The sequence below is a fragment of the Sus scrofa genome, chromosome 13, assembly GCF_000003025.6.
Source record: "Sus scrofa isolate TJ Tabasco breed Duroc chromosome 13, Sscrofa11.1, whole genome shotgun sequence".
In the NCBI taxonomy this organism is placed as follows: Eukaryota; Metazoa; Chordata; class Mammalia; order Artiodactyla; family Suidae; genus Sus; species Sus scrofa.
Genome location: NC_010455.5, coordinates 93,749,147 through 93,821,235, shown reverse-complemented (window position 1 = coordinate 93,821,235; position 72,089 = coordinate 93,749,147).

Sequence of the window (72,089 nt, the reverse complement as noted above, 5' to 3'; positions counted from 1 at the left end):
AACACAATTTAGTGCTCACTTGTCATTACCTATTTTTATATTACCCTATATGATATATTATAAACTTTTTTATGAAAAATGGTCATTAAATAAGAAAACGATGCTGGTAAAATGTAGTTAATTTTTAGTGTTAGATGTGCAGGGGAAAGTCAAAGTGCTAATAAAGAAGCAAGTCAGCCATAACACATTTTTTTGTTCTTAAAATTTGAAGGATTCACCAAGGTATTCACATATATCCCCTGAAAACGTCAATGCTTCAGAAATGCACGTAAAATGCATATTACCATTTTATTGAAGAAATTTAAGAAGAAAGTAAAATAACTTTAATACTGGAACATAGTATATGAGGATTTTTGTAAATTTGTAAGGATTCTTACAACATAACTAAGGATAAGCTACAATATTCAAATTATGTGAACACAGAGTCAATATTTTTTAAATACTATATTGCTTGGAAGATACTGCTAAAGTATTATTTCTGTACAGTTTTTTAGTATTTTCTCCTCTCTTACTCTTTTGTGTAGTTTTTGGTCGATTTTTAGGGTTATAACTTCCAGGACAGATTAAAAAATTTCTCTTTCAGTTGGATCGAACTGTCACATTTTAAACATGTCTTTGGTATCAGAAGCTCTCCCTTTCCTCAGTTTATAGTAAACAGTGTTCTAATGCTGTGGCTGCAGTTGAAGGAAGTAGTGTTAATGTATCAGTGAATAATACTAGTAAAAATACTCAATATGACTTTCTGTCCTTGGAGTCCAAACATATACTGGGTACTTTAAGCAATCATACAAATGATAAAGGAAGAATAATACACATTATTATATTTTTACTTTTTAGTGTATTTAGTATTATCTTTCTCTTCAAACAACTACAGCTTCCAATTTCATTGAATTTTGCTATTATAAATTATTATAATTAATAACTACAATTATTTTATTTGGAAAATAATTTTCTCAGCATGATTTTTTCTTCCATGGGAGTTTTATACAGTTTTAATTTAAAATTTAGTCTACTTTTATCACCTCACATGAAACTTAACAATTCAATAATTTTGTTTCACATGCATTTTAAATAGCTTACTGCAGTGTTTGAGTGAGTGCTGACATCAGCTATAAAATGCTTGTGGGCATATCAACATGTCTTACAGTCATATATAAATCATGTAAAATTTATGCTTAACCCTGACAGAATTTTGGCATAACTTTTTTTTTTTTGGCCAAACTTGCAGTAATGTGGAAGTTCCTGGGCCAGAGATTGAACCTGTGCCAAAGCAGTGACCTGAGCCACTGAACTGGCAATGCTGGATCTTTAACCCACTGAGCCCAAGAGAACTCCATGGCATAACTTTTTAATTATCATTATATGAATATATTTAAAATTGGGGAAAGCATGAAAATGGTTTATGGTACTTTCCAGTTTCCTCAGGAAATATTTGAACGCTGATTTACTTAGGATTCCAGAGTAAATTTCCTCAACCACAATCAACTTTTTACAATGTCTGTAAGTGGTAATTCAGTTTTCTTCAAAGTCTAACTTTATACTTAAGCAAGGAAGTATTACAGTTTTGGGGGAGAATTAGAGAGAGAAAGGGGGAGGATTAATCATACAATTTACAGCAATTATTTTACATATATTGTTTAAGTCTCAGAGAACTGGACTGAAAATTTTAATCATTCGTTTTGAAGAAACACTGAGGTCTTACAAAAGCCTTTAAAGTGATAAATATGTGTGCCTTTCTAATATCCACTATATAGTAGAATAGAAAAACTACTGTATTTGGAGTTAAACACACACACACATATACACATCCTAGGTTTAGGTTTTGGCTCCAGGCAGTGTTCTTATGCTGAGACAAAAATGGAAAATCTTGTCAGTTGCAAAGCAGAAAGACACGGATCTTTTCTATATAGTCCAGGGACATACATATTTATAAATATTTAATATTGTTGTTATGTCAATAGAGCTAGGACACAGGCTACTTCTTTCTTTTATCTTTATAGGTGATCAATCAAGTTTTTAAGTATATTATCCCCAGTTTTACTCATTTTATCTGCTAAATTTATCAGTTCTTATGAAATATACTTGATACTTTCCCCTTTATATATTGAGTTCATATTTTTAGTTGAATATAGGTTAAAATTATTATATCATCAAGTAATGTCTATATTTATATATAATAATGCTTTTAACTGAGTTCTAGTTACTCTAATTGGTACTACTTTTCCTGGTTAGCATCATTTTCTATTCCTCCGTTTAAAAACTTTCTATGCCATTAAGTTCTAAATATGAATTTGTAAATATCTGACTTTTCTTACTTTTCATTCAACCTGAGAATATCTGCCTTTTAAATAAGTTCATTTTGCTTATATTCATTATGATTACATTTCTACCATTTTTTCTTGATCATGTTAAGTCCTTCACTTCTTTGGCTCATTCCTTCTTTGCATAACATCTTTTTTTTCTGCCTTTTCTGCTCCTGGTTTCAAAGTTATACTTTCTCTTCTGTTTATTTGAGTCAGAGTTTCTCAACGACAATACAAATGACTTTTGGGGATGGATACTACTTTGCTTTGAGAGCCTGAGGATGCCTCTTAACAGCATGCCTGACCTCTACCCTCTCCTAGAATTATGGCAATTAAAAATGTCTCGGGTCATTGCCAAATATCCCATGGGGGGAAACTCACTCCCATTTGAAGACCATTGTTTTAAAGATTATCTATAAATTTTTATGTACACATATGTCTTAACAAAGCTTAATATTACACCATAGCTTTGGCTCAAAGAAGATGACAACCTTAAAATATTGTGTTTGAACTCCTTCCTTGTCAATTCAATTCCTTTTCTGATAAAGTACTTTCTTCAGAAATGGTATTTTCTATAAGTATAAAGTCTCTTACTGGGTTTGTATCTGAACTATGTTTATTTTACCCTTACTTTTAAATAATAATTGAGATTGGGTTAGGATGATGTTACTTTTCCACAGCAATTAGGAGATATTACTCCTTTTGGGTTTGGCTCATGAGAAGTCTGCTGATCTTTACTAAGAAGTGATTTGTATCCTCTAAGTTTTTAGTATTTTCTCATCATCTCTGATGTTCTGTAGTTTCCTTATGACATGTTATTATGTAAGTGGATTTGTTTTTAAATGATCCTACTTAGGATTTGGTAAGTGTTTTTAACATGAGTATTCAACCTTTTGTCAACTCGAAGAAAATTTTCCAACATTACCTCTTTAAATATTGCTTTCACTTCATTTTCTTTTCTTTTCTTTTTTTTAGGAACACAGTCATGGCATATGGAAGTTCCCAGCTTAGGGGCTGAATCGGAGCAACAGCTGATGGCCTACACCATAGCTCACAGCAAAACCAGATCCAAGCCATGTCTGTAACCTATACCACAGCTCATGGCAATGCTGGATCCTTAACCTACTGAGAGGGGCCAGGGATCAAATCCACATCCTCATGGATACAAGTTACGTTCATTTCCTCTGAGACACGGTGGGAACTCCTCCCTTCATTTTCTGAAATCTCTCCTAGAACTTTAGTAGAAATAAGTTGGAATATCTCATTCTTGGTTTGAATCTCATCTTTCACATTTCCATCCCTTTATCTGGCTGTGCTTCAGTCTCAGTGATTCCCTTATATTTATCTTTCATTTTATTGTTTTTTTCTTTAGCAGTGTCCAACAAAACTACTTAAACATTTGAGTTTTTAATGTTAATGAACTATATTATTGAACTCTAGAACTGATATTTTCTTCTTTATATCTGACTCCTCTCTTTTCCTTATAATGTTTATTCTTGAATTTTGATAATATTATTTTAATCTCTGAATATTTTATTTTTATTACTTTTTACCTCTATTAAAGTTGATTTACAGTGCTGTGTCAATTTCTGATGTATAGCATCAGAAATTGGATGACCCAGCCATCCATATTTATATATATACACATTCTTTTTCTTGTACCATTTTCCATCATGTTCTACCCCAAGAAATTGGACATAGTTCCCTGTGCTGTGCAGTAGGATCTCATTGCTTATCCTGTTTAATAACATATCCTTTCAGATGTGTCTAAAGGGATTTATGGGACATGAATTTTGTACAAATGAACTCCAGTCAGTGGAAATTATTTTCCTTTTGGAGGACTGAGTGGCCTAAAGTGTGAGGAGGCCTTTTCAGCCATTAGGGAAATGTTTTGGCTCGATGCTTCCCTCTGTGTATTGAGTAAATGTGCAAATTCAGACATCATATCCACAATCTTGGGTTTTCTCTTTCCCTCAGTTTCCAATTATTCTTCCAGTGATCCATGGAGATTCCATGCACTTTGCCATATCCTAAGTCCATCAGGTAGTCTCTCTGGTCCTTTAGCATAGACAGGACAGCTCATGAAGATTCTTCTCCTTCCTTAGGAAGCTCAGTTCCATCTCCGAGACACCAGGCCCACGGCCACCACAAGCATTTTGGTGAAGCTGAGTCTAAAATCCAGTCACTTAGGCAGATATTCAATCCATATACTCTACGGAGCACTTCAGTTTTCACTTTCCTCTTTTTCTGGCACCAGGGATTTCTCATTTACTGCTAAGCTTGGCCTTGAATTTAAATTTTATTGGTTATATTTTATCAATATAATGTTAATACATCATTTCTATGTTTGAAGTTTTGTACTTCAGCTGAGTTTTTGATTCACTAGAACTCATTTGATTTTCTAACAAATCAGTATTTCTTACTTCTTTTGCTTCTATATCTTTAATTTTTAAAAGAAACCATTATTTTATGTAACTTAAATCTTAATCTGTTCTTGTTTCTATAAGCCTTCTGCATCTGATTTATAGAGATTGCCTCTTTTTATATCCTACTGAGAATACCAAACCTATTTTTAAAAACTCTGCTAGTTTATATAGTTTCATGTAGTTCATACGCTTTTCTGATGTCTGCACTTCATTTTTGCTTTAGGATGAAGTTCTTTCCCTCTTCATCTGCAGTAAATTTTTCCTAAGTTCTTCACCGGGGTCTTCTTCAAGTTGACCTTCTAAATCCACCCTCCACCCTCCTTTACCCCTGTGGGCACTCACTGTGAAGTTAATATGTATAGACGCCATCAATAGACTGGAGAATCTTCTGGCTTCCAGTTGAGCTCAATGAATGGGAGCACCTGCAGGAGACTGGAGGTCAGAAATACAATGAGATTGGAATATTTATTTCCCTATCTTCATTCCTTCTAGTTTGTTGAGACTTGGCACAGCACCTGGGAGGGACCTTACCATTAGGCTACCCTCTCTAGATTCTAAGAACTCTTCCCTTCAGACTTGGTCTGTACAAATGGCTCCTTAAGGTGGTGAACCCTGGGGATTTGCCACATCCTTCCTTGTATGTATCTCTTCTCCCTGCCCAAACCTTGGAAAAACAATCCCCTCATCAAGTTTTTTTTTTCTTTCTCATGTTAAGTTTTATTTGTTTGTTCTTTTCTGAGTCCTGATTAGTAGAGCTTTCACTTCAGATTTTATTTTCTATTTTTTCCCCTCATTCTTTATAGGGAAGTGATCTATATAGAGCAGTCAAAGGATAAGTGGAGTTTCCTTGGACGTGGTCTTTAAATGTGTCAGTCAGTTCTGATTTCCAGATTCATAGCTTGAATTTATTGTTTCCATATTGTATGGCTTTGTTAGAATCAAATAGGAATTTTTCCTATCCTGTTGTCTAACTCTCTAATATTCTCCTCTGCAAAACTCAGTGCCAGTTCATGACATACACATTTAGCTGGCCAAGTTGCTTTTTGGGTTGGAAGGGAACAGAATATTTCTGGCATACAGAGATTCAGAAAAGGTGCTTCCTTTATCTATCTATCTATCTATCTATCTATCTATCTATCTATCTATCTATCATCTCTATTTATCTATATATCTGTGTATGTGAGCGTGTGTGTGTGTGTGTGTGTGTGTGATGAAAAAAATTACTCAAAGGGGTACTTCATCTGACTGAGAGGTTAAAACTAAAAGAAAGACTCAATACTTTAAAAAATATAAAAAAATATAAAAATACTTGCATTCCTTTTCCATTGGGCCAAGTAGCTCTTACCAGACCAGCTCTCCTGGGATTTATAAAAACTATCAACTCTTGAAAACCATAAATGAAACAACTACTTGATGGCCTGAATAGGTACAAATTGGAGGAGAGATGATATCTGAAGGAAGAGAAAGGATTCTTTTGAATTTCTTATTTATAAAATATTTAGCCTGGGTGCATGTCCCAGTTTGCACCTCCAAGGACAGTTAAAACTGATGGAAAACTTACAATTTTACTTTTTTGAAGAACCAGAAGACAAGGTTCAGTGACTAACTGCAGCCACTGGAATATAGGGAGGAAAATACCAAAAAAGGAGAAAGCTGGAAAGAGGGAGCTGCAGATTCTATGTATAACTCTGTCCAAATCTCTGGTAGCTCAGCTAGGGCTGCAAGAACTGAACTGAACTGAAATTTTAAGATGCTACCCACGGAAGGGAAACAGAATTTTGTACTTTGTATTCAACCAAACTAACTGTTGGCTTAAAACAAACAAACAAACAGCAACAATAAACTTGCAGGTATTTCCTTATTGAAGTTATCAGTCCAGGGAAAAGCTTATCTATGTAGGAAGTGTTTCCTTTCCTTCAGTTCCGTTTCTTTTCTTCTTGTCTCCCCCAATCCTACCCACTTCTGCCAGTTCCTTGAAATAGTTTCTTGAATGCCTATTCATTTTTCTACAAACCAGATAGAAACTCTTACCCTTTTCCTACCTTGTCATTACTTGCAAGGATCAAAAAATACAATGAAAATAGCTCAGTAACGAAAAAGAAGTGAATGGTATTCAGAGCATGGAAATCCAAGATAGGGAAAAAAGGAGGATTTCATGCAGATGAGACTGGGTCTAGTAACAGAAAGTCATCAGTCAAGGAAAACAAAGATATTTCTCTTTCTAAGGCTATATTATTACTCTTTTGTCATTGCTTATTTCTGCATATGGTCCAATATTGAAACCCTAAGTAGAGACCTCCACCCCTGAGTCTACATGACTACGTGGTCTCCACTCCTGGTGGGACTCATTCTCTAAGTCCAATTTCTAGGAAAAATCAAAAAACAAACCAAGAAAGCCACTTTATGTATTGGCTTTGAGTTCTGGTGCTAACAAATGGTCCCATCAGCAGTGGCTGGTGAGACATATGTGTGACATGTGTTCAAAGGAAAGGGTAGGTGGGTTACATGACCCCCACAAGAATCCACTGGGATGCAGACTTTCTAATAACAAGGCATGCAAATGCCTTGTCAAATATACAGACTGCAACCTCTAAAATTAATAATTTGTGATATGGTGGTACACTTCATAACAATAGAAAATTATTTTCATGGTAGGGACACTGCTAGGAAACTTACTAAGCCAAAAATATTTCTTTTGCTGTCCTCAAAACCAGAGTTGTACAGATCAAGGGAATGGTCATTTGATTGTCAAGGACCTTAAGCCATACATTTCTTCATCTTCAAAATTCAAATAGTGTGATTTGATGTTTGTATCTAATTTTCTAATGGTGGCAACACACCAACAATGGTAGATATTATAGGCAAATACCTTCTTTCTTTGTATTATTTTCCATCTAGGACCTCTAAATATCCTTCTGTCAATTATTTTATATCTGTCTATATGTATGTACATATCTATTTATATATATGTATCTATTTATATATATATATATATATATATATATATATACACTTTTTATACTGAAAGAGAAGAGTGTTAACACTCAGTAAAAGAGAAGAGAGAATATAAGGAATACATCAAAAGGTTGGCAATAGTTATTTTGGGGAGTAAGATTTGTGAATGATTTTCTTTCATTTAAAAACATGTTAGGGAGTTCCTCTTGTGGCTCAGTGGGTTGCAAACCTGACTGGTATCCATGAGGATGCAGGTTCTATCCAGGGCTTTACTCAGTGGGTTAAGGATCCAGTGTTGCCCTGAGCTGTGGTGTAGATCACAGATGAAGCTTGGTTCCTGCGTTGCTATGATTGTGGTGTAGGCCAGCAGCTGTAGCTCTGATTTGACCCCTAGCCTGAGAACTTCCATGTGCTGCAGGTGTGGCCCTAAAAAGAAAAAAAAATTAAAATATTCTATAATTAATATTGCTTTAATAATATTAGTAACTTAAAAATTATTAACTTAAAAACAATGCATTAAATTAACAAAAAATAATGCATTCTTAGTAAAAAGAAAAAAAAAAAAATAATAATATTGCTTTAATAATATTAGTAACTTAAAAATTATTAACTTAAAAACAATGCATTAAATTAACAAAAAATAATGCATTCTTAGTGCATAAGGGAAAATGTTTTTGTAAATGACAAAATTGTGGATAGAAATAAATGATTAAAGTTATGTAAGCATCTAAGTATGGCTGCAAAAAGCACAGAGGTAAAAACCTGGACAACTTAAAGAAAAAAGAGTGGTAGAAAATAATAAATAAATTTAAAGTTACAATAAAAAAAAGAAAAAGTAAGAAATAATGGTCAATATAAAAGACAATAAAGGGAAACTAGAAGAGATTTGACATTTACTTTTAGATACTTTTAGTAGAATCACAAATAAAAACTGCTTATGCAACAAAAATGTTCAGAAATTTTTCAGTTAAAAGTTCTGAGAAGACAAAATGGTTTTTTGCATTAGTAACTTTTTTCAACAAAACTCTCAAGCATATGACTGGGGATGTAGAATAAGAAATAGACAAGATCCATAATGAGAATAAGAAAATGTGAGGAAATAAAGATAGTTCAAATTTGGTTACTTATTCAAATATTTATCATTTCTCTACTATGAATCTAGAGGTAGGAAGGAGAGAACTCAAAGTAGAGCAGTGATTTCTAAATACTAGTCTAGAATCAATTGGGGCTGCCGTTGATCAAGATTTTATTAATTTTTTGGGGGGAGGGGTCGCAAGGGCAGCATATGGAAGTTTCTAGGCTAGGGGTCGAATTGGAGCTACAGCTCCTGGCCTATGCCACAGCTACAGCAATGCCAGATCCAAGCTGCAGAGGCGAACTATACCCCAGCTCCTGGCAACTCTGGATCCTTAATCCACTGAGTGAGGCCAGGGATTGAATCCACATCCTCATGGATACTAGTTAGGTTTGTTTCTGCTGACCTACAATGGGAACTCCTTTACTAGTTATTTTTAATGAAAATTAAGAACAATCTAGTGAATTTCATTTTAAGATAAATTTATTAAATTTACATGACATTACATCCTATTTAATATATTTTTGTTGTTAAAATGTCCTTTCTCTTATGATATGGCATGGATAGTATATGATGGCTTTTAAAGTGTTTTCAGCAAAATGAAGAGCTGGAAATGCTATATATCCCTCCAAATTTTATAAATATGTTAGCTCCAAGAGTTAGAGAACTACAGCTTTAAACCATTGTCATTGTACATATCCTTTAAGAGACAGTAGCTCAGGAGTTCCTGTAGTGGCTCAGTGGTTAACGAACCCGACTAGTAACCATGAGGTTTTAGGTTTAATTCCTGGCCTTACTCAGTGGGTTAAGAATGTGGTGTTGCCGTGAGCTGTGGTGTAGTTTGCAGACGTGGCTTGGATCCCACGTTGCTGTGGCTGTGGCGTAGGCCAGCAGCTGTAGCTCCAACTGGACCCGTAGCCTGGGAAACTCCATATGCTGCAGGTGCAGCCCTAAAAAGACAAAAGACCGAAAGAAAAAAAAAAAAACAGAGAAAGAGAGAGACAATAGTTCAATTGAGCAAGGAGAGCAAGGAGATACACATCCATAAATAATAAATAGGAACAGTGCTGGGTATTATGTAATTATGTGACATAGTGAGTGGCACAGATGTGGGCTGGCAGGATCAGGGAGGGTTCCAAGGTGGAGGTGAGACTACCTTATGATTTATACTATGGGCAAGACTTTAAGTGATGATGACAGAGAACAGGGCACTCTGGAAGAAGACAAATGTGAAGACAAAGTTCAAAATACATATGAGATATAAAGGCTCAGGAATTGAGTAGATGTACTTGTTGGGTATGGCAAAAAATAAGTTCAGACAGAATTGATGCAGGTTGAGAACAATTACGCATTTCAGGATTGAGTGTTTAGTTGTTACTATTAAGTAATGACAACTATTTGTCAGTTTAAAGCAAGGTGAATGACTGTTTGAAATCATTATTGTTCAAGATTTTTCTCTCTGGTTTTGGTACTCTACTGTTTAAACTACACATCTGGGTTTGAATTTATTATTATTTAGTCAGTTCCTGACATTGATTTTTTTGGACCTATGGTTTTATGTCTAATCAATTTTCAGAAGCTCTCAGACATTCAAATATCATCTTTTGCCATTTTCTCTATATTTTCAAAATTCAGCTCCTGAGAGACAAATGTTAGAACACCTCATTGTGTTCTGTGTCTCTGAATATAACAACAGACCTGGCTGAAGGGCTTGAATCAATGCTTAAATGGGTGGTGCGCTTTGAGAAGATGTTGCCCTGCTGAGCAGTCTTGTCTTGGTAATACTCAGCCCAAACCTGGTATCTGATGTCCCAGTTCTAGTTTGTTGATGAGTCTGGTGTCACCAACTTTCATGTGCTCTTTGGTTCCCCAGTATTCCTTTCCATGGGCCAGTGAGTGACCTGTTACACATCTGAAAGCCAAAAGTGGGGCAAAAGATGTTAAGTGAGAAGGAAGCCCTCAGTGTAGTGGTCTGAAGATGATGGCCCAGTCCTCACTCACTGCGGGCTCTAGGTCACTCAGGGGATTGAGTTCTTGTTTCTCTAACTTTAACATACTAGGTATCCCATGGCTTCATTTTTAATTTTTTTCAAGTCTTCATCTGAGTGCCATTCAATGAGATCATAGATGAAAACTCTATTTAAAATAGTAGCAAGTCTTTATGTCGCTTTCTTAGTTGGCAGATAGTTTGTATTTGAATCTCAAAACTGCATGAAGTACAGCACTGAAGATGTTCAGTGTTCAGGGGGCTTTATCTCCTTTTGCGGAGATAAAATTCCCTGTTGTCTCCCTATAACGGTGGTTGAGTTTTCTCTCATTCTTTCTTTCACTGAGGACACAACTTTTTAGGGAGAGAGGGGTCTCAGCTTTATGGGGACTCTGTTTTCTAGCTCTCTGTCTTGTTTCTAGCTCTGGTATGGACTTACTCAAACTCATTACTATAGCTAATAAAATTCCTAAAGATACCTGCAACCTAAGCTCAGTGCTTATCACTCTGGTTGCAGTTAGCTCTTCATTTTAGGCTTTTGGGGATTTTCCATTACATTCCTACGATCTCAGCTCTATATTTTAAAAGATATTTACTATAAACCTATTTTTCCTCTAACACATATAGGATGGATATTAAAAATTTTTTAATCTAATATATCCTATTGCTAGAAATAAAAAAAAATAAAACCAGTGTTAAAATATTCATTGACAATGGTACAAGGCAAGATTAGAAACATAAAAGCTTAATAGTGTACCAGTTAAAAAGATAGTATAGTGCACTTTTTAAAGAATATTTTTTTAGAGAAGTTTTAGGTTTATAACAAAATTGGGAGGGAGGATTTCCCATGTACCCCCTGCCACCACACATGCATAGTACCACTCATTATCATCATTAGAATGGTATGTGGTTTTTACCGAGGATGAAGGATGAACCTACACTAACACAGATTACCAATCAAAGTCCATAGTTTACCTTAGAATTCACCCTTGATTTTTATATTCTGTGGTTTGGATGTATAATGACATATACTCATCATTAAAATATCATCCAAATTATTTTCACTGTCCTAAAACTCCTCTGTCTTCTGCCTATTCATCTCCCTCTTGCCCCCAGCACCTCTGGGAACCACCTATGTTTTTAATGCTTCCTTCATTTTGTCTTCCAGAATGTCATACAGTTGGAATCATAGGCTAGTATGTAGACTTTTCATATTGGCTTTTTTTCCATTTGGTAATATGCACTTAAATTTCCTCCACATCCTTTCATAGTTTGATAGGTTATTTCATTTTAGTGCCAAATATTTCATGTCTGCATGTATCATAGTTTATTTATCCATTAACCTACTGAAAGACATGTTGGTTGCTTCTAAGCTTTGGCAATTAAGAATAAAGCTACTATAAACAACCATACGTAGGCTTTTATCTGCAGTTTTCAATTACTTGGAACAACTCCTAAATACAAAGGAGTATGAATGCTGTGTTGTTTGGTAAAACCATTTTAGTTTTGAAAGAAACTGCCAAACTGTCTTCCAATGTATCTGTACCATTCTGCATTCTCACCAGCAATGTTTGAGAGTTCCTGTTGCTTTACATCTTCATTAGCATCTTGTAGTGTCAGTGTTCCAGAATTTGGCCATTCAAATAGGTGTGTAGTGGTTATGATGAAGTTTTTACTAGATGAAATAAAATTTATATTTTAAGGCAAGAAAAGAAAATTTAAACATAAAATTCTCTTTGTGCTTGTTTGGGCCTCCTCCCTAACTTTCTAGTGTACAGTGTACATTTGAATTACACGATAATCAGAACTCCTTGAAGATGGGAGTGCCTGCTCAACAGTAAAGATAATTTTTTTTCTTTTTTCTGATGTTAGCAGTGTAACTTCTTAAAAGAATAAGATTCTTTCCCAACTCTGCAGTGAGTAATGGTGACTTGCTGCTTGGTTTGTATGTGCTTATCTGGACTATGTAACCTCAGTGAACTTTACATCCTCAAAATACGTCATTTTGATGTACAATCCTTAGTCTTTGAAAATAAATAACTGTTGGCTTCTACTTCTGTTTTTCTTTTTTTAATATGGAAGTTCCTGGGTCAGAGGTTGAATCAGAGCTGCAGCTATGGCCTATGCCGCAGCCACAGCAACACATGACCTGAGCTGCATCTGTGACCGACATTGAAACTTGTGGCAACACCAGGTCCTTAACCCACTGAATGAGGCAAGGGAGGGAACCTGCATCCTCAAAGAAACAATGCTGGGTCCTTAATCCACTTAGCCACAACAGAAACTCCTGTTGCCTTCTACTTCTAACAGGCAGAATAGTTCTCAGAATTTTCTGAGAACCTATCTGCTGGGTTATAATATTTAGTTTAGCTCAAATAAAATTCCCTTTTTACTTAACTTGATTGTTTATTGATTTTTTTGTCAACAGATTTAACACTTTTACGTGGTTAGTGACAAATTAGGATAGAGATCTTGAAAAATTCAGAAATGTCGTGTCCATGCTCAGTGAGTATGAAGTAGTAAGCCCTTTCTTTTTGTTGAAAAATGAAGCCAAAGCAGGGGCAAATTTAGGTGATGGGAGTAAGCTGTTGAGTAGAGAGCATCATTATATTATCTGACAAAACAAATATATGACTTTGACTTTTACAGATGAAGGAAAAAGGAAGATATCTGAACCATGCTTAAAACACCAAGAGCTTTTTTATATCTCCCATAAGACTTAGATAGGCACTTTCATACTTCTCTAAACATTAAATAAAAGTATAGGAAAATCTGACAATGTATAGTATCAAGAAAATATGAAAGTATCTCAGTGAGATACTACTGGCAGCAAGAGCGAAAAAAGAAAGACACTCCTGATAGTTTAGATTACAAGTGCCTGAGCAGTGATAAAACTTGTAAGGAAGTTCATATTTTTACATATATAATTTCACGTTCATGGTTATAGTTCCACTAATCATTCCACTGACTGGGTGAATGTATGTCTTAAGTTACCAGAGAGTAACAGGTTACTTAGTGAAATTTGTTTTCAAAGTATTGAATGAATGAAGCAATTCTGAATCTAGGTTACATGACAGCTGTTTGAAGAAAGCATTATAATTCCACCACAAAATTGCAAAATGGATGCAATCTTGTCTTTTTAAAAATGTAGCTCTTCTATGCCCACTTATTTGAAAATAAAGCTGCTTTCATGAAAATAATAAATAAGCATCCTCACAGCATGTCACTTAGAGACAATTTCCTATTGCATGAATAAAGTATTAAGAGTCAAGAGAGCAGGTGAGATTTTTCCTCACTGTTACATAGTTTGATCAACAAGGATTTTTTTTTTTTTTTTTTTTTTTTTTTAATGGCTGCCTCTGTGGCATATGGAAGTTCCTGGGCTAGGGGTTGAAATCAGAGCTGCAGCTGTGGGCCTATGTTACAGCCATGGCAATGCCTTTGCAAGCCACATCTGCAACCTATGCTGGGGTTTGTGGCAACACCAGATACTTAACCCACTGAGCAAGGCCAGGGATCAAACCAACATATTTACGGACACTGTGTCAGGAGGTTTTTAACCTGCTGAGCCACAGCAGGAACTCCCAACAAGGATCTTAAAATTGTTAGCATATGGCATGTGTAGTAGTTTTACTAACATTTATTAAATAACCGTCATTAGTTAACACACTTCATAGTTGGAAGGGAGTTTAGGAGATATTTTTGTTGTTGTTGTTCCAGCTGTTTACTTAGGCAGACAAATACCTAAATCAGAAATCCCTAATTAATTGATGGGATCAGCCCATCAGTCAAGTAACTGATATGGCACAATGTAACATCAAAGATTATAATCTTCACCACTGGGTAGGAGGTTTGAGGGAAATTGCTATCGTATACCTCTCTTTCCTTTGCACAGTTTTTAGGTAGCCATCCACATTCTCTCTTGCCTCTAATTTGTGTCACAAGTACCTCCCACAAGAAATCTGGAACTTCAGCTTTTGGCTATCATGGAGGTATTTATAGCAGATGAATGCCCCACTGAGAAGAATCAGAAAATGAATACAACACCTATACAAATATTCAAAATACAACCTGTTTAAAGGTTCTGTAAAGCTTCTTAGAATCAAGAACTTGTCATGAGCTCTTCAGAGATAAAACACTTAATGATGTGAGCCAATCAAATTCTGCATATTGCAATACTCTTGGTCCATGTGTCATTTTTTAAGCTTGGTAGAGTGAGAAGCTGTGGATAAATGCCAAGGGCACCAAAACCGGCAGGACTTTTGGCAATCTCATGGGGTTTAGGAAACAAAAATAAAAGTACAGATATGTGAGGGAGGCCAGGACTTGATGGTTCAAAATTCTGGAGATAAATGAGGTACAAGGAAGTGTTTTGGAAGTTGCTAAGAGAGCAGTGGGCTATTGCCCTTCAGGTATTTGTGGATTTGTAAACTACACAAGGCAAGAGATCCCAAACTAAGCAAACAGTAAAAATCAAGCAAAGATTTCAGTCATCTCACTTTGCTGGGGAGACAAAAATTGGAGTTAAGAATATCCCAAATGGAAAAACCTTGGTAAATACCCTAGACTCTCAGTAAAGAACCTCTGGGGAGAGGAGTGGTTGTTTTATATGCTAGTACATAGTGTTCAAACCTTATTGTGTATGAAATACAGCCTTAAGTCACCCAGACTGAGACAATCTACCATTACTCTAGCTGGCTGCCAGAAAATGATGGTAAGAATCTCTGGAGGTACATATTCTCATGCAGAGCCTCTCGAATTTTTCATGTACAATTACTGTATTCCAAAATAATTTCCAGAGTTACCAAGAAACATATCTAAGAGGAAAGATAAACAATAGGAATCAGCCCTATGGCTGATCCAGGCTCTTTGCAACAGAAAACCAAGACTTTAAATTTATGATAATTAATATGTCAGAGATAATAGAGGGTGAGACAGGCAATATAATCAGTGAACTGAAATCCATAAACAAAAATTGTAGAACTAAACATATAATTTGAAATAAAAATGCTATAGATGTGTTTAACAGCAAATTAACACAACTGAAAAAAGGATATATGCCAAGAAGGACAAATATAGAAAGTAAAATAATGGGAAATATAAAAAGAGCACAATAGCTACATAGATGCAAAGAAAAGTTCCTATATATGTAATTTTTATAATAGAAAGAGAAATTGTGAATGGAGCAGAAGCAAGATTAGAAGACGGAATGATTGAGAATACTTCAAAAGTGATAAGAGTTAATCAGGCTAAAGATTAATGAAGAGCTATGAACCAAAGCATGGATAAATTGGAAACCAAACCAAAACAAAACCATGCAAATACATCATTGTAAAACTGTTTCAAATTAAGCATAGGGAAAAAATATAAAGAACAGAGAAATGCGACACAAAAACACATATTAACCATCACAATATCAACAGTAAAACTAATGACTAACTTTTCAAGAGTATCAACACAAGTCAGACAATGGAATGACATCTTTAAAGTGTTGAAAGAAAGAAAACTGCCAACATAGAATTATTCTTTCTTCAAAAATAGAGGTAAAATGAAAATACTTGTAGTCAATAACTCTGGGAATTCATCACTGGGAGGCCAGCACTACAAGAAATAAAGTGTGCAATACCAAAGGGAAATGATTCCAAATAGAAACATGGAAATGAGGAAGAGATGAAAAGCAACAAAATGGTAACTACGTAACTCTAAGCAATTATTCACTATGCAAAGCAATAACAATTCTGATTTCCCAAGAAGTTTAACATAATTTTAAACTTAACATTGAATCAATTATTTCAGAAGCATATCTTTTCTTTCCATCTAATGTTCCCTTTCCCTTGACTCTCTGCTTCTAATAGTTGAACAATGAGATGTCATCTAGGCTTATTTTACTTTTATTTATTTATTTATATCTTATTTTATTTTTGCTAACATATATAATGACTGCAGCAACCTAGCCCTATCCCTGGCCCCTTGACTGTTTCATTTGTCAGATTTTTATTTGAGAAGGGCCATTGTGTGAAGCAGATCTTTGCCTTAATTTTGGTGCCTAGATTATATTTATCTTATTTTGTCTGGGCGTTTGTTTATATAATTGTTCCATCCATATAACCTTTTATTCTGCCCTTGCAAACACTTTTTTTAAGTGACTCCATATCCCAAGATAAAAATTGCTCACACCTTTATTATTTATGTACCCAAGTGATTATAGGCTTTGAATGACAGTTTTAAAAATACCACCCATGTAGGAAAGAGGATTTTTAAAAATTTTTATTTTGTGGCAAGAACAACCACAAGACTCCTGAGCTAGAGATAGTTACTGAAAAAAAAAGATAGGATCTCAGTATTTTATTGATTTTAAATACATGTACCTTATTTACAGTCATAGCTGCTATCCTGGTTCAGAGGTTTGGACATGCTTAGTCAAGAACTACACCAAGAGTCTTCCTGGAAGATGGCACTTCATTGAACAGGCTAATGACTTATTATCATTTCAAATAAATATTCTTCAAATGTTTGCTTAATATTTATTTCATGGAGACAGGACAGGGCCTAATTTTTAAATGAATGAACTGCCTACTTATTTATGTTTAAACTATGTAATTTATTTGATGTATTAAATATTACATAGTATTTATTTTACTTGAAATTATCCTTTATTTTACAATCTTTCTGTCACTCATTGCTTATATGGTGTTAGTCAGCCTTAATCACTAAGGTTAGAGGTAATCACAAGGTTAAAGTCTTGTTCAAAATATATTTAAAAGTCCTTTTTACTTGTTTTCATGGTGAGAAAAAATGTTCCCTAGTTCTTTCTAGTCATTTTCCTCTCTGTTGTCTTCTTTTTTATTTTATTGAGATATAATTGACATATAGCATTATACAGCCTGTTGATTGGACACATTTCTATATTGCAGTATGATTACCATCACTGCATTAGCTAACACTTCTATCAGGTCATGTAATTATCATCTCTTTTCTGTGGTGAGAACAATGAAGATCTAGTTTCTTGGGAGCTCCCATCCTGGTGCAGCAGAAACGAATCTGATTAGTATCCATGAGGACGCGGGATCGATCCCTGGCTTCGCTCAGTGGGTCAGGGATCCGGCAGTGTCATGAGCTGTGGTGTAGCTCACAGACATGGCTCGATCCTGCGTTGCTGTGGTTGTGGTATAGGCCAGTGGCTATGTGAATTGCAGAACCACTCACACAGGATAGGGTGGCACTAGTGAAGCATGTTGTGAGCACTGTCTACTACAGTGGGGAGTGTAACCAAATATATTCTAGTATTTATATCAGTAATTCTACCTAGAAAGCCTATCAACTCCATCAATGCCTGATTTGCTACAACAGAGCTGTAGCACTCTTTCTTTGGCACAGCCTCAGTTAGCTTCCTGGCTCAGTTGTGTTTTTTTCAATCTAACCCACATATACTTCATCTGGTGGAACTCCCCAGAATCAGTCTCAGGGCCATTTTCTCTAAGCCTCATTTTTCATAATATTGGATATATTTTTGCCATTTAGTATACCTTTCATGAGCATTTTCAATCAGATGATGAGAGTATTTCAGACCACACTGCCATGTAACATGGGCTTAAGTGGAATTGTTTTTCCAACACTTACTGGTGCTTCTGCTCTTATTTTCAATATTGTACCAATCCCTCAGGAGAAGGAAAGCTCAAAGTACCTTAGGGTTAAATTTCATAATCCATAATCCCAATGCAAATTGAAAAAGCTACACCTTTACAGCATTTTATAGTTTAGAAGAGTTTTCCATTGTGGAAACAATCTGGCCCCATCAACAGCCACAGCAAGGAAAAGAGATTACAGGGTTCTGAATAGGGGCATCAGCTGGCTTTTCTATTTACTCTGACAAAAAAGAATGAATTTATATATTTCCTTGTCTAATTTACAAGAGAACTTTGTGTTCTTCCCAGGGAGGGTGTGTGTGTGTGTGTGTTTGTGTGTGTGTGTGTTGTGAAATAATTACCTGAGCTTTTAGTTAAGGACTTATTTTGTTCCCTTTCTGTTTTGCATCACATTTTAGTATTTTCTGACATTAACTGAACATAAATGGCACCACGTCCATAATTCTTTCTAATTCCCAACTTGTTCTCTTGAACACATTGATGGTGGAAGGACAAGATAAGGAAAACTAAGTTTTAGTTTGTCTTCAATATGCTTAATGTATTTAGAAATATTTATAGTACATGTTTATCATAATTATAGCATTTTTATTAAGTTAGGATTGTTTTATATAATTGTTTCTTTTCCCATTGTATCTGTTTTGAAAAATTAAAACACTACTTAATTTGAAATACTTCATTTTTGAAAGATTAAAGATGTTTCAGTTTCAAAGCATGTGACATGAGATTAAAATGTTTCAGTAGATTTATTCCATGGAGAAACACAGGGTTAAGAACTACAAAACAGAAGTTCCCGTCGTGGCGCAGTGGTTAACGAATCCGACTAGGAACCATGAGGTTGCGGGTTTGGTCCCTGCCCTTGCTTAGCGGGTTAACGATCCGGCGTTGCTGTGAGCTGTGGTGTAGGTTGCAGACGTGGCTCGGATCCTGCCTTGCTGTGGCTCTGACGTAGGCCGGTGGCTACAGCTCCGTTTCGACCCCTAGCCTGGGAACCTCCATATGCCGCGGGAGTGGCCCAAGAAATGGCAAAAAGACAAAAAAAAAAAAAAAGAACTACAAAACAATTCATAGGATGGACCATAGTTTGAACAGTATTAGGATTGCAGTCCTATAGTTGATTATATTTAACAGCTTAGTATTATAGGGAGGATTTTTTTTTTTTTTGTCTTTAGTCTTTATAGGGCCACACCCTCAGCATATGGAGGTTCCCCGGCTGGGGTCCAGTCAAAGCTGCAGCCACTGGCCTATGCCACAGCCATAGCAAAGCCAGATCTGAGTTGCGTCTGTGACCTATACCACAGCTCACAGCAATGCTGGATCCTTAACCCACTGAGCGAGGCCAGGGATCAAACCCTCAAACTCATGGTTCCTAGTTGGATTTGTTAACCACTGAGCCATGACGGGAACTCCTGGGAGGATTTTTTAAAAAAATTAATTAATTAATTTTTTTCATCATAGCTGGTTTACAATGTTCTGTCAATTTTCTACTATACAGCATGTTGACCTGGTCACACATACATGTATAGATTCAGCAGAAGTGATTAGACATAGTTCCCAGTGCTATACAGAAGGATCTCATTGCCCATCCATTCCAAAGGCGAAAGTCTGCATCCATTAACCCCAGACTCCCAGTCCATCCCACTCCTTCTCCCTCCCTCCTGGCAACCACAAGTCTGTTCTCCAAGTCCATGATTTTCTTTTCTATGGAAAGGTTCATTTTTGTAGTATATTAGATTCCAGATATAAGTGACATCATGTGGTATTTATCTTTCTCTTTCTGACTTACTTCACTCAGTATGAGAGTCTCAAGTTCCATCCATGTTGCTGCAAATGGCATTATTTCATTATTTTTTATCACTGAGTAGTATTCCATTGTGTATGTATATACCACATCTTCCTAATCCAATCATCTGTTGGTGGACATTTGGGTTGTTTCCATGTCTTGGCTATTGTGAATGGTGCTGCAATGAACATGTGTGTGCACATGTCTTTTTCAAGGAAAGTCTTGTCCAGATATATGCCCAAGAGATGGATTGATGGATCATATGGTAGTTCTATGTGTAGTTTTCTAAGGTACCTCCATACTGTTCACCACAGGGGTTGTACTAGCTTATATTCCCACCAACAGTGCAGGAGGGTTCCCTTTGCTCCACACCCCTTCCAGCATTTGCTATTTGTGGATTTATTAATGATGCCCATTCTGACTGGTGTGAGGTGGTATCTCATGGTAGTTTTGATTTGCATTTCTCTAATAATCAGGGATGGTCAGCATTTTTTCATGTGCTTGTTGGCCATCCATATATCTTCTTTGGAGAAATGTCTATTCAGGTCTTTTGCCCATTTTTCAATTGGGTTGTTGGCTTTTGTGCTATTGAGTTGTATAAATTGCTTGTATATTCTAGAGATTAAGCCCTTGTCAGTTGTATCATTTGACACTATTTTCTCCCATTCTGTAAGTTGTCTTTTTGTTTTCTTTTGGGTTTCCTTTGCTATGCAAAAGCTTTTCAGTTTGATTAGGTCCCATTGGTTTATTTTTGCTCTTATTTCTCTTGCTTTGGGAGACTGACCTGAGAAAATATTCATGGTGTTGATGTCAGAGAGTGTTTTGCCTCTGTTCTCTTCTAGGAGTTTGATGGTGTCCTGTCTTATATTTAAGTTTTTCAGCCATTTTAAGTTTATTTTCATGCATGGTGTTAGGATATGTTCTAGTTTCATTGATTTGCATGTGGCTGTCCAGGTTTCCCAGCAATACTTGCTGAAAAGACTGTCTTTTCCTCATTTTATGTTCTTGCCTCCTTTGTCAAAGATAATTGACTATAGGTGTCTGGGTTTATTTCTACATTCTCTATTCTGTTCCATTGGTCTGTATGTTTGTTTTGGTACCATACCACTGTCTTGATGACTGTGGCTTTGTAATATTGCCTGAAGTCTGGAAGAGTGATGCCTCCTGCTTAGCTTTTGTTCCTCAGGATTGCTTGGGCAATTCTGGGTCTTTTGTGGTTCCACATAAATGTTTGGATTGTTTGTTCTAGTTCTGTGAAAAATGTCATGGGTAATCTGATAGGGATTGCATTGAATCTGTAGATTGCTTTGGGTAGTATGGCCATTTTTATAATATTAATTTTTCAAACCCAGGAACATGGAATATCTTTCCATTTCTTCACATCTTCTTTAATTTCCTTGATGAATGTTTCCTAGTTCTCAGCATATATGTCCTTTACCTCCTTGGTCAGGTGTATTCCCAGGTATTTGATTTTTGGGGGTGCAATTTTAAAAGGTATTATATTTTTGTATTCCTTTTCTAATATTTCATTGTTAGTACACAGAAATGCAACAGATTTCTGAATGTTAATCATATCCTGCTACTCTGCTGAATTTTTGATCAGTTCACATAGTTTTTGGGTTGAGTCCTTAAGGTTTTCTATATGTAGTATCATGTCATCTGCATACAGTGACAGTTTTACCTCTTTTTTTCCTATTCGGATGCCTTTTATTTCTTTTGTTTGTCTGACTGCTGTGGTTAGGACTTCCAATAATGTGTTGAATAACAGAGCTGAGAGTGGGCATCCTTGTCTTATCCCAGATTTTAGTGGGAAGGCTTTCAGCTTTTCTCCATTGAGTATTATTGGGTGGATTTTATTGCTAGTCTTTTTTTTTTTAACTGATGAAAGAAAACTCTTTTTCTGATTAGCTAAGTGTATACTCAAAATTGAAAAAAATAAAAAATAAAATAACACCTTAAAATATTTTCATCTTTTCTAGTGTTATAAATCTAGTATTTATTAAGTATACAAAATTAAGACAAAAGTATTCCTAGACCTAAATAATGAAAATAGTAAAATTTTCTCATAATGTCAAAAATAAAAAATAAATCATTCAAATATACCCAAATGTATTGAAAGGGGGTTTGAATATTTGGAAAAGTCCTTTCAGGCAAAGGAGTTTTAGGTACTTTTTTAGAAAATATGGTCTATTTTTATGACCATAAACTTCTAAATCTGTCATAAAATTTATTCACATATACATAAATGTTGTACGTAACCATTCAGAAACATATTTATACCCTCCAACACATTCCTAAGTATTTATACTATAATGTATACATATGTTTGTATATGTGTATATATTATGTCTTTACACAACAATTATATATCATTACAAAAATATTGCATAACGAACAACTATGACACCTTGAGGTAATGAAACAATACACATTTCTTTATCTCACACTAACCTGCGCAGGTGCTCTTGGCTGGGCTGGCTCGTACATCTGCCGTCAGGTGGAGTGACAAGACAGTTCTGCTTATCATAACTGCTCACTTTCATGTTGGGGATGCACTGGTTTTGGCTGATGTGTGATGGCTTTGGCTGTAAATACTAGGGTAGTGTTGTCCTGTTCCACATGTCTTTCACCACCAGCAACTAGCCTGGTTATATTCATAATGGTACAAGTGCAAGAGCAAGCACTTAAGTGATTTTTTGTTCAAGGCTTTAATGTACCATCGCTGATAGCCTCCTGCCGAGGAAAGCAAAATCAAACAGCTGAGTTCAGAATCAAGGGGTAGGGAAATTTCACCTTTGTTTGAGGGAAGACATGCAAAGTCAATAAAGCAAAGAGGGTGAATGAAAGGAGAGGTGAAAATTGGAGGTATTAGTGAAATCAATCTATTGAACATTTTATATTTAGGTTTTTAAGTAAGACTCATCTTAATAGAATAAGGATGATAATTCTAATTATAAAAAAGAAAGCCCTTAAATTTTCTCTAATATTAAGATGCCAGTTTTGCTATGATAGATATTTTAACATTATATTTTAATTTAATTTAATTAATTAATTTATTTATTTTTTGCTTTTTAGGGCTGCACCTGTGGCATATGGAAGTTCCCAGGCTACAAGTCTAATCAAGCTACAGGTGCCAGCCTGTGCCACAGCCACAGCAATGCCAGATCTGAGCTACGTCTGTGAACTACACTACAGCTCACGGCAATGCTGGATCTTTAACCCACTGAGCAAGGGCAGGGATCAAACCTTCAACCTCCTGGTTCCTCGTTGGATTAGTTTCAGCTGTGCCATGATGGGAACTCCTATATTTTTATTTTAATTAGAAATAAATAAGAACCCATTAGTGAAGGCAAAACTGGGCATGTCCTAAAAGGAGTTGAAGGTACATGGTAAACAGTGGAGAGGAATATATTAGGTATGATGTGTGTGATGGCATTCTGGAATTCTGTGACACTACTCTTCCCTCTTTGCTTGTAATGTGTCTTACATTTCTCTTCTTCCCTCTTGTTTAGGCATCAAAGAAACACTTAATGGAACTTAAGCTGTATCAGGCCAATGAAAACAAATGAACAAGCTAAAACAATTGGATTTCACTTCCAAATTCAAAGCATGGGACTGGAAAAAAAATCTCAAGGGTTTGAAAACTAGTCCTGGCAGTCAGCCACTAAAAGGGTGTTTGTCTGGGGATTTTATGCCCATATAAGATATACCCAAGAGTTGGGGGGGAAAAAAGAGTAGAGATCAAAGCTGTATAATCTAAATCATGAAATCATGAGGATGGAATACAATAAAGTGAAGCTAGTATCACATTAGAGAAGTAGACTTAGTTTCTCAGAACAAAGGAGCCTGAGTCTTACCCTTCCATTGCTTGTTACTCCTAAATATTTGCAGGCTTGACAGGCAATGCTACAATTATCCCTCCCAGTTATTAAATCCACTCTGTATCAGTAATGCTTTTGGAAATCTTATGTGCTATGTCGCTCCCCCCTCCTGTCCCCCGACTCCCAGAAAAGCAAGCTTTTTCCCCTTAATACCTGCTTAAGAAAGAATAAAGTTAAGCAGGAAAAAAGGATGAAGCACTCAAATTTATCTAGAATTATGACTTCATTTTAAAGAAAGATATCTTAGGAGACAAGAGAAAAATAAATGACTCTTAAAAACAAAGGTAAAAAACTCCTATAAATCTCATAAATTGAAACCACAAAATGTTTAAAAAGCTTGCCTGCTGAAATATTTTGGACTCAAAATGTAACCATGAGAAACAGTTTCTAATGAATTGGTCTGAATTATTTATGCTTGGGGTTACTCTTAGGTCCATACAGTTAGTTATTTTAGGAAAGAGAGAAAAGTCAAGGGACGAATAGACAATGCAGATAACATAAATCTGAATTTGCTAGCACATGCTTTTAAAATCCATAGCTCCTATGATTTAAAAACTACCTCCGACAACTGCTTAGGCAATTCATTCCACTATCAACACTCCTTAACATCTCCGAGATAAAGATCCCTTAAGAGGGTAATCTGAACTCTCATTCCATGGAACATTCAGAAACCAGAATTTTAGATACATGTTATAAAAGGGAACTAGTGGTTTTTAGTTATATTGGAAAACAGTATAACCCTGTTGAGTTTAAAAATGTGAAAGTCATGCATAATATTAATTAAAAATAAGATGACCAAATAGAGAATTTTTACCACCTATTACTAACAATAATTGTTGATAACTTAGTATAATGCTTTATGATTATGTGAGTTAATCCTCAAAACATTTATTTTTATTATCGTTATTAACATAATGATCATTATTATTACGTTATAACTAAAGCTACTGAAAGCTCAGTTTAAACAATTTCTTCAAAATTGTTTTCATATACACTTTCACCCTGTATACCACATTTTTCTATGCCTTTTTTTTTTACTTCATTTTCCTCATCTGTTAAATGGGTTTACAAAGAAGAGAATTAACAGAGATAATTCATACACTTAGAATAATGCATGGCATATAGCAAATGCTTGATAAATATAATAATTATCAGGATAATGAATATATGTATTAATCAAGATTCATATTGCAATGGAAGAAAATTGATACATAAAAAAGTGCTGAGAGTAAATTAATTTTATTTATTTTTTAAATGATTTTAATGATTTTTATTTTTTCCATCATAGCTGGTTTACAGTGTACATTAATTTTAAAAACTCAGGAAATTCCTAGATAGTCTAGGATCAGCAAATATTTATCCTCATGACTTCTTCATAAATATAACTTTAAAAACTACTGAAAATTGATGTTTAAAATCATGTGGTTTTAACAGAGGATTCAAATATATTTAACTATATTAACTGCATTTTATGCAACTAGTGGCCACTTAATTTTGGATCCCTAGTAAATTGGAATATTTTTTCTCTTAAGCCCTGGAGACAACCATTAGTAGCATATATTCACAACTGAGCAAGTTGTATTCTACAAAAGTCCTTTATAAGGGGGCCTTACCCCCTGAACCTGTCTCCAGGCTCAGTTTCTGAGAAAAAGTACATAGGACACACCAACAAATACACAGGCTTTATTTATGGTAACAGCTTCCAAACTGAGCCCTACAGACCTTCTTTCCTTTCTGGTGATCTAAACAGAATATGACCTCTTTATAACTCTATCTTAACATATCTCACTGTTTCTTCATCGTTGATGTATAGGATTTTCTACAGATGGAAGACATGCTTTTATTTAATACAGGGTGCAAGCAAGTGAAAGAATCATGTCAGGATGGACAATTTTCATATTTTGTCTGCAACTCTGATCTCTATAACTGTGTAGTCTTGGTCCTAGAGTTACAGGGAATTAATATTCATCACCAGTCTATTTTGCCACTGTCTCATAATTTATTTCTTAGCTGGCTTAAATTTACTCTTGAATTGTTTTCTTCAAAAGAATTTATATGCACTATATATCCTAAGTTCTTGCAGTTTTAGTTTGTTGCTTTTGTTCTTTTTATGTTTTTACTACTCAATGAATTTATTACATTTATAGTTGTACAATGATCATCACAATCCAATTTTATAGGATCTCCATCCCACACCCCCAGCACATCCCCCCATCCCCAAACTGTCTCCTTTGGAAACCATAAGTTTTCAAAGTCTGTGAGGCAGTATCTGCTCTGCAAAGAAATTCATTCTGTCCTTTTTTCAGATTCCACATGTCAGTGAAAGCATTTGATACTGGTGTCTCATTGTCTGACTGACTTCACTTACCATGATAATTTCTAGGACCATGCATTTGATAAAAATGCCAGTATTTCATTCCTTTTAATGGCTGAGTAATAGTCCATTGTGTACATGTACCACTTCTTCTTGATCCACTCCTCTGTCAATGGACATTTAGGTTGTTTCCATGTCTTGGCTATTGAAAATAGTGCTACAATGAACATCGGAGTACATGTGTCTTTGGAAATCATGGTATTGGTTTTCTCTGGATAGATGCCCAGGAGTGGGATTGCTAGATCAAATGGCAGTTCTATTTTTAGTTTTCTGAGGAATCTCCATACTGTTTTCCATAGTGGCTGCACCAGTTTACAATCCCACCAACAGTGTCCCAGGGTTCCTTTTTCTCCACACCCTCTCCAGCACTTATTGTTTATAGACTTTTAGATGATGGCCATTCTGGCTGGTATAAGGTGGTACCTCATCGTGGTTTTGATTTGCATTTCTCTAATAATGAGTGATGTTGAACCTCTTTTCATATGCTTTTTGCCCATCCATATATTTTCTTTAGAGAATGGTCTGTATAGATCTTCTGCCCATTTTTTGACGGGGTTGTTTGTTTTTTTGATATTAAGTGGTAGGAGGGGTTTATAAATTTTGGAGATGAATCCCTCATCCGTCAATTCATTTGCAAAGATTTTCTCCCATTCTGTGGGTTGTCTTTTCATTTTGTTTAGGGTTTCCTTTGCTGTGCAGAAACTTTTAAGTTTGATTAGGTCCCATTTGTTTATTTTTGTTTTTACTGTCATTACTCTAAGAGGTGGATCTGAGAAGATGTTGCTGTCATTTATGTTGGAGAGTGTTTGGCCTATGTTTTCCTCTAAGAGTTTGATAGTGTCTGGTCTTATATCTAGGTCTTTAATCCATTTGGAGTTATTTTTGTGTATGGTGTTAGGGAGTGTTCTAATTTCATTCTTTTCCATGTGGCTGTCCAGTCTTCCCAGCACCATTTATTGAACAGGCTGTCTTTTCTCCATTGTATATTCTTGCTTCCATTGTCATAGATTAGTTGGCTGTAGGTGCGTGGGTTTAATACTGGGTTTTCTATCCTATTCCACTGATCTATATTTCTCTCTTTGGGCCAGTACCATACAGTTGTGATGATTGTTGCTTTGTGGTATAGTCTGAAGTCCAGGACCCTGATGCCTCCAGCTCCATTTTCTTTTTCAGGATGGCTTTGGCCATTCTGGGTCTTTTGTCCTTCCAAACAAACTTTAAAATATTGTGTTTGAGTTCTGTGGAAAATGTCCTCGGTAATTTGATAGGGATTGCTTTGAATCTGTAGATTTCCTTGGGTAGTACAATCATTTTGATAATATCAACTCTTCCAATCCAAGAGCATGGTATGTCTTTCCATCTATTTGTGTCATCTTTGATTTCTTTCATCAGTGGCTTATAGTTTTCAGAGCACAGGTCGTTTGTCTCTTTAGGTAGGTTTCCTCCTAGATGTTTTATTCTTTTGGATGCAATGGTAAATGGGATTGCTTCCCTAATTTCTCTTTTTGATCTTTCATTGTTAGTATGTAGAAATGCAGTCAATTTCTGAGTATTAATTTTGTATACTGTGACTTTGCCAAATTCATCAATGAGCTCTAACAGTTTTCTGGTAGAGTCTTTAGGATTCTCTAGGTATAGTATCATATCATCTGCAAATAATGATACTTTTCCTTCTTCGTTTCCAATGTGGATTTCTTTTATTTCTTTTACTTCTCTGATTGCTGTGGCTAGGAGTTCCAGAACTATGCTGAAGAGTAGTGGTGAGAGTGGACATCCTTGTCTTGTTCGTGATCTCAGTGGGAATTCTTTCAACTTTTCACCATTGAGAATGATGTTAGCTCTGGGTTTGCTGTATATGGCCTTTATCATGTTGAGGTAGGATCCCTCCATGCACACTTTCTGAAGGGTTTTTATCAGAAATGGGTGATAGATTTTGTCAAAGGCTTTTTCTGCATCTATTGAGAGGATCATATGGTTTTATTTTTCAGTTTGTTAAGGTGGTGTATCACACTGATGGATTTGTGGATATTGAAGAACCCTTGCATCCCTGGGATAAATCCCACTTGATCATGGTGTACAATCCTTTCAATATATTGTTGGATTTGGTTTGCTAGTATTTTGTTGAGGATTTTTGCATTGATGTTCCTCAGTAACATTGGCCTGTAGTTTTCTTTTTTTGTGGTATCTTTGTCTGGCTTTGGTATCAGGGTGATGGTGGCCTCATAGAATGAGTTTGGGAATATCCCTTCCTCTGCAATTTTTTGAAATAGTTTCAGAAGGATAGGTGATAGGTATTCTCTAAATGTTTGATAGAATTCGCCTGTGAAGCCATCTGGTCCTGGACTTTTGTTTGTTGGAAGTTTTTTAATCACAGTTTCAATTTCAGTTCTTGTGATGGGTCCATTCATCTTTTCTATTTCATCTTGGTTTAGTCTTGGAAGATTGTACTTTTCTAAGAATTTGTCCATTTCTTCTAGGTTTTCCGTTTTATTGGTGTATACAGTTGCATATAGTAGTCTCTTATGATCCTTTGTATTTATGTGATATCCGTTGTTACTTCTCTTTTTTGATTTCTGATTTTATTGATTTGAGTCCTCTGTCTTTTTTGCTTGATAAGCCTGGCTAGGGGTTTATCAATTTTGTTGATCTTTTCAAAGAACCAGCTTTTCATTTCATTGATCTTTTCTTTGGTTGTCTTGGCTTCTATTTCATTGATTTCTGTTGTGATCTTTATGATTTCTTTCCTTCTACTAACTTTGGGTCTTGTCTGTTCTTCTCTCTTGAGCTGCTTTGGATGTAAAGTTAGCTTGTTTATTTGAGCTTTTTCTTGTTTCCTGAGGTGGGCTTGTATTCCTATAAACTTTCCTCTTAGAACGGCTTTTGCTGCATCCCACAGGTTTTGGAGTGTGGAATCTTTGTTGTCATTTGCTGCTAGGTATTTTTTAATTTCCTCTTTCATTTCTTTGATCGATTGGTTGTTTAGTAGCATGTTGTTTAGTCTGCACGTGTTTGTGGTTTTTGCAGTTTTTTTCTTGTTGTTGATTTCCAGTCATATAGCCTTGTGGTCAGAAAAGATACTTGGGGAGTTCCCATTGTGGCGCAGTGGTTAACGAATCCGACTAGGAACCATGAGGTTGCGGGTTTGGTCCCTGCCCTTGCTTAGCGGGTTAATGATCCGGCGTTGCCGTGAGCTGTGGTGTAGGTTGCAGACGCGGCTTGGATCCCGAGTTGCTGTGGCTCTGGCATAGGCCGGTGGCTACAGCTCCAATTCGACCCCTAGCCTGGGAACCTCCATATGCCGCAGGAGCGGCCCAAGAAATAGCAACAACAACAACAACAACAACAACAACAACAACAACAACAACAACAAAAGACAGAAAAAAAAAAAAAAAGAAAAGATACTTGATATGATTTCAATTTCCTTAAAGTTACCAAGGTTTGATTTGTAGTCCAGGATATGATCAATTTTAGAGAATGTTCCATGTGCACTTGAGATGAAGGTGTATTCTGTTGCTTTTGGATGCAATGTCATATAAATATCTATTAAGTCCATCTGGTCTAATGCTTCATTCTGGGCTTGTGTTTCCTTATTGATTTTCTGTCTGGATGGTCCGTCCATTGCTGTAAGTGGGGTGTTAAAATCCCCAACTGTGATTGTGTTACTTTCGATTTTTCCTTTGAAAGTGTTAGCAGTTGCCTTGTGGTGAACTTATGTTGGGTGCATAGATATTTAAAATTGTTATATCTTCTTCTTGGATTGATCCTTTGATCATTAGGTAGTGACTTTCCTTGTCCCTTAAAATATTCTTAATTTTAAAGTCTATTTTGTCTGGTATGAGTATTGCTATTCCAGCTTTCTTTTGATCCCCGTTTGCATGAAATATTTTCTTCCAGTTTCTCACTTTCACTTTGTATGTGTCCCTAGAAGGTAAGTGGGTCTCTTGAAGACAGCATATATATGTATCCATTCAGCCAGTCTATGTTTTTGTATGCATTCAACCAGTCTATGTCTTTTGGTTGGGGCATTTAGTCCATTAACATTTAGGGTAATTATTGACGTGTATGTTCTTATTGCCATTTTATTAATTGCTTTGGATTTGTTTTTGTTGTTCTTTTTTCTTCCCTTCTTCTCTTGTTCTCTCCTCTTCTGGTTTCATGACTATCTTTAGTGTTGTATTTGAGTTGATTTTTCTTAATTTTTTGTGTATCAATTGTAGATTTTTGGTTTGCAGTTATTCTGCAGTTTTGATATGAGTCTATCTATCTATCTATCTATCTATCTATCTATCTATCTATCTATCTATGAGATTGTTGGTCTCTTAATTGCAAGTGTATCCCCAGTGTCCTGCATTTGTGCCCTCCTCTTCTCACAATCTCTGATTTGGGTGGCATAATTTTGTTTGGATGATTTCGTATCTTTAATGTATATATACCTTTACTGGTGAGCTTTGTCATTTGTGGTATTTTTGTTTCCTGTTGTGGCCTTTTCTTTTCTGTCTTTAGAAGTTCTTTTAGTATATGTTGTAAGGCTTGTTTAGTGTTGCTGAATTCTCTTAGCTTTTGCTTATCTGTGAAGGTTTTGATTTCTCCTGCAAATATGAATGAGAGCCTTGCTGGGTAAAGTAATCTTGGTTGGAGGTTTTTTCCTTTCATCATGTTATGTATATCATGCCACTCCCTTCTGGCCTGCAGAGTTTCTGCTGAAAAATCTGCTGATAACCTTATCGGGGTTCCCTTGTATGTCATTTGTTTCTTTTCCCTAGCTGCTTTCAAGATTTTCTCTTTGCCTTTAATTTAGGTCAGTTTGAGTAATATGTGTTTCGGGGTGTTCCTCCTTGGGTTTATTTTATAGGGTACTCGTTGTGCTTCCTGGGTTTGAGTGAGTGATTCCTTCCCCATGTTAGGGAAGTTTTCGGCTATTATCTCTTAGAATGTTTTTTCTGTCCCCTTCTCTCTCTCTTCTCCTTCTGGCACCCCTGTAATACGGATGTTGGTGCGTTTAACGTTGTCCCAGAGTTCTCTGTGACTCTCTTCATTTGTTTTCAATCTTTTTTCTCTTTTCTGTTCTGCATCCGTGATTTCCACTAATCTGTCCTCCACCTTGCTTATTTGTTCTTCTGCTTCCTGTATTCTGCTGTTGGCTGCTTCTAGTGAATTTTTTATTTAATTTATTGTATTCTGCATCTCTTCTTCTTAAGTTTTATATCTTGTATCTCTTTGCTCAGTGTTTCCTGTAAATTATCCATCTTTACCTCCAGATGTAATGTCTTGCATCATCTTCAGCATCAATAGTCTAACGTCTTTTTCCTGGAGGCTGAGAATCTCCTGATCACTTACCTGTTTTTTGGGGGTTTTTTCTTTCTCCATTATCTGAGTTACAGGTCTCTGTCTTTTCATTTTTATAGGTTTTTGGTGTGGTGACCTTTAATCAGATACTAGAGTTGTAGCCACTCTTACTTCTGGTGTCTGCCCCCTTTGTGGCTAAAGTTGGTATGGGGGCTTGCTGTAGGCTTCCTGATGGGAGGGCCTGATGCCTGCCCACTGGTAGGTGGAGCTGATTCCTATTCCTCTGGTGGGTGGGGGTTTGTCTCTCGGTGAGATTAGAGGTGGCTGTGTTCCTGGGGGGTCTTTAGGTAGCCTGCTTACTGAGAGATGGGGCTGTGATCCCACCTGGGTTTTTGTTTGCCCTGGGGCTTCTCAGCAGCTGACTGATGGGTGGGGCCAGATTTTCCCAAAATGGCCACCTCTAGAGAAACACATGCTGATGAATATTCCCAAGCATCTGCTTCCAATGTCCTTCCCCCACAACAAGCCACATTCACCCCTGTTTTCCCAGGAGGTCCTCCAAGAACTGAGAAGGTTTGACCCTGATTCCTATGGAGACTTTGCTTTGCCCTGGGACCCAGTTCATGCGAAAGTCTGTGTGCATCTTTTAAGAATGGGGTCTCTGTTTCCCCTAGTCCCATGGAGTACCTGTGTACAAGCCCCACTGGCCTTCAATGCCAGATGCTTTGGGGGCTCTTTCTCCCAGTGCCAGGTCTCCATGAGTGGGGGTTTGTTGTGGGGCTCAGAACTCTCACTCTTGTAGTTGAGTCTCTGTGAACCAGTTACTTTCCAGTCTGTGGGGCTTCCCACCCGGGAGGTATGGGGTTGCTTATATCACATAATTGGACCTCCTACCTCTTGATGTGGCCTCCTCTTCGTCTTCTGGATTAGGACATCTTTTTGAAAGTTTCTGGTCCATTTGGTTGAAGATTTGCTCAGGATTTGGTTGTAAATTTTGTTTTTAGGAGAGAAGTTGAGCTCCAGTCTTTCTATTCCATCATCTTAATCCCATCTCCTGTTGCTTTTATTCTTATGTGAAAATTTGAATGGGTATAAAATTGAGTTTCAATCTCATCCTTTGAAAACATTGTGAGCATTAGTCCACTATCTCCTATTGTTCCTGTGGAATTTTTGGAGTCTAGCCTGACTTTTACCATTTATCTGTATTTTGAAGTTTATACTTATAATTTAACGGAATTTTTATTGCCTTTGAAGTCAAGTGATTTTACCATTCCATAATAAAATTGGATATTTTATATCCATTTTTTCCCCCTGGTACATGCTGTGCCCTATCTCTGTATTTATTATTTTTTTAATTTCTGAAATTTTTTTCCATTATATTTTAAAATATTTTTATGTCATTGTTTTGATTCTCATCTTTAGGGGATCCAGTTATTTATATGTTAGGGTCCATAGTAATTATTTTTCTGTATTCCTCTTTAGCTATTCACTCCCCCCTTTTTAATTGAGAAATAACTGTCATGTATCAATGTGTAAGTGTTAGGTATATAGCTTGATGTTTGATATACATACATCATGGACTGATTACCACAATAAGTTAATTTATTTTTTAACTAAACTGCAGTTGATTTACAATGTTTCTTCAAATTCTGTTGTGTAGCAAAATGACCCAATCACACACAGTTCCCTGAGCTGTACAGTAGAGCCCCATTGCCCATCCATTCCAAATATAACGGTTTGCATCCTCAAATCCCAAACTGCCCATTCATCTCACTTCCTCCCCCCTCCTCCTTGGGAACTACAAGTCTGCTCTCTTTGGCGGTGATCTATTGATATTTTGGTAGATAGGATCATGTGTGCCATACATTAGTTTCCACAAATAAGTGATATTATATGGTATTTGTCTTTTTCTTTATGGCTTACTTCACTTACTATGATAGTCTCTAGTTCCATCCATGTTGCTGCAAATGGCATTAGTATATCTTTTTTATGGCTGGTATATGTATATACCACATCTTCTTAATCCATTCATCTGTCAAGGGACATTTAGGTTGTTTCCATGTTTTGGCTATTGTGAATAGTGCTGTGATGAACATACAGGTGCATGGATCTTTTTGAATGAAAGTTTTGTCTGAATATATGCCCATGACTGGAATTGCTGGGTCATATGGTAGTTCTGTATTTATTTTTTTGAGGTATCTCCATACTGTTTTCCATAGTGGTTGTACCAATTTACATTCCCACCAACAGTGAAGGAGGGTTCCCTTTTCTCCACACCCCCTCCAGCATTTGTTACTCATTGATTTGTTAATGATGGTCATTCTGACTGGTGTGAGGTGGTAGTTCATTGTAGTTTTGATTTACATTTCTCTAATAATTAGTGATGTTGAGCATTTCTTCATGTGCCTGTTCATCATCCATATGTTTTCTTTGGAGAACTGTCTATTTAGCTCTTCTGCCCATTTTTCAATTGGGTTGTTTGTTTTTTTATTGTTGTTGCATTGTATAAGCTGTTTGCATATTTTGGAGATTAGGCCCTTGTCTGTTGCATCATTTGCAAAGATTTTCTCCCATTGTGTGGGTTGTTTTTTCCTTTGCTGAGCAAAAGCTTTTGAGTTTAATTAAGTCTCATTGTGTCTTTTTTGTCATTATTCTAGAAGGTGGATCAAACAAGATGTGATTTATGTCAAAGAGCATTCTGCCTATTTTTTTTCTAGAAGTTTAAATGTATCTGGCCTTACATTTAGGTCTTGAATCCATTTTGAGTTTTTTTTTGTGTATGTTATTAGATTGTGTTCTGTTTACATTCTTTTACTTGTAGCTGTCCAGTTTTCCCAGCACCTTTTATTGAAAAGACTATCTTTCTTCCACTGTATGTTCTTGCCTCCTTTGTCATAGATTACTTTGCCATAGGTGCTTGGGTTTGTTTCTGGGCTTTCTATCCTTTTCCATTGATCTGTATTTCTGTTTTTGTGCCAGTACCATATTGTTTTGACAACTGTAGCTTTGTAGTGTTATCTGAAATCAGGAAACTTGAATTCCTCCATTTTCACTTTTCTTTTTCAATATTGCTTTGGCTATTTGGGTCCTCTGGTGTTTCCATACAAATTTTAAAATATTATATTCTAATTCTGTGAAAAAGGTTTATGATACCAAAACCAGACAAGGATATCATGAAAAAAGAAAATTTCAGACCAATATCACAGATGAACATAAATGCAAAAATCTTCAGCAAAACACTAGCAATTGAATCCAAAAATATATTAAAAGGATCATATACCATGATCAAATGAGATTTATCCCAGCGATGCAAGGATACTTTAATATCCACAAATCAATCAATGTGATACACCACATCAACAAACTGAAAAATAAAAACCATATGATCATCTCAATAGATGCAGAAAAGGCTTTTGACAAAATTCAATACCTATTTCTGATAAAAACGCTCCAGATAGAGGGCATAGAGGGAACTTACCTCAACATAATAAAAACATATATGAAAAACCCACAGCTAATTTCATTCTCAATGGTGACAAATTGAAAACATTTCTGCTAAGATCAGGAACAAGACAAGGATGTCTATTTTCACTACTGTTATCCAGCATAGTTTTGGAAGTGTTAGCCATGGAAATCAGATAAGAAAAAGAAATAAAAGGATTCCAAATTGGGAAAGAAGTAAAACTACCACTACTTGCTGATGACATAATACTATACCTAGAAAACCCTAAAAACAGCACCAGAAAACTTACCAATGAGTTTGGCAAAGTTGCAGGCTACTAAATTAATTCAAAAAAATCAATTGCATTTCTATATACTAACAATGAAATATCAGAAAGAGAAATCAGAGAAACCATCCATTTACCACTGCATTAAAAGAATAAAGTACCTAGGAATAAACTTACCTAAAGTGACAAAAGACCTATACTCTGAAAACCATAAGATGATGATGAAAGAAATCAAAGATGACATAAACAGATGGAAATATATATCATGCTCTTGGATTGGAACAATCAATATGGTCAAGATGACTATACTACCCAAGATAATCTACAGATTCAATGCAATCCCTATCAAATTACCAAGGACATTCTTCACGGAACTAGAATATAATATTTTAAAATTTGTATGGAAACACCAGAGAACCCAAATAGCCAAAGCAATATTGAAAAAGAAAAGTGAAAATGGAGGAATTCAAGTTTCCTGATTTCAGATAACACTACAAAGCTACAGTTGTCAAAACAATATGGTACTGGCACAAAAACAGAAATACAGATCAATGGAAAAGGATAGAAAGCCCAGAAACAAACCCAAGCACCTATGGCAAAGTAATCTATGACAAAGGAGGCAAGAACATACAGTGGAAGAAAGATAGTCTTTTCAATAAAAGGTGCTGGGAAAACTGGACAGCTACAAGTAAAAGAATGTAAACAGAACACAATCTAATAACATACACAAAAAAAAAACTCAAAATGGATTCAAGACCTAAATGTAAGGCCAGATACATTTAAACTTCTAGAAAAAAAATAGGCAGAATGCTCTTTGATATAAACCCCAGCAATATATTTTTTGATCCACCTCCTAGAATAATGACAAAAAAGATACAAGAGGTCTAGAAAACACTTATCATCTCATAGATATAATAAGAAAGTAATTTTTAAATTTATAGAGATAAAGATTTAATACTTCCACATCTTCTTCCTGAAATTTTATCATACCTTTAATTATATCATAATTAGTGCTTCCATCATTATAACAATGTAGATATTGTTCACTGCAAAGCTTTTTAGCATATTGTCATTACATGTTCTGTCTGATTTTTTTTTCAATTGAAGTATATTTGACCCAAACACTATGTTCCTACCAGGTGCAAAACATAGCGATTTGATATTTCTGTACATTACAAAATGATCACAGTAAATCTAATTACCATTTGTCATAATACAAAGTTATTATGATATTATTGACTATATTCCTTACACTGTAGGTTTCATCCCCATGACTCATTTAATTTCTACCTATAAGTTTGTATTTCTTAATCTCTATTACCTGTTTCTTTCCTTCTCCTCCCCCCTCTCCTCCCTGGAAACTACATATTTGCTCTTTGTTATCTATGAGTCTATTTGTTTTGTTATGTTTTTCATTTGTTTTGTTTTCTAGATTCTACATATTAGTGAAATCATATCGCATTTGTCTTTTCTGTCTGACTCATTTTACTTAGGTCCACCCATGTTGCTGCAAATGGCAAGACTTCATTATTTTTTATGTCTGAGTAATATTCCATTGTATATATACACTACAGATTCTTTATCCATTCATCTAATGATGGACACTTTGGTTTCTTCCATATCTTGGCTATTGCAAATACTGCTGCTATAGATATTGGGGTGCATTTATGTTTTAAAATTAATGTTTTCATCTTTTTCAGATATATACCTAAGAATGGGTGTCTAGGACTGATGACAAACTACTGGTGGGAAGCCAGGTCTCTGAGCACCTGGCTGCAAAGCCCAGAGAGTGCAAGGACTGGTGCTGGACCACTGGTGGGCAGATAAGCTGCCAGTGCCAACAGGCTACAGCGAAGTCTCCATAATAGCACTCACTAATACCAGTGTCTTTGTGATATAACAATCTTCCCAAAACTGCTGCAACCAGTGTCTATATCCCTCGGAGAGCTCCAGTTGCCTCCTGCCTCTCCAAGATCAGCAAGCGAGTAAGACCTGAAGTCTTTTTTTAATTACTGGCTCTGGGGTGGGTCTCAGAGCATGAGAGATTTTTCATGTGTTCTTTAAGAGCAAGGTCTTAGTTTTATACAGCCCTTTGGCTCTCCAGAACACAAGCCCTCCCCACCACCCCACTTGCCTCACCTTTAAAGCCAGATATGGAGGCTCATCTTCCTGGTGCAAGCTCCCTAGGCTAAGTAGCCTGATGTGGCACTCAGACTCCTGACCTTTTGCAGAACATCTACAATTGTGATTATCCACTCATTTGTAGGTTGCCTAACCTGAGATATGGATTTTGACTATACCATATTTGTACCCTCATTCATGTCTCATTATGATTCCCTCTTCATGCCTTTAATTGTGGAAAATTGTCTCTTCTAGTCTTCAGGTCATTCTCACTGATAGTTGCTCTTTAAATTACTGTAATTTTGGTGTGCCAGTGGATGGAGGTAAGCTCACAGTCTTCTTTCTCTGCCATCTTGGTGCAAGCAACTCCTCTCTAACTCTTCATTTCCATTTTATTTTGTTTGCTTGTCTCAATGTTATGCTCCATGTTCCTTGAGAATGTTGTCCTATGTGATAAGGCCAACATAGCCTTCATTTCTATGATGGTTTTAGTTTCTATTCTATTACTTTCCTAATATCTTTCTACAGTCTCATGTTCTGTGATTTTTGCTTTTTATTTGGGTAATTGCTTTACATAGCTAACCACTTTAAATATTTTTATTTATGACAATATTTTTGGTCATCTGCTCTACAGAAAAATTATTTGGTGAGTGTTCTTTGCTACTTGCTTTTCCTATTTCTTTCCTTCTTCATATAATGTTATATTTGATAGGATGCAATGCCAATTCCTTTTTTTTTTCTTTTTTTTAAAAATTTTATGGCCACACTTTCACAGTATGTGGAACTTCCCAGGCAAAGGATTAAATCCAAGCCACAGCTGTGACTTATGCCACAGCAGTGATGACATCGGATCCTTTAACCCCAGTGTTTGATCAAACCTGCACCTCCACAGTGACCTGAGCTGCTGCAGTTGGATTCTTAACCCACTGCACCACAGCAGGAACTCCCAGATTAGTTTTTGATGATGCATTACATTTGAGTATGGTTTCCATATTGCACCAGTTATTTATAGGAAGTTCATTACAGGATTGGACAGCTTATATTGTTTGGTAGTTCTTCTCTCCATCCAACATAAATAAGCAGCTGCGGGTGTACCTCCATTTATATCATTATCTTTTGCTCTGCCTCACCAACTAAATGCTTCCTGAAATATGGCATATCAGTGGGATTCTTTGTTTAGCCTTACTTATCTTGATTTTTTGTTGCCATATTAGTTCATGGAAGTTCCCACAGTCATTAGCATACACATTCTTATGTTTCAGTTGAGAGATGTTGACTTATGTTACTCATTTCAAAATTCGGCCAAATTAATCTGAGATCTGCAGCCACAAGTATCCATCTTTCCTTGATTACCTCCCACTATTTTACCTTCTCTAAATTTGAAAGTTCTAACTCATATCATTGTTATTCTGATTCACAGATGAAGTGCCTATGTTTATTAAAAGTAAAATTTGTATATTGCTTGTTCTCTTTATTTTCTAGGATAGTACCATCTTTTATACTAGAGGTATAAAAATGTGATTTTTAAAAACAATGTTAGAGGATTATTCAAATGCATTGGAAAATCTTTAAAAATCTTAATTATTTTTTTCATTGTAAGTAACATTATTTCTCTTCTTGAAAACATAAGGCTGCTGTGATAGGAAATCTTACAAAGTATAGTTACAAAATATAAGCTCCCATGTAATAACCCAAATCCATTTGTTAATTTAATAAAGAATTAAATCAAAAAAATTTGAAAAAATTATGAAATTGCAACAAATTCACTCTAATGTAATCTTGACTAAAGTGGCTAACAATAGGAGAAACTTCTCAGTAATTAACTATGCTGGATATAGTTAACTCCACAGGGCTTATGAAGATTCTTAGTTACAAAGGGCTTTGTTTTGATGTTGTAAAGATTCTCTACAAATCTTTTATAATGGGATGATGATATACATTTACTTTTTTGCAGAAAAGGAAACAAAGTAGTGTTTTCTCCACCATCATCAGGGACGTGTCAATGAATAAAATCCTATTAAAAGAGCGTTTGAAGCAGAAATATGTAAAAAGAAAAATAGAGAGTATTTTAGAGATGAGCCAGTGTTTTTAGAGGAAGAGTTTGCCTGCATTACTAGCATCCTCATTACTTTGTGAGGGTGACCCTGTGTGGAGGGATTAGAGACTATGCCTTCTAGGTTTCTGTGGTTAGAGTTTGGCTTAGCTCAAATTCCTGCTCCACCTAGTGGGAAGGATAGGGCTGCCTACTTAAAAACATATTGTACATTTAAAGGAGGTCATGAAGCTGAAATATATTGTGTACTCTAACATTAAAAAATACTATAATTATGCTTGAAAGTATTGTTTGGTTCCAATGTACTATAGTCAGGAACTACAATTTTACCACACCAGTCTAGGGGTTGCCAATCCTGTTTTAAAAGGCCCAAAAACATATTTGCTGAGCTTAAAACAAATGTTCGCCAAAAAAATTCAAAACCCCCCAAAACCCAGGTACTTTTATAAAAGGAGATTCAATTAGATTGACAGAACTTTTGAAATAAATCTTTGTTAGTTTTCCCAAAGTTCAGTCCTCCTCATGGATATTAATAATTGCTTTCTGATTTTATTTTTGTTCCTCATAATTTTTATGACATATAAAATTTAACCACTCTATATTTTTCATATTTAATTTGTTACCTATTAGAAAGCTTATTAATACAACTTGTCTTCAAATTGTTAGATATCTCTTTATATATTTGAGCTACATAGTGACTCAGTAATGCATTTGTTTAGATAGGGAATAAAAAGGACTAAAAGAATGTCGATATTTAAAAACAACAAAAAGCTCCCAACTATTTATATGTAAGGTCTATATATTTCAAGAATACCTTATCTTTCCTATCTTTTGAAGTTCATATTTCCTGACCTTACTGTGACAAGATTTTTCTTTTCTATTTTTACTCTCTTTGTAATCTGCCCTGTTTCATCATGCTTTCTGGTCTGTATGCTCCTCAGGAAACTTTAACCAGCCTCAGCTATCATCCACAAGGCTAGAGAAGAAAGTACCTGTCTTTTATTTGCACTTCTGTAGTGCTTAGTCTAGTGTGAATTTAAAGAAAGTGCTTTATAGGCATTTATGAGATTTTGATCACTTGATCATAGCTTTTTCCAGTGATGGAAAGGCCTTAATGGACTTATGCTTCTGATAAGCATCTATCTATCTATCTATCTATCTATCTATCTATCTATCTATCTATCTATCTATCTTTGATTTACTCTCTTTTTTATCCCTCTCTACTTATTTCCATGTCTAATCAACTTCTTTGTAAAATTTGACCTTACCACAGCCTCACATAACGTCTATAAACTCCCAAGACCACCAAAATCTATTTGTTAAAAAAATTATTTTTGATATATTGTTGCGTCTTTTGCTGGTATTATTCACTTTTTTTTTTTTTTTACACCATAGGGTTCTTAGAGTAAAAACAAGGTTACAAACCTGTAATCCTCCAAGAACTCTAATCCCCTTCAGATTCCTCACATGTATTCAGTAGATTGTCTTGAATGACCCACATATCCCTTTTCTCCTTTTTTTCCTTTATTAGTGGTGCTGATAGTCCCTCTTGTTGCTGACTCCAAAGTAGCAACTTTGCTGACCATGTGCACTAAAGATTCTGCTGCTGTTTCAGGTGTATCCTGAGATTACTGAATCTCCACATCAAGGATCCTGCTCTATGTGCTAAGTGTACTCTCTTGCACGGTTGCCAAGCAACTTGCTATTGTTGCTGCAGTGATTGGGCCCATCTCCCATTGTTGCAGAAAGTAGAACCATTATAGTGAATGTCTTATATTGCAGTTTGGTTTTTACCCTTTTAGGTTTTACTTCCTTCTTTATTGCAACTCCTTAGCCCTAGAAATCAGGCAACAGCTTGTACAGGCTGGTCTGGCTTAAAGGACAAAGGGAATAATAATAATCAGGCTATGCTCAGAACCATCCTGATAACTGCCCTATTTCCAGTCTATTTCCTTGTCAGAATGTAAATATACTGAAAGACTAATGGCTTAAATATAATTCTCTTTAAAAAACCTACTATTGAAGCAATATGAAGTTATAAAAATCAGAAATTTACCATTCATTTCTAAGAACAAATGATAAAGCACCACTTTATCATGCACTTTATATGCACTTCTCTTTATTTAGAAAATAGAATAAGAGTCAAAGCCTTTACCTCCTTTGAGGCTCATCTGTACTCAATATAGAACTCTGAAAAGAGGGTATCTGTGATGTATGGCGATGATGACCTTCACTCTTAGATGCAGATACTTATTTGAAAAGCATTAAGATGAATAAAGCATTTCCAGTGTTTACTACTTCAGTCTATTAGTTTAAAACAATCATGGTTACTAGATTGACATAAATGCTTTCACATATATGAAAGAGAAAGTTGAATAACTGTTCTCCACTGATTGCAAGGCAGAGGGAAAGGAGAGAGAACTCAAATACTAGTAAGAGGATGCTGACCAAGTGCTCATAACACTGTAACTTGGGGAACATAACCCGAATTCCAAAATGGCATTTAATTCTCTCTCATTTATTTTTTTCTTTAGGAATTAAATCATCTGCCTCAAGTTTTTACAAGCAGTCACCCCTGGACAAATCAGAGTAAAGAAGAAAGACAATTTTCAGAGTTTTTTTAACTTAAGCCCTCTAAAGTCATTGGTGTATCCAACACCTATGGAGACAGGGGATGCTAACTCTGAGTAACAGCTTATGTCAATAGTTGTTACTGGTAGCAATGATTCCTAATATATCTGGGATTCAGAGGCAATTGTGGCTATGGACATAATCTTTTATATTTTTAACTATGTAATTATGGAATGCTATATTTCTACATGCCTTTTGAGATCTTCAGTCAAGTGTTTACTGCGAGTGTGGCACTTTACTAAAGTGTGTGTAGCATTAGGATATTGATTCATAGGGTGATTATCAGGTATTTTCTGATCAAGTAAGTTTGAAAAATTGTGTGTTAAAGTTAAGTGGATTTCCTTATTGCAGGGTTTTTCAGAGTTTTTATTATGCTAATGAATTGACAAATGACAAAGAGAAGGTTTTTAAGATTGAGGGGGTTGGGTCAGCTGCGCATAACAGAAACACAATTAAACTGGTTTAACTAAAGAGAGATTTTTTTCCCCCCACATAAAAAGAAGTCTCGGGTCTAGGGTAGGCAGTCCAGGCCTGACTCAGTGGCTTCAGTAAGTCTTCACATCCTGAGCTCCTTCTATCTTCCTGCTTGGCCAATGTTACTGGGTGATTTTTCTTTTCTTTTTTTTTTTTTTTTCATCTATGTATATTTTATTTTATTTTATTTTTTTTTTAATTTTATTTTCCCACTGTACAGCAAGGGGGTCAGGTTATCCTTACATGTATACATTACAATTACAGTTTTTCCCCCACCATTTCTTCTGTTGCAACATGAGTATCTAGACATAGTTCTCAATGCTATTCAGCGGGATCTCCTTGTAAATCTATTCTAGGTTGTGTCTGATAAGCCCAAGCTCCCGATCCCTCCCACTCCCTTCCCCTCCCATCAGGCAACCACAAGTCTTTTCTCCAAGTCCATGATTTTCTTTTCTGAGGAGATGTTCATTTGTGCTGGATATTAGATTCCAGTTATAAGTGATATCATACGGTATTTGTCTTTGTCTTTCTGGCTCATTTCACTCAGGATGAGAGTCTCTAGTTCCATCCATGTTGCTGCAAATGGCATGATGTCATCCTTTTTTATGGCTGAGTAGTATTCCATTGTGTATATATACCACTTCTTCTGAATCCAATCCTCTGTCGATGGACATTTGGATTGTTTCCATGTCCTGGCTATTGTGAATAGGGCTGCAATGAACATGCGGGTGCATCTGTCTCTTTTAAGTAGAGCTTTGTCCGGATAGATGCCCAAGAGTGGGATTGCGGGGTCATATGGAAGTTCTATGTATAGATTTCTAAGGTATCTCCAAACTGTTCTCCATAGTGGCTGTACCAGTTTACATTCCCACCAGCAGTGCAGGAGGGTTCCCTTTTCTCCACAGCCCCTCCAGCACTTGTTATTTGTGGATTTATTAATGATGGCCATTCTGATTGGTGTGAGGTGGTATCTCATGGTAGTTTTGATTTGCATTTCTCTTATAATCAGCGATGTTGAGCATTTTTTCATGTGTTTGTTGGCCATCTGTATATCTTCTTTGGAGAAATGTCTATTCAGGTCTTTTGCCCATTTTTCCATTGATTGATTGGTTTTTTTGCTGTTGAGTTGTATAAGTTGCTTATATATTCTAGAGATTAAGCCCTTGTCAGTTGCATCATTTGAAACTATTTTCTTCCATTCTGTAAGTTGTCTTTTTGTTTTCTTTTTGGTTTCCTTTGCTGTGCAAAAGCTTTTCAGTTTGATGAGGTCCCATGGGTTTATTTTTGCTCTAATTTCTATTGCTTTGGGAGACTGACCTGAGAAAATATTCATGATGTTGATGTCAGAGAGTGTTTTGCCTATGTTTTTTCCACCTAAAGTTTTTAGGAAGAATCCTACATCTTTAGGCATTGCATTACAATTGCTTTCCTAGATGTCCCACCCAGTAGGGTTTTACTTAAATTTCATGCAAAAATTAGGTTATATGCTCTCAGGAAGTTTGCTGTCTGTGGAAATGAGATTTTGAGATTTTAAATCAGGAACATTGTCACTCTGAACAAAACCAGGATCTCATTGGTTGGGAATTTGCAAAGTATGGATATCAGGAGGCAAATAACAGTGTTTGTCATGTAGCATTGTCTAACTTATATTGTTGATGTCTCCCTCATCCAACTCCTTCCTTTTTTTCAAATGGACTATCTATCAGGACATATGGGACACACTGATTCTAGTCTCTTTACATATACACTTAAAAGAACCGAAACCCAAATATGTAATAAACTTGTATAAGTTCACATTTATGCTTCCATTGGTTTCATTTTTAGTATAATTTTGAAAATTTGAAGTCAATATCCAAGAAAATAGCTAGTAATAAAAATATTTGTTTCAAAATGTTCTAAAGCATTTCTTTGAGCTGTTATACTTTTAGCCTCTCTTTATCCTGTTTCACAGTTCAGAGTTTAAAAATTATCTTAGCATTTACCTTCATTTGCAAATTGAGAGGTTTAGTTATTGAGATCATCATAAAAAGGAGCAATTTTAGAACTTCAAGCAGACATTTTTAATGTGGGCCATTTGTCTCTGTTATCAGTTTTATCTGATTACTTTATTGCATATGCATGCTACAAGTGACAGATAGCTTTAATATCATCATGATTAATAGAATATTTTTCTTAGGTTCTCCTGCAGAGAAGAGTATCATGATGAAATATTGATAAAGTTCTTTTAAGACAGCAAAATTGATATGATACTTAACAAAATCTTTAAGACAGTATTTTCTCTGACTAAAGAGATAAGGTATTTTACAACTAAAGATTCAAATATTATGTTTTTTGTTTTGTTTTTTTTACAGAAAAATCATATCATGAGATTTTTTATGTTCACCAAAATAGGCTCATTCTAGTGACCTGGGTCTGTCATGGACTTAACTGAATAAGATTACATTTGTTGCAATTTCCTTCGTGGTGCAGCCAAAATGAATCCGACTAGGAACCACGAGGTTGCGGGTTAAAGGATCCAGCGTTGCCATGAGCTGTGGTGTAGGTCACAGATGCGGCTCAGATCTGGCATTGCTGTGGCTCTGGCATAGGCCAGCAGCAACAGCTCTAATTAGACCCCTAGCTTGGGAACCTCCACATGCCATGGTGTGGCCCTAAAAATTCAAAAGACAAAAAAAAAAAAAAAAAAAAAAAGATTACATTTGTCAATACTATTAATTTTGAAAGTCAGTGACTTAGAAACATACATGAAAAATTACAATGTCTGTACTAAATTGAAAAAACTGAAAACATTCAGTAGAAATAAATGAGGTATATTCTACATAGGGAAGAAAAAAAACTTCAAAAGAACATAAGATGGATAAGCAATGAGATCTTGCTGTATAGCATTGGGAACTATATCTACTCACTTATGATGGAGCATAATGGGGGATAATGTGAGATAAAGAATGTATTACATGTATGTGTGATTAGGTCACTTCGCTGTAGAGTAGAAAATTGACAGGACACTGTAAACCCACTATAATGGAAAAAATAAAAATCGTTTTAAAAAAACATAAGATGGGTCATTTGAAAATGTGTATAAATAGCAGAGGAAAAGATCTTATATGAAAGAAAGATAGGCAACAGTATATAGAAATATAATACTTGTGTATTGTGTTACTCAGTTATCTCCCTGACCATGCCCTGAATTCCTATAGGCATTGTGTCTCCCACTGACATTGGACTTGACCATATCATTAGTTTTGCCTAGTGGAATGTGAGTAGACATGGTATTGAACATGCTTGCTTGTATGGACTGTCTGTGTCCCTCTGTGAGCATCTGCTTTCTTTATGAGAACATCATATCCCAGATAGTGGCTGTCCTCTAGCTTGGTACTTAGAATGTGAAGATATATAGAACTAAGTCAATACCAGCAGATCTACAGCTGATTACAGCCTTCCTGTAAGGTGAACAAGTGTTTGTCATTGTAAACCACTGAAACTGGGGGAATGTTTGTTGCAGCATTATAAGCTAACTAGTAATCTGCCAGTAATACAGGGTTGGAATACCTTTACATGTAAATAAATGCATAATGTCAAAAACATTGGCTAATTCTCCTTTTGCTTAGCATTGCTTCGATTGCCTCTGGTATTGTTTCTCAATTTTTCTGTGTAATTTTACCTTTATTCTCGCAGAGAAAATATTAAGTATACTTAGAAAGTGAAGAATGAGTATTCTATATAACTGTACATTCATATATTAAAAAAAACATTGACAGACAACTATTACCAGGTTCTGGTCCACATACCAGAGAAGTCAGCAGGGGACAAAAATGGTTAGTCCCTGCTCTTTGTAAGAGTAAGTTATAGTCAGTGGAGACAAATAATAAGCAAACCAATATATCAATAATCAGTGTTATGAAGAAAAACAAGGCAGGATAGGAACCATGAGTCACTGGGGGTAAGAAAGACTCCTGAAATTGTACTAAGTGTCTAATGCTATGGAAGAACCTGGGCTTTGTCATCAGTTCGAGATGAGACTGAAATGCAGCTCCATCGCTTCTCGGACTTTTGGCTAAGATCAAGTGAAATGCAGCTCCAACACTAATTAGCTGAGTCACTGACTATAACTACATTACCTTATCTTTCTGATCTTGGTTCCTTTGATAGTGAAATGGGAATTATCATATAAATGCCAGAGGCATAGTAGAGAATTAATACACATTTAAAGGAATCAGTACAATAATTAGAACACAGGTAGGTCTTTAACAATTGGCAGTTATCATTACAGGCAATAATAGCAAGGAATGGCCTAGGGACATGGAATCAGGTATTCTTCTTACTTTGAGGTAGAATTGGGGGTGGCTTTAGATATGTAGGTTCCACAATACGAGTTTGCACAAGGTCTTAAGAATTTTTATGAGGTGACAGGTCAGGCAATCAGAAAACCAAAGTCTTCATGTCATAGAATGGAGAACACAACAGGTAGTCAGATTTGGGGCATATGGATTCAGAAGTCATATAGCCCCCGGAGCCTGAGGCAGCATCAGGACCAAGAGGGAGAAAACCATAGTTGGGGTTTAGCTAAATGAGTTGCTGCTTCCATTGACTTTAGCTGCCTTTATTGGCCACTGACTTTAGCTGCCTTTATTGCTGCTTCCACTGACTTCAGCCGCCTTATTAAATGATCTACATGGATCATTTAATAAACATCATTCCTCTCTAACCTAAGACATCTCTGCTCTAATTTCTTTCTTCCAAAGACACAAAATAACAGAATAAAAATGGCAACTAATTGGATTCAGAAGACCTAGATTTATATCTTGACTTTATCGTTATCTTACTTTTTTCCTCTAAAATCATGTCATTTAATTCTATCAAGAATAAGGTAATAAAAATATATATTTAAAACGTGTAAACTGAAAAAGCTCTATTCAAACATTTTTACCACACAAGAATAAAAGTTCATTTATTCATTCATTCACTAACTAAACACTGATTAACTAGAGTAAGATATGATTCCCACTTTTAAAGCTCTTTTAAGTGTATGGGTGGGGGGGAAGTACCTAAGGCCTTTTATTATAAGAGAAAAAGAAAACATGCTATGCATGTGGCATGATAGGATTATGAATAGCCCCTCATCTTCTCCTTCATTGGTACACAAAGCTCAGTTCCTTTTATTCTACTTGCAGTATTCTATGTTACAGAAGTCCCTCCCTAGGCTCTGATACCAAAGTGCTATGGCATTACTCATCTCTCTTGGGAAGAATATGGTATTAATAAGTTGTGACTAATAACTAAATTGTAAAAAGACCCCATGCCCTTTTCTCATTCATTTCCTACAGATGATTTATACATACTGTAACAAGGATAGAAGACAAATTCCATATATTACAAATTCCAGTGGGAAATCTCTTTGTCTAGCCAATTATATATATTTGCTACTTGAAGTTTATTTTAGAGAAGAGAGAAAAAAACTTTGTGTTCTGGCACACAAATGAGGTTAAGGATGTCATGATTTGATGTTACCATTGAACTGGCCGCAAATGAACTAAGAACTATAATTTGATGTCATTTGGTCCTTGGTTTCTGCTCCAAGAAAGCTAACAGAACAAGTTAGAATATATTCCCTCATTGAAATAATTGGTAATACCACTGAATCCTGAAGTGGATTGTAGGCAATGCCTTCTCTCTGTATTTGTCCAAGGACAAAGTAAGTCAGATGAGGTCAGGGATTCAGGCTGTTTGGAGCTTGTTTGCTGGAGGAGTGCAAGCAGTGCATGTAATATTTGGTTATTGAATAAGATTTTCTTGAATAGATAATAAAGATGTAATAAAATATTTTTGTCTGGTCTCTGTGTCTTAATAGTTACTATGTTGTGGGCTTATGACTATTATATTTGGTTCATAATTATTCCTTCTATCATAACTTATTGTCTTTCTGTCCTAATTAGTTACTTGTCCTTATATTTCATGTTGACTAACATTTTCCAGTCCTGATTTTTAATTTGAAATTCTTAGTATCTTTTTGACCATGCTTATATTTTCTAACTCTATTTATCACATTAAGTATATTTGTAGTACATAACAGATAACTGTTTTTTAACCCAATTTGGTATCTTATCCTTCTGTAAGAGACTTGCATTAATTTATGTATAAAGTAATACACTTGATGTTACTTCTTTTTTAGTACACTATTTATTTTGCAAAAGGGTCATCCTAATATTTTCATTATTCCAATTTTGATATATAAGTTACAAGAGGTTGCATGGATTAAGTGTTTTAGCTCCCTTTTTCAAAATTAAATTCCCCTTTTTTTTTTGGTCTTTTTAGGGCCGCATCCATTGCATATGGGGGTTTCCACGCTAGGGGTCAAATCACATCTGTAGCTGCTGGCCTACACCACAGTCACAGCAATGCCAGATCTGAGCTGTGCCTGCAACCTGCACCATAGCTCACGGCAATGCCAGATCCTTAACCTGCTGAGCAAGGCCAGGGATCCAACCTGCATCCTCATGGATACAGTCAGATTTGTTTCTGTTGAGCCATGATGGGAACTCCCAAAATTAAATTCTTGATCTCTTTTTCAAGAGGTGTTTTGACCTCCCAAGCAAGAATCCTGATAGTCAATGGTCATTCCTGTCTCTTCCTCATAGTCACTTCCAGTCTTTCAACAAGCCCTGTCAATTGTGTCTCCAAAGTATCTGTTCATTTCTTCATGTATTCATGGCTACTACTTCAGTCCAAGTAACTCTCACTTTTCACCTGGATAACTAGAAATCTCAACAACCAACTAATTTCTCTATTCCCAATAAGGAATGAAAATTAGTAATTTTGCAAAATTCTTTTTTCCCCTTTTTGGCCACCCTGCAGCACACAGAATTCCCAGGCCTGGGGTGAGATCCGAGCCACAGTTGTGACCTATGCCACAGCTGTAGCAATGCCAGATACTTTAACCCACTGTGCTGGGGATCATTAGAGGAGAATAAAATTTTCTTTGTGAATTGAGAAAGCATATTTCAATAGCAAAATTTACTATTAAGAAAGGGAGTCTTAAAAGTTCTGTTTTTCCAAATATTTTTTACTTTTTTTAGAAGAAACAAGAATACTATCTAATAATTGACAGACCATCAGCTTTAGAAGCTTTTGACTTCATGGAAGAAAGAAAGTGAAAAATACATTATAAGATGAGGGATAAGAGAAACTTTTTTCTAGCTAACCATGTCCAACCCTTCTCTCTTGCTTGCCAAGAAAATAGAAGATGAAAAAGTTAAATACTCAATATTCCAATAACTCTTGTAACTAGAGGGTGGCTGCATGTCATAGTCTTAGCTAATAAAACCTAAATGAAAATGTGCTGGGGGGATTTTAGGAAAGGATATGTTTTTTTCCTAATAAAAATATCAGTCACTAGCAGCCCCTGGTAGTATGCTAAACCCCACGTTTTCTGCCATAAATTTACATGTGTAGCCTGGAGCTATGAAAGTCATTTTGCTGTCCTCAGGAAAGGCTGAGTGCTGCTAAATCAACATCAGAAGCTGCCTAACTCCAGACTTTTTGTTAGGTGAAGACAAATTCTCTCTCTCTAAGCCACTATTTTCTTCTAGCTGTATCCAAAAGCATTTCTACATTTACATGAGAATAGACTTGAAACAAGACCTTTAATAGATAGCAGTTTTCAACATTTCCAGACAAATTCTACTGTACAATGACTGATCTCTATGTAACATAGTCCAAAAGTTTTAGTGTAGTTCCAGAAGATTTAGTGTCATGTAAAATTTTAATATTTATGCACACACACACACACAAATGCTACAAACTTACAAATAAGAAAACTTGAAAAGATTACTTTTATTTCATCTATACTTATTTGATTTTGTTAAATCAATCAAATTTATTCAAAATCAATTATACTTTGAATAAACCTATTTTTTAACTTTAATTAATTTTCAGACAACTTTTGCCACCTTAATCTGAAAGGACTAAAGCAAAAAATTTAAAAGTCTATTGATCATGTCCTAGAAATAAGTGTATGTGAAACTGAAATATAATTAAACTTTCAAATGATGCTTCCTGTCAGTGTCATTTAAACTTCCAAAGTTATTAAAGCTTAAAACTGCACTATGAGTTAATCCAATGCATACCAGTCATTGGAATAAAAGGCAAATGAGATGGTACACAAGATCAAGAAGCTAATAGTTCACAGAGCTTCTTCATCCTGGCTACACACTAAATTATAGCAGAGATTAAAAAACAACAATGCACAGTCCCCAGCTCACACCCCCAGGATTCTGGTTTCACTGGTCTGGGATGGGGCTTAGGCATTGGTATTTTTTAGTCCTGTGATTCTAATATCTAGCCAGAGTTAAGAACCACTCACCTAGTAGGTAAGTGTTCATATTCACTTCCAACTAAACCGAGGCAAACAAGCTTTTTAAAAGAGGGCTGGTTTATGAAATAGGATAGTATAGAATGTTTGATAAACCTTAAGATTATATATAGTGGGTAGCCGTCATCCTTTACACTTAGGACTTCAAAATGGCAACTAATTATCATGTGTGGAATTTCCCTAACAGTTTTGTTCATGATTTTTCTGGGTAAACAATGGGTAGTCCTTTTCTGTTTAATTTCTTTCTTTTATTTTTTTTGTCTTTTTTGTGTTTTTAGGGCCACACCTGTGGCATATGGAGGTTCCCAGGCTAGGGGTCGAATTGGAGCTGTAGCCGCTGGCCTATGCCACAGCCACAGCAATGCCAAATCCGAGCTGTGTCTGCGAACTACACCACAGCTCATGGCAATGCTGGATCCTTAACCCACTGATCAAGGCCAGGGATTGAACCCGCAACCTCATGGTTCCTAGTCTGATTCTTTTCCACTGCACCATGATGGGAACTCCCATGTTTAATTTCTTGTTTAAATCATTCTGAGATGTAGTAGCCCACAAACTGGTCTACACAATGCTGTCTATAATAAACCCTTTTCTTTATGGACAATGACAGGCAGTCCTGAAAAATGTAGCCTTATTACTGACTTATTTCTTACCAAGATTGCCTTCATAAACTAGAACACAAGAGAGTGGTTAATTAAGGATTTCTATTAGTTATATTTTATTTATTTGAGATTGTTTCCTATACTGCATTACATACTTGAGAATGGAATACAAAGACACAGATTAAAAGTCCTTCTATACTAGTCTTTCTTCTCAAATTATTTAGAAATTAAAAGGAGATGTGCAGTGGTGGTAATAATAAGTAGATATATTAATATTTCAGTTATTTCATGTGAGGAGAGTTATTCATGCAACAAATATTCATTAAGCAACCACTTTGTGCCAATTATCTTTCCAGATACTGGGAACACACTGATGAATAGCATGGAAGAGGACCTTTTGCTGGAAGCTTACAATCTAATGGGATAAATCTATTGTTAGAATGTTTTTTTAAAATACATAATTTCTCTCTGAAGCATATTTTTACAGAGTACTTCTGGATATTTTCATGAGTAGCTTTTTAAAATAACTTCTCATTTCAAAATCACACAGGTATGATTTTTAGGCAGAACTGAAGATATTATTGTTATAAGTAAATAAATAAAAATACAGATAGCAAAAAAGGGAAATGCTTCTGTTAAAAAAAATCTCATAATCCCAGAATTAACTATGGATGAAATTTTGGCATATTTTCAGACAATTTTCCATACACACAAACACAAATTTTTAAAAATTAAATCATATTTCTATTAAGTAGGTTAAGATATTAATCATTTAAAATATACAGTCAGTAATAAAATTTTGCTATACTGGTACAAACAAAGCATATTAAGAATACTATTTTTAAAACTAATCTAAAACTCTAAGGCAATATCCTTGTTAGAAGGAAGAGAAATTGATGGAGGTTACTTTCAAACCTGAGAATTTATTTTAAGGATTCATATAGCAGTGAGGGAGCTGCAAATCCTTCCAGAACATAGAACAACCAGACTTTTGGGCCATGGCGCCAGTGTTTAGGAATTGTAAGATCTTTCAGGTTTCAGACTAACTTTAATGATCAGGTAGCTCTGACATTTTCTCAGCTTCATGTACTCTTCTTTTGGATTTCCTCACTGCTCCACTAATGTGACAAGCTTCATCTTTTTCCCCATTGTGTGTCTAATTATCATTTGCCACTTCCAATTCAACTATCCTTCCCCCTAAACACAAGCACTTATTTTAATACCACCCATGCAAGCCTGATTTGTGTGTGTGTGTATGTGTGCATGTGCATAAATCCTAATGAAAACATTCCAACACAATAGATTGACTATATGTTCATTTGAGAACATTCACATCTATTTATATTTCCTCATGATATGACTATTCATGTGTTTTCAGCCAATGAAAGTTAGTCCTACATCACTTTAACACTTGGCCAATGAGCTTTTTCCATCACACTCCTCATCAGAGATGAGTGGATTCTGCAAAATATAGTTTCCAACTCTCAGTTTTTATTTCTGTCATGTATTTTGACCCTTAATGCCTGACAAGATATATAAAAATGATAGTGTTGGATCTGTTACAAAAACTAAAGCAAAAAAATAAAAAAGAGGGGGAAGGATATAAATGTATGCTGAAAGATAAGATGAAAGTTTGGTAAGCAATTAAGATGCTTTCAACAAAACAGCCAAGGAATTAGGAAGCAGAGATAATCTGGTATTAGGTGTGGGTGGGTAGAAGTCCTTTCCTTTGAGCAACTACAATTTGTCACAGTAGCTCAAGGTAGTTTATGGTTGGAGGCAAGTCATGAGGTCAAGTGACTGTCAATGTTTTACACAAGTGACACATCTAAAATAGATGGTACCAGTAGTCTTCAAACCAAAGAGTATTTATGTCTGGAGAGTACACAGAGACTTTCCAGGGACACAGACAGTTTTAAGGGAATTCAGTTTCCAGTGTCTTAATTTTCATGGGTATACTTCCCAAGACTGCTCTGTCTGAGTTATGTCAAGATGTTCTCCTATTTCTTTCACAAGTGTCCTTCTCCTACTTACTCCCACCCAAACTTCTTTTGGGATACAGAAGCCTCCAGGTTTGAAATAATAGAGAAACTTAAAAGAATGGTATTTTAAAGTCTTTTTAATCAAGACACTGTAAGATAAAGGTTATCTTTTCTTTTTTTATTCAGACCTTGTGGTAAGCAGAATTCTAGGATGGTCCTGAAGATTCCCAACCCCTGAAGTACAACACTCTGTATAATTCTCTCCCCTGGAGAGAGTAAGCTATTATGGGATAGCAAACTTCCAAGATTATATTACAGTATGTTAGAACTATCTTAACATACCAGAGGGAGAGATTTTCCTGTTGGTCTTGAGGAAGTAATTTGCCATGATCTGAGAGGGCTTGTGAGAGCAACATGGACCAAGGAACTGTGGACCTCTATGAGCTAAGGGCCAGCAACCAAGTACTAAAGCTGCAAGGAACTGAATTCTGCCAACCACCACCTCAGAAAAGGACTGTGGGACTCAGGAAATAATGCTACTTTGCTGACATCTAATAAGATTCCTGCAGTCTGATAAGACCTTGAGTGGAGGCCCTAGTTAAGCCAGCTGAGATTCCCAAACCAAGGAGACTGAGATGATAAATGTTATGTTGTTCTAAGTTGCTACATTTGTGGTAATTTGTTATACAGCATAGAAAACCAATGCAATCATTCAAAAAGCATTTACTGAGCACATACTATATTCCAGACACTGACAGTCTTTAATGACCCTTCCAAAATCTCTCCCCTCATAAGACTTATTTTTAGTTGGTAGAATAACCATAAACAACTTTAAAATATAAAATATCTAGCATGTTAGTGACTGCTGTTAGAAAAAAATTCAAGTAGGAAAATGGGAAATGATTTGTTCGAAGTTCAGAGATGGGTGGAAAGAGGTATTGAAAGGTTAGTTTACCTAGAAGTAGGGTCTTATAAGAAGGAAGGTGGGAGTTTCCATTGTGGCTCAGCGGAAATGAATCTAATATTCATGAGGATGCTGGTTCGATCCCTGGCCTCGATCAGTGGGTTGGGGATCTGGCATTGCCGTGAGCTCTGGTGTAGATCGCAGCTGTGGCTTGGATCCCGCTTTGCTGTGGCTGTGGTGTAGGCTGGCTCCGAATCGAAACCTAGCCTGGGAACTTCCATATGTCACAGGTGTGGCCCTAAAAAGCAAAAAAAAAAAAAAAAAAAAAAAAGCAAAAACAAACAACAACAACAACAACAAAAAACCGAGGAAGGTAACTGACAATGTTGAAGGAAGAGAGAAGAACTCAGACTGGCCCAGACTGGCCCAGACTGTCAGAGACCGGGTAGAGGGTTGGGGGTATATGTCGGCCATGCAGTATACTAGGTAAGGATGGAGAGTAAGAGATGAGGTCTGAGAGGGAAAAGGAGACCAGAGGCAGATGATGCAGAGCTTTGAAAGTTTTTTTTTTTTTTTTTTGCCTTTTATTCAGAGTGACATGAGGAACCAAAGGAGATTTTAAGCAAGAAAGTGATAGTATTTGACTTTATTTTTTCCTTTATGTTTACCACAGAGAATTTGGGTGGCAGCGGGGGTTGGGGGGGCTGGGCTGAACTTGCAGCATGCAGAAGTTCCTGAACCAGGGATCAAATGTGCACACTAGTGACAATACCAGATCCTTAACCACTAGGCCACCAGTAAACTCCTAAGTTTTATTTTAACAGATTCAAGGTAAGTGTTACAAGATAATATATATTGACAAGTATGTATTGACAGAGGGCAAGGATGGAAGCAGGGACACCCATTAAGATCCTGTTGTAATAATCCAGGCAAGAGGGGATTAGTGGGTGGTCCAGGGTAGTGGTAGCAGAAAGAAATTGTTACATTCAAATCCTTTCTTTTCAAGAAAACTGAAGGCAGATATGGTTGATAGAGAATTAAAATCTTCTTCCATTCCCCCTACTTATTTATGTAAAGAAGGTCTCTCAAAACTTATTGCTCTAAAAAATGAAAACATAGAATAGAGTTGATGCTAAAACCTAACTCTATCCTAGCAACAAGTAATATGCATCCATGGATACATGAACTAATTAAAATGTCTCCACATAAGTGATATATTTTTGTGTTCAATATCTTTATCAAAACTTTTGATAGGACTTTCATAATTTTTATATTAATAATGATAGTAGTAACACTCAGTTCACAAATGTGTTTTGGTTTTTTTTTTTGTTTGTTTGTTTGTTTTTTTATCTTTTTGCCTTTTCTTGGGCTGCTCCCGCGGCATATGGAGGTTCCCAGACTACGGGTCGAATTAGAGCTGTAGCCGCCAGCCTATGCCAGAGCCACAGCAACACAGGATCCGAGCCCCGTCTGCAACCTACACCACAGCTCACGGCAACGCCGGATCGTTAACCCACTGAGCAAGGGCAGGGATCGAACCTGCAACCTCATGGTTCCTAGTCGGATTCGTTAACCACTGCGCCACGATGGGAACTCCTTTAACCTGTGAAGTCTTAAGGCCACAAGATTATAAAAATGATTTCAATTTATATACTTTTTTTTTTTGTAGAAAAGATTGATAGAATGGCTAACAACAGGTATTTGAGTAAAAATATATTTACTAGGAATATTGCATTAAGATAAACAACTGTGGGGCAGTGAAATGGAAATCTGAGCACAAAGAGAGGAACAATGATGGTTTTTGACCCTTTAAGAAAAATGTGATGATTAATTTTTAAGATGGGTAAAAGATGAGCATCAAATCACTATGGTAGTTAACCATATGATCCAGCAATCCTACTCCTGGGCATATATCTGAACAAAACTCTCATTCAAAAAGATACATGCACCCCAGTGTTCATTGCAGCACTGTTCACAATAGCCAAGACATGGAAACAACCTAAATATCCATCAACAAATGAATGGATTAATAAGATGTGGTACATATATAGAACAAAATATTATTCAGCCATAAAAAGAACAAAATAATATCATTTGCAGTAACATGGATGCAACTAGATTATTATACTAAGTGAAGTCATAAAGAGAAGGACAAATACCATATATCATTTATATGTGGAATCTAAACTATGGCACAAATTAACCTATCTACAAATCAGAAACAGACTCACAGACATAGAGAACAGACTAGTTGTTGAAAAGGGGAAGAAGGGAGGGAATGAGATGGACTGGGATTTTGAGGTTAATAGATGAAAACTATTACAGTTAGAATGGGTAAACAATAAGGTCCTACTCTACAGCACAGAGAACTGTATTTAATCTCCTGGGATAGACCACAACGGATTAAAAATAAAAGAATGTGGGTTACACACACACACACACACACACTGTGCTATACAGCAGAAATTGGCACTACAATGTAAATCAACTATAAAAAAAATTAAAAGAATTTCTTACTCCAAGATCAGAAAGATCTTCATTTCATTTATTAATCTTGCAGTTTTATTTTTAATATTTATTCTTTAATCCATCTGTAAATTACTTTTATATATGGTGTGAGAAAGAAACATGTTAAGAACTGAATTGTGTCTCCCTAAAATTCACATGTTGATGCCTTAACCCCCAATGTGACTATTTTTGGAGGTACTTAAGAGTAAATGAGGTTTTAGAGTGGGGTCCTAATCCAAAAGGACTGCTGTCCTTTTAAGAAAAGGAAGAGACTCCAGAGCATGACCCCCACCCACATCCCACTTTTTCTTCCTCTGCCACTTCTACCCCTATGTGAGCACACTGGACAGACTATGAGAGGATATAGCGAGAAGACAGCCATCCACAAGCCAAGGAGAGAGCACTCATCAGTTGCCAGCCCTGCTGGCATCTTGATCTTGGACTTTCAGCCTCAGATCTGCAAAAAGTAAACTTCTGTTTTTTAAGCCACAAAGTCTGTGGTATTTTGTTAAGGCAGCTCAAGCAAACTAATAAAAGGTCTGATCTTTGTTCCAATTAGTGAAATAATCCTATCTGTTAAGTAATTCTCTTTCCCCTCATTTGTAGTATCATCTTTATCATGTATAAACTCTGAGTTCTCTTTAAAAAAAATCACTATGGCAGTTAGATTCTATCAGACACATTCCAATTGGGCTGCCCCAAACATTAGTGGTGCCTGGACCATAAGAACAAATAGAGGCCCATCTATTACATGCTTAAATATTTAGGAGTTACAAGTTAAGCAAAGAATTGTAAAGTAAACCATCCTCCATTTTATCTTAAATAATGTACTGTCAATGTGACAGAAAACCAAATATGTAAAATTTTGTTTTTTATAGATCTCAAAGTTGGCGAAATGTTTATTAGGACTGAATACCTTTATTATTGGGCATGTTTGGGTATTGCATTGGGGAATTAGCTGTGTTTGGATACATAAAAAAATAAAAATGTACAGATTATATAAATGCTATGTGTTCTTCCATAAATTTCATTTTTGCCCCTATTTTGTAAATAATTCATTATGTTGTCTTATTCAAAATTTTCATATAATTTGTATTTTATTGATGATAAAAATCCAGAGATTAAGGATAAAATAGTTATAATCAAAGTTCACAAAACTTCAAATGTTTATAAAATCTATGTAAATACAATAAGAAATATTTTTCATGTTTTTGAATAGTTATTTTACTTAAATATTCAAAAATTTCATTAAAATTAGGTATACAACAGTTCCCATTGTGGCTCAGTGGTAATGAATCTGACTAGCATCCATGAGGATGCAGGTTTGATTCCTGGCCTTGCTCATGAGGTAAGTTAAGGATCCATTGTTGCTGTGAGCTGTGATGTGGGTCACAGTCATGGCTCGGATCCTGCACTGGTGCAGCTGTGGCGTAGGCCAGCAACTACAGTTCTGACTCGACCCCTAGCCTGGGAACTTCCATATGTCATGGGTGTGGCCCTAAAAAGACAAAAAAAAAATTAGGTGTATAGATTATAAACACTGAATGTTAAACATTTATATTAAAATTAATTTTTGAACACTGAATTACATTATTAAATATGTATATGAAAAGAAAGTCATTGGCACTTCTACTATTCAATTTCGATTTAGCTGCCAGTGCAAAAAAAAAAAAAATGGTCTAGATATCCATATACGCAAATACAAAGGTAATATGAATTGTTTATTATTGATAAATAATCCTCAGCTACTACGTGCAACTCTTTTGAATATTGCTTTAATCAGAAATCAAATAAAGGCAAGAAAATGGGCATTTGACTCTATAGAAAATATTACTTTGTTCTTACAAGAATATGTTACAGCCATGCCATCTGGCACAGGGGTTTGATAAATTAATTAATTTGTTCTTCTCTTACTTAAGCACTTTGTCTATCCAAATTTGCCCTATTCTCCAAAGCAGTGTCTAGCTCAGGCATCAATAACAGCACATCCTCTGAGCTTTTATGACATTGAGATGCAGTCTTTCCATGGGCTGTACTAGGTCCTCAAATGTGCAAAGTTAATTCCCTGAGCTAGAACAGTGTTTGTATTGAAAACAGATATCCCAAGTTACAGGTCCTATCTGTGTGAGTGTTACATGCCAGCTCCTGAATAATACAGAATCCTAGGAGTTTTTTTGTTTTCACTTTTTTTTAAATGAATTTTTATCTTATGCCTTTGTGATATGCAGGGTTCCTCATGATCATGCCTGAGATTTGACTTCATTTAAAGGAAAGACTTCTTATTTTTAAATCCCAATATTTACAAATGTTAGAAAATGTATCCTTTGCAACTATTTAAATTTATCATCGAAACAGTATATTACAATTTAAAATGCGTAATAGGGTACAAAATTTTGGAAAACTATTTTTGAGCTACCTTGAATAAACCAGGTTTGGAATTTTGAATAAGAAGCTGTATATGGTGCTAACTCAAAAGCCTTCCCATTCCTCAAATTAAGCATGCCTGTATCTTACATTCGAATGCATGAAATGAAATCTATTTGGTTCATTCAGTTTCCTTCATCCCTTTATGGGCAGAGCTTTTTTGCCAGGGTAGCTCATAACCTATGATTTCACCTATTATTTGACCACCTCTGGTATAATCAGCTATGTCTAGGACTTGAGATAGGGATATCTTCTGCACAATAGTGGACATGGACTGAATTCCAAGAGTGTTTTTATGAATATAACTATGAACTTCAATAGGAATTGCGCTATCATCTTTAAATGTGTAAGGGCAAATCCTAGGAGGCACATATAAGAAAAGAAATCAGTGCTATATTAGAAAAAGACTGAAAAAGATTAATGCTTAATAGATATTGCTATTTGATCAGTGTGATATCAACTGCAGAGCAGTAAAGTAGTTGCATGAACCCTATGGCTATACTGTAAATATTCTCCAGAAATAAGAGTATTTCAACTAATTTTTCAGCAGAATTCTCTCTGATGGGTGCAAAACAGTGAATTGTTATGTATACTCTGGAGTCAGACTGTCTGGGTTCTTAGCCAGCTCTATCACCTAGTAGCTGTATGCCCCTTGGGTAAGTTACTTTCCCAGTCTGTATCTCGGATTCCCCATCCAAACAACAGGAATAATAACAGTAACTTCTTCGTAAAACTGTGACTAATCATTGTTAGTCACTTTGAATAGTGACTATTAAAAACTTAAACACTAGCTGCTATTATGAGTAAAAAACTTATTGAAGACATTTCATATATTTTTGAAAATAGCATACAAGACAGTGTAATTCTCAATTAGCCTGCATTAATGGAGGAAAGCAGAGGTTTTAATAATATATACAACCAGAAACTGGATAAAAGATGCATTAACTCATATTTCCATGTTTTCTGGAAATGATTATCTATTTTTTCAAAAAAAACCTTTGTTTTGTACTATTTCACCTTTTTTATGAGCATCAGTTTTATTATGATAACAGAAAAATCAATAAACATAAAAAGAAAATTCCTAAAATTGAAACAATTCTACCCTCATTGGCCAATACTACTCCCCTAACTCTTTATACTCTCATAAATCTTCGGCTATTATATGCATTTAGAAATGAATGGTGGATTCATTCCTGCTCTACAGTTGTTTAATATTCATCTGAATGCCCTACTGAAGAGGAAAACAGTGTGAGATATATGAAATACAATCAAGCAATTCTAGCATTAAAAAGTCCAAAGTGAAAAGATATTCATGTTGGAGCAGAATAATACTAAAAACAACATGAGTGATTTAATAGCAAAAACTTCCAAGTGTGCTTTGGTAGAATTATTACTCAATAGTTTTGTTAAGGATATTTTATTCCTACTAAGTTGTATTTTAATTTTATAAAAATAAAATCCCTTACATTTCCAAACCACAGAAGACATCACAAATGTGTGTGCATGTACAAAGACACACAAACACATACACACTTTTAAAAGCCAGGCCACAAATTACTTTCAACTATAATTTACAGGAATAATTATTTACTAAAAAAAAGTTTTTTAAGATGGCATTTTATATTGCATTATTTTTTTTGTTAAAATTCAAAAAACAACCATAAGCCCTTTTAAAAAAATCCTTACAAGTAAGATAGAAGAAAAATTAGATTTGAATTTTACCTAATTCAGAGGCACTATCATTTCCTATTAGGCGCTTGATTTATAAATACAATTATTTAGCATAGTTGTAAACTCTCCATGGAAAAAAATAATCAAATTATATTAGATAGATATCACATTCTAATTTTCAATTAAAAGTCTTTTTTAAAGGTATGTGAATAGTTATTCCCATTTAACAGTTGCTCAGAAAGGCATGAGAGAAAACTGAAATGCCCTGGCATGATGTAGCACAGTTTATGAAAATGCCGTTAGAATTTAGGACAACTAGACATGGGCATAATCTCTGAACAAAAGGGGGTTTACTTCTTACTCTGCAGCTGGTGATCCTGAATCTCTTAAAATATACATGATGCTAAAGCTGCAAAACTGTGGTTTCACAAAAGATTGGAAACACAGCCCTACAATACATCAATGGCAGAATCCTAACACAGAGATAAAACTCAGGTTGCCTAGGTTCAAATCCTGACTGTACCCATTCTAGATAAGTAAGGTATTTAAACACTCTCTACTCCAGGATCTCCATCTATAAAGTAAGGGTAATATCATATCTGCAGTGTTGTCGTGAGGATTAAGAGTTAACATATACATTTAGAACTTAACCTGGGTAAGCAGTTAATTAATGACATACGTTTACATTGTTGACATTAATTCTATGATTAAGAATGGGCTTATGCATCTGGGAACTTCCATATGCCTCAGGTGTGGCCCTAAAAAGCAAAAAACAAAAAACAATAAAAAAACAGAAGAAAGGAGTTCCCGTTTGGCTCAGCAGAAATGAATCCGATGAGCAGCCATGAGGTTGCAGGTTTAATCCCTGGCCTCACTCAGTGGGTTAAGGATCGGGTGTAGCTGTGAGCTGTGGAGTAGGTTGCAGATATGGATCAGATCCTGCCCACATTGCTGTGGCCGGCAGCTGTAGCTCCTATTTGATCTCTGGCCTGGAAACTTACATATGCTGCAAGTGCGGCCCTAAAAAGCAAAAAAAAAAAAAAAAAAAAAAAAAAACAAAAAAAAACTGGCTATGCACATATAATTGAGGAGCTGCATCTATGATATAACGTACTGGTTACTGAGATGAGATTTTCCCCTGCCAATTAAATTACTTTTATGGATGTCTGAAATTATACATTAGTAACTTGTCCCTATTAGGACTATGGACATGGGGCATGGCCATAGAGGGCTAAGAGTGGCCAGAAATCATGTCAGTTTTACATCATCTTTGGATCAGACAATTAAGGACATCCAGCCTGATGAATAATCATCCCAATAGGTGGACAGACTATGATTTGGTCAATTGTGGATGCTGGGCAACAGTCAACTCATGCCAGGGAGGTTTGGCAGAGGATATCAATAGCCTAGTCATGGGACTAAAGTCAAGAGAAGCAGTCCCACCCACAGAGAGTCTGGGAAGGTAAACTGCTTGCACAAAGGACAGGGAAAGAATCTAATTCTTGGTGGACTGGGTACAAGTCAGTATCCTAGTCGCCCAGAAGAAGGCAATGATCATCCTAGCAGAATGACAAAAAAAAAGCTCTTTGTCCATGCTAAATTTTTACTTTGAGGTGGACACCGGCTGTTTTGGCCACATAACATCATATGCTATGATAAAAGTACCCAATTCTATTTGGGGCATATCAGCCCTCTCCATTCATTCCCTGTGCTCTGGGTGAAGCTTTCCTTAATTTTCCAGGTTGCTGACATAAACTAAATCAGCCAGCATATTCCATATCCACGTCCACAGTGATTGATTAAGAATAGGCATATCACTCAAATTATTTTATGAGAGCCAAGAAGACTTAAACCCAGAACTTTATGTTATCATAAAACCAGATTATTTCTTCTGATATGAAGTGTGGTGGTGGTATGACTTTGAATCTTCTTGAGATCCCACATGGAGCCTGAAGATGGAGTCCAATCAGAAAAGTAGAGATAAGAAATGAGCCCTGATTAGAACCCTTTATCAATTTTTTCTTTAGTTTAGTTTACATGACTCAATAGGATATCTTTTGCTTAAACCCATTTGGGAAATGTTTCCTATCAAGAAAAACAACAGATATAAAATGATACACACTTACCTCATCAATTTATGATTTTTTTTTTTTTGCCAAATCTGTCTTTCCCTTGGGACTCTGAGGCCGTACAAGAAATGACTATCTCAGTCATCTTTGTATCGATATGTAATAAGCCTTGTCAAGTAACTTACACATGGTAGGTGACTAATATTCATTTACTCAATGAGTAAGTGATTGAATGAGTGAATGAATGAGCACAGCTAATTGGCTATATCACCAAGGGTCTATGGAAGAGGTTGGCATACTATGACTTATGGGTCATATCAGGCTCACAGTCTGTTTTTATAAATAAAGATTTACTGGAACACAACTATTCCCATTCATTTACACATTGTCTACGTGAAGGGGAGCACATAGTTGGGAAAGTGTGTGTGTTAGGGGAAGGGAGTTGAAAGGAATGCTTAAAAGAAGAAAGAGTGAAGATAAAGGAGATTAGGTTGCTGGAGACAAAATTTTACTCTATAATAATTCTTCAAGCTGACCCATTATCCCAAAAGTCACAGTTTGGTTCTATGAGGCATATGGAATAAATAAGCAAAAATTCAGAGAATAACACTTCTAATGAATTAAGTCAATGGACAGTTTGTACTGATAAAATGGAAGGAATATTTTGTGCCAATTTTATAAAAATAAAAATATGATAAAAATGTTCAGAAAAAAAGAACACAGAGATCCAAAATAAAGGTTTTTCTATTAGAAAATTTAAAACCTTCTCTCTAGAATTCTAAAAATATAAAATCTCCTTTACTTGAATTCTGAGTGTTTTCCCATCTCAAGTAATAGAGATCTGATAAAATGAATAGCTTAACATTATCAGGATACTAGGGGTGAGCAAAAAAGAAAAAAAAAAGAATAAATAACAACTATTTAGGAATCAACATCTACAAAAATGCAAAGGTACTAATATAATGAAAGAAAGAATTGCCAAGCATTTTTGTTCTCTTTGGCCTTGCCAGAAAAATTAAGTTGAAATAGCTTAGGGGACTAGTTTCATTCCAACAGTTTAAATTTGTTTAACCTTTTAGTCTGTTAGCAAAACATATACAGTGTGCTAAATCCACAGACTTGCTTTTGCTACTGGAATTAGCAAAAAGAGGGCTTGATTTCTCAACACTGGTTTATTATTTTGTTTTACATTTTGTATGTTAGCGTGCCCTTTATTCTTCCCAATTTTCATTGACAAAGGAATACATTTATTTTAGAAGAGACTTAGCATAACTTGAAGTTTCTCTGAAGTAATTTTCCCAAAGTAGCTAATTTAGGAAGAGATGTGAAGGGTACTATTACATCAACTTTCAAGACTATTACTTTAGCAAAAAGCATATTAAAGCTGATCAAGCATAAGTTTATTGTTTAAAATTTTTTGAAGTTATTTTTGTTCCATTTTGTATGTAACAAAGGATGAAAATTTTGTCTTAGGCTTTAAATCATCTCAGGCTGAATGTTTTTACTTAGAAACAGGGGGAAAATCCCTAATTCCAAGAATATTTATCTCCAGTACCTTTTCAGACAATCTCAACCATCAGGGATATATTTGAAAACTAAAAATCGTAATAAAAATCATAATAGTAAAGTGTATTAACTGCAATATGTACAAAGGGAGGAATATCCAGAATTTTTAAGGATATCCAGCTCCCGAGGAAGAGATCAAGATGGTGGAATAGCAGGGCGTGGAGTTTACCTTTTTCCATAAATACATCAGATGGAACAGTATTCACAGGACACCTGACAATACTGGCAGAAGAACTCAAACACCTGAAAACACAAGAGGGTTCTCCACATAACGAGATAGGTTGAAAGAAAAAAAAAATCAAGGCAGAAGCAGGGAAGGAACTGAAGGAGAGGACAGGTTGCTGTAGCTGGGGGAGTCCCCTTACCAGCAGAGAGATCAGCTGAGACAGGAAAGGGGATTCAGAGACTCGGAGGAGAATATAACTGCCAGTTTGTGGCAGGCAGGACAGAATGAGACATACATAGATGGTCTTAACAATTGACCCATGCTCCCTAGTCTAAGACATGCATCTGCTAATACAATAAGAGACTGGGTATTGGAGTTAGAGGCTTGGAGAACAGACCTTGGGAGAGGACTGTTGTTGGCTGTGTGGAAGCAACCTGGAGGGGTAGAAGGCTTGGCAACAAGGAATGTTCAAGGAGGAGACCCTTGCCACCTTGGAGGCAAAGCACCATTGTCAGGTGGCATGTGAGGAGCGGAGCCACAACCACTGCAAGCTCTTTCCCCATGCAGGCCCCTGCCTCTGGGTACTTTGGGAGAGGCTCCTGCATGGGCTGGCTGGAATGCCCTGATCATTGCCTACCTCCTGCCACCTGGATAGGCTCCTATGCTCCTGCTGCCTCAGAAGCAGTCTCTGATGGCTTGCCCATGTGCCATGAAACCATGGCTGAGTCCTAGGGACCTTGGAAGAAGAGCTGAAATCTTTCCTCTCAGCTGTGAGAACTGCATATTTACACCTCCACTGCCAGCTTTGTAAATTCAGCACCTGTGGAACATCCAAACAGACAACAAATGCTTCTGCAGCTGAGATAGTCTGTTTTTAGCAGCTATGGGCTTTGTGGGCACATATAGGCAGAGGCTGGACCAAGCAAGAGTCTGAACTGCCTCCAAATCTCCTACAGAGGGTCCAGGTACATGACTATTGCAGTTCTGGGACCTGACCTCAGTGGACCTGTGCTGGTGGGCTGGTGAAAATAACACCTGAAAGACACCAGGGCCAATTACTGCCATAGCAGTACCAACAACAGCATACTTTTGAGCCTGCGCAATGGATGAAAAATGACACAACTGACACATTCATAGGCAAACAACTCCAGTAGAGGAATACTGAGTGGCTCCTCTCCCAGTGGAAGTGCTGAAATCCTGCCTACCTTGCACTGCAGATAAGAAACATAGCTCAGAAACAAATCTGGGGACTTCTACTTCAACAAATAGGGAGCAGACCCGCCCCTTACAGGGCTGTGACAACCTCAGCGAAAATAGGAGGCTGCACTCAATATCCAGTATAGGCTCTGGTCACTACAATATCAGTCACACTTCCTATCAAGGCCATATTTACCAGAATACACTGAGGAAAGAGATGGAAGGTATCCATGCTGAAAACATCCCTCACACCAAAAAATATTAAACCCAGATAGGATGCCTAAAGTCATTTTGAACTTACAGCTACCTCTAAACACACCCCTTGACACAGCCCATCCTACCAGAGGGACAAGATTCAGCTCCACCCACACATGGGCAGGCACAAGTCCCTCCCATCGAAAGCCTGCACAAGCTTCTGGACCAAATTTACCCACCAGAGGTCAGACACCAAAAGCAAGAGGAGCTAAAATTCTGTAGCCTTCAGAAAGACCACAAACACAGAAAGTTAGAAAAAAATGAGATGACAGAGAAATATGTTTCAGACAAAGGAACAAGATAAAAACCCACAAAAACTACTAAACGAAGAGGAAATAGGTGATCTACTTAAAAAGGTATTCGGAGAATGATAGTAAGAATGATCCAAGACTTCAGAAAAAGAATGGAGGTACAGACTGAGAAGTTACAAGAAATGTTTAACAAAGAGCTAGAAGATTTAAAGACCAAGATGAATATAATAACTGAAGTGAAAAATTGCACTGAAATAATACCAGAGTAACAAGCAGATGAATCAATAAGTGAGCTGGAAGACAGAATGGTGGAAACCACTGCCATGGAAAATAATAAAGAAAAAAGAATGAAAAGAAATGAGGGCAGTCTAAAAGACCTCTGGGACAATCCTGAACATACCAACATTTAAAATATCAGGGTCTTGGTCTCTGTGGAAGTAGCCTGAGGTCCAGAAACAGCTTAAGTGTTTTTCTTTTATTACTACTGAAAATAGCTTTGTGGCATATCAGAAGGAAATTAAAAAAATAATAATCTTCCTGGGAGACGAAATTAAGATGGCAGAATAGAAGGACTGGAGCTCAACTTCTCTCCTAAAAACAACAAAATTCACAACTAAAGACTGAGCACTCTTCACCCAAATGGACTGGAAACCTTCAAAAAGATATCCTACTCCAGAAGAAAAAGAGGAGGACACATCAAGAGGTAGGAGGGGCAATTTCATGATATAAACAACCCCATACCTTCTGGGAAGGAAGCTCCACAGACTGGAAACTAACTAGTTCACAGAGACTCACCTACAGGAGTGACAGTTCTGAGCCACACATCAAACTCTCACATGTGGGGATCCGGCACAGGGAGAAAGAGCCCCAGAGCATCTGGCATTGAAGGCCAATGGGGCTTGTGCACAGGAGCTCCACGGGACTGGGGGAAACAGAGACCCCGTTCTTAAAAGGTGCACACAGATTATCACATGCACTGGGTCCCAGGACAAAGCAAAGTCTCCATGGGAATCTGAGTCAAACCTGACTGCAGTACTTGGAGGACATCCTGGGAAAACAGGGGTGAACATGGCTTGTTGTGAGGGAAGGACATTGAAAGCAAAACTCTCAGGAATATTCAGCAGCCATGCCTTTCACTGGAGGTGGCCATTTTGGGAAAATCTGGCCCCACCCATCAGTCAGCTGCTGAGAAGCCCCAGGGCAAACAAAAACCCAGGTGGGATCACAGCCCCGGCCCCTTGGTAAACAGGTTACCTAAAGACCCCCTCAGGCACACAGCTGCCTTTAATCCCATCCAGAGAATAAGCCCCACCCACCAGAGGGATTAGAATCAGCTTCCCCTCCAGTGGCAGGTATCAGCCCCTCCCATCAGGAAGCCTACAGTAAGCCCTCCATACCGACTTAAGCCACAGGGGGGCAGAAATCTGAAGTAAGAGAGGCTACAATTCTACTCTCTGTAAAAAGTCACCACACCAAAAACCTATAAAAATGAAAAGACAGAGAACTATAACTCAGATGAGGGAGAAAGGAAAAACCCCAGAAAATCAGCTAAGTGATGAGATTATTAGCCTCCAGGAAAAAGACGTTAGACTATTGATGCTGAAGATGATGCAAGACATTGGAAATAAACTGGACTAAAGATGGATAATTTACAGGAAACACTGAGCAAAGAGATACAAGATATAAAACTTAAGAAGAAGAGATGCAGAATACAATAAATTAAATAAAAAATTCACTAGAAGCAGCCAACAGCAGAATACAGGAAGCAGAAGAACAAATAAGCAAGGTGGAGGACAGATTAGTGGAAATCACGGATGCAGAACAGAAAAGAGAAAAAAGATTGAAAACAAATGAAGAGAGTCACAGAGAACTCTGGGACAACGTTAAACGCACCAACATCCGTATTACAGGGGTGCCAGAAGGAGAAGAGAGAGAGAAGGGGACAGAAAAAACATTCTAAGAGATAATAGCCGAAAACTTCCCTAACATGGGGAAGGAATCACTCACTCAAACCCAGGAAGCACAACGAGTACCCTATAAAATAAACCCAAGGAGGAACACCCCGAAACACATATTACTCAAACTGACCTAAATTAAAGGCAAAGAGAAAATCTTGAAAGCAGCTAGGGAAAAGAAACAAATGACATACAAGGGAACCCCGATAAGGTTATCAGCAGATTTTTCAGCAGAAACTCTGCAGGCCAGAAGGGAGTGGCATGATATACATAACATGATGAAAGGAAAAAACCTCCAACCAAGATTACTTTACCCAGCAAGGCTCTCATTCATATTTGCAGGAGAAATCAAAACCTTCACAGATAAGCAAAAGCTAAGAGAATTCAGCAACACTAAACAAGCCTTACAACATATACTAAAAGAACTTCTAAAGACAGAAAAGAAAAGGCCACAACAGGAAACAAAAATACCACAAATGACAAAGCTCACCAGTAAAGGTATATATACATTAAAGATACGAAATCATCCAAACAAAATTATGCCACCCAAATCAGAGATTGTGAGAAGAGGAGGGCACAAATGCAGGACACTGGGGATACACTTGCAATTAAGAGACCAACAATCTCATAGATAGATAGATAGATAGATAGATAGATAGATAGATAGACTCATATCAAAACTGCAGAATAACTGCAAACCAAAAATCTACAATTGATACACAAAAAATTAAGAAAAATCAACTCAAATACAACACTAAAGATAGTCATGAAACCAGAAGAGGAGAGAACAAGAGAAGAAGGGAAGAAAAAAGAACAACAAAAACAAATCCAAAGCAATTAATAAAATGGCAATAAGAACATACACGTCAATAATTACCCTAAATGTTAATGGACTAAATGCCCCAACCAAAAGACATAGACTGGTTGAATGCATACAAAAACATAGACTGGCTGAATGGATACATATATATGCTGTCTTCAAGAGACCCACTTACCTTCTAGGGACACATACAAAGTGAAAGTGAGAAACTGGAAGAAAATATTTCATGCAAACGGGGATCAAAAGAAAGCTGGAATAGCAATACTCATACCAGACAAAATAGACTTTAAAATTAAGAATATTTTAAGGGACAAGGAAAGTCACTACCTAATGATCAAAGGATCAATCCAAGAAGAAGATATAACAATTTTAAATATCTATGCACCCAACATAAGTTCACCACAAGGCAACTGCTAACACTTTCAAAGGAAAAATCGAAAGTAACACAATCACAGTTGGGGATTTTAACACCCCACTTACAGCAATGGACGGACCATCCAGACAGAAAATCAATAAGGAAACACAAGCCCAGAATGAAGCATTAGACCAGATGGACTTAATAGATATTTATATGACATTGCATCCAAAAGCAACAGAATACACCTTCATCTCAAGTGCACATGGAACATTCTCTAAAATTGATCATATCCTGGACTACAAATCAAACCTTGGTAACTTTAAGGAAATTGAAATCATATCAAGTATCTTTTCTTTTTTTTTTTTTCTGTCTTTTGTTGTTGTTGTTGTTGTTGTTGTTGTTGTTGTTGCTATTTCTTGGGCCGCTCCTGCGGCATATGGAGGTTCCCAGGCTAGGGGTCGAATTGGAGCTGTAGCCACCGGCCTATGCCAGAGCCACAGCAACTCGGGATCCAAGCCGCGTCTGCAACCTACACCACAGCTCACGGCAACGCCGGATCATTAACCCACTGACCAACGGCAGGGACCGAACCCGCAACCTCATGGTTCCTAGTCGGATTCGTTAACCACTGCGCCACAATGGGAACTCCCCAAGTATCTTTTCTGACCACAAGGCTATATGACTGGAAATCAACAACAAGAAAAAAACTGCAAAAACCACAAACACGTGCAGACTAAACAACATGCTACTAAACAACCAATCGATCAAAGAAATGAAAGAGGAAATTAAAAAATACCTAGCAGCAAATGACAACAAAGATTCCACACTCCAAAACCTGTGGGATGCAGCAAAAGCCGTTCTAAGAGGAAAGTTTATAGGAATACAAGCCCACCTCAGGAAACAAGAAAAAGCTCAAATAAACAAGCTAACTTTACATCCAAAGCAGCTCAAGAGAGAAGAACAGACAAGACCCAAAGTTAGTAGAAGGAAAGAAATCATAAAGATCACAACAGAAATCAATGAAATAGAAGCCAAGACAACCAAAGAAAAGATCAATGAAATGAAAAGCTGGTTCTTTGAAAAGATCAACAAAATTGATAAACCCCTAGCCAGGCTTATCAAGCAAAAAAGACAGAGGACTCAAATCAATAAAATCAGAAATCAAAAAAGAGAAGTAACAACGGATATCACATAAATACAAAGGATCATAAGAGACTACTATATGCAACTGTATACACCAATAAAACGGAAAACCTAGAAGAAATGGACAAATTCTTAGAAAAGTACAATCTTCCAAGACTAAACCAAGATGAAATAGAAAAGATGAATGGACCCATCACAAGAACTGAAATTGAAACTGTGATTAAAAAACTTCCAACAAACAAAAGTCCAGGACCAGATGGCTTCACAGGCGAATTCTATCAAACATTTAGAGAATACCTATCACCTATCCTTCTGAAACTATTTCAAAAAATTGCAGAGGAAGGGATATTCCCAAACTCATTCTATGAGGCCACCATCACCCTGATACCAAAGCCAGACAAAGATACCACAAAAAAAGAAAACTACAGGCCAATGTTACTGAGGAACATCAATGCAAAAATCCTCAACAAAATACTAGCAAACCAAATCCAACAATATATTGAAAGGATTGTACACCATGATCAAGTGGGATTTATCCCAGGGATGCAAGGGTTCTTCAATATCCACAAATCCATCAGTGTGATACACCACCTTAACAAACTGAAAAATAAAACCATATGATCCTCTCAATAGATGCAGAAAAAGCCTTTGACAAAATCTATCACCCATTTCTGATAAAAACCCTTCAGAAAGTGTGCATGGAGGGATCCTACCTCAACATGATAAAGGCCATATACAGCAAACCCAGAGCTAACATCATTCTCAATGGTGAAAAGTTGAAAGAATTCCCACTGAGATCACGAACAAGACAAGGATGTCCACTCTCACCACTACTCTTCAGCATAGTTCTGGAACTCCTAGCCACAGCAATCAGAGAAGTAAAAGAAATAAAAGAAATCCACATTGGAAACGAAGAAGGAAAAGTATCATTATTTGCAGATGATATGATACTATACCTAGAGAATCCTAAAGACTCTACCAGAAAACTGTTAGAGCTCATTGATGAATTTGGCAAAGTCACAGTATACAAAATTAATACTCAGAAATTGACTGCATTTCTACATACTAACAATGAAAGATCAAAAAGAGAAATTAGGGAAGCAATCCCATTTACCATTGCATCCAAAAGA